General features: G+C 35.6%; 3 protein-coding genes and 1 non-coding gene across 7 annotated transcripts; 1 reads left to right on the top strand and 3 right to left on the bottom strand.

Annotated features, from left to right (window-relative positions):
- Positions 1–21,342: 21,342 nt before the first annotated feature.
- LOC148253045 (small nucleolar RNA snoR77) lies at positions 21,343–21,465 on the bottom strand. Its single transcript, XR_015813765.1, has one exon. It is a non-coding gene; the product is annotated as a small nucleolar RNA snoR77 (small nucleolar RNA).
- Positions 21,466–23,769: 2,304 nt separating this feature from the next.
- Positions 23,770–36,563, top strand: LOC110808245 (L-arabinokinase). 3 transcript variants are annotated; one of them, XM_022033669.2, is made up of 29 exons: positions 23,770–24,312; positions 24,625–24,732; positions 24,967–25,035; positions 25,260–25,343; positions 25,541–25,617; positions 25,913–25,979; positions 26,238–26,295; positions 26,411–26,478; positions 26,572–26,634; positions 27,352–27,405; positions 27,497–27,599; positions 27,678–27,787; positions 27,879–27,998; positions 28,725–28,781; positions 30,097–30,269; positions 30,360–30,528; positions 30,624–30,707; positions 31,595–31,720; positions 32,024–32,154; positions 32,226–32,307; positions 32,787–32,874; positions 33,245–33,288; positions 33,383–33,478; positions 33,580–33,656; positions 34,040–34,240; positions 34,525–34,690; positions 35,122–35,193; positions 35,569–35,772; positions 36,123–36,563. In XM_022033669.2, exons 1-29 carry the CDS (start codon positions 24,208–24,210, stop codon positions 36,246–36,248), a joined length of 2,982 nt encoding a protein of 993 aa, XP_021889361.1. In that variant the 5' UTR covers positions 23,770–24,207; the 3' UTR covers positions 36,249–36,563. The 3 variants fall into 3 exon arrangements, with proteins under 3 accessions (XP_021889361.1, XP_088064479.1, XP_021889362.1); XM_022033670.2 differs by lacking the exons at positions 23,770–24,312; positions 24,625–24,732; positions 24,967–25,035; positions 25,260–25,343 and having other exon boundaries at positions 25,872–25,979; XM_088208353.1 differs by lacking the exons at positions 23,770–24,312; positions 24,625–24,732; positions 24,967–25,035; positions 25,260–25,343; positions 25,913–25,979 and having other exon boundaries at positions 25,539–25,617.
- Positions 36,564–37,039: 476 nt separating this feature from the next.
- Positions 37,040–39,398, bottom strand: LOC110808256 (AIG2-like protein D). Of its 2 annotated transcripts, XM_088208354.1 has the most exons (6): positions 39,184–39,398; positions 38,762–38,834; positions 38,317–38,409; positions 38,086–38,169; positions 37,520–37,580; positions 37,189–37,327 (listed from the first exon to the last, which is right to left on the bottom strand). In XM_088208354.1, the coding sequence occupies exons 1-5, from the start codon at positions 39,297–39,299 to the stop codon at positions 37,554–37,556; spliced, it is 393 nt and encodes a 130-aa protein (XP_088064480.1). In that variant the 5' UTR covers positions 39,300–39,398; the 3' UTR covers positions 37,189–37,327; positions 37,520–37,553. The 2 variants fall into 2 exon arrangements, with proteins under 2 accessions (XP_021889383.1, XP_088064480.1); XM_022033691.2 differs by lacking the exon at positions 37,520–37,580 and having other exon boundaries at positions 37,040–37,327; positions 39,184–39,396.
- A 753-nt stretch (positions 39,399–40,151) lies between these two features.
- Positions 40,152–46,358, bottom strand: PBA1 (N-terminal nucleophile aminohydrolases (Ntn hydrolases) superfamily protein). The gene is made up of 8 exons (XM_022033693.2): positions 46,028–46,358; positions 45,704–45,780; positions 45,385–45,440; positions 44,187–44,259; positions 43,506–43,617; positions 40,900–40,973; positions 40,565–40,639; positions 40,152–40,447 (listed from the first exon to the last, which is right to left on the bottom strand). Exons 1-8 carry the CDS (start codon positions 46,134–46,136, stop codon positions 40,316–40,318), a joined length of 708 nt encoding a protein of 235 aa, XP_021889385.1. The 5' UTR covers positions 46,137–46,358; the 3' UTR covers positions 40,152–40,315.
- Positions 46,359–60,948: the final 14,590 nt, after the last annotated feature.

The following is a 60,948-nucleotide window of genomic DNA, read 5'->3' as shown; positions in this document are numbered from 1 at the left end:
AAGAAGGAGAAGAAGAGAGAGAAGAAGAAGAAGAAAAAGAAAGAAAAAAAAAGAGAAGAAGAAAAAGAAATGGAAAAATAAGAAGAGGAGAGAGAAAGGGCATGGGGAAGAGGAAAGAAGAAGAAAAGAAAAAAAAAAGAGAAAGAAAAGAAAAAGAAAGAAAAGAAGAGAAAAATCAATAAGAAATAAAAAAATGAAAGAAAAGAAAAAAAAGGAGAAAAAAAATTGAAGGAAGTAAAATTGGAAGTGTGGCGACCCATATGATGTTGATGCGTCGCATGCGACACCGCGCACTGATTCGATCATCAGTCCATGACAAATAAGAAAAGAAAAGAAAAATAAAGAAAAATAAATAAGAAATAAAAAAAATGAAAGAAAAGAAAAAAAGGAGAAAAAAATTGAAGGAAGCAAAAATGGAAGTGTGGCGACCCATATGATGTTGGTGCACCGCATGCGACACGCGCACTGATCCAATCATCAGTCCATGACATTTCGGTGACACGCATGTGATGATGCGTGGTGACGCTGGCGACTGGGACTACGTATCCAAAGGTAAAATCTGCTCTTCATTTCGTGTAACATAATTTCTAAAATTATTAATAATTTAATAAATGTGTTTTCTATTATAAATTAGAAAAATTATCTAAACGGTATTCGAATTTCTGAGAGGATCGTAGATCGAGATAGAAAGAATTTTTAAAGCTTTTCTGATCTCACTATAGGTAAAAATTATGTGAATTCCGTACAGAGATATAATATTATTCTTATAAATTATAAATGATGTGTGTAAATATAGATATGTATAAATTATGTATGTGTATGTTTTGTGTAGATATTAATTGATGAGAACAGAATTGATAAGAACAAATATGTGAATAGTTCTGTATGGTGTTATGTGATTGTGTACACATATTTACGTATGAATGTGTCTATGTATTGATAAAGATCGTGCGTGTGTGAATATAAATATATATTCTGTGTGAGACATAGTGAGGGTATATGTCTGTATTATAATATATGTGTGTGTATTAATATGTGTGTACATATGTTATGTATGTGAAATATATAACTAGTGTATGTATGTGTGGAATTTAGGTAAACTGCACTTGTTGTGTGATCTGGTACAGCTGTACAGCGCACTGTACTTATTGTGTGATCTAGTATAGTTGCACGAGAAATTTGAATATCATATGCTTACTGTATGATCTGGTACAGAATGATTCAAAAAATGGTTTGAAATATAGGTCTCTGATATGCGTGATGATATATTGTATTTTGTGTGTGTTTGTATTTTATTATGCATAAAAATTAAGATCTTAGATATAAAATGAGTGAATTTAAAATAAGAGAGATTTAGAAAGAGTATAGAGTGTAATGACCTAGATATCTACTCATTTAGTCTGAATCGATGAGGGGAGTGTGTGTGTATGGCTAAAGTTCAGCAGGTATGGTGAACCTACACATGGATAGAGTTTGAAACCTAGTTCAGACGTGGATAAGTGCTTGTGAGTGGGTCATCTAGCAAATGTAACTGTTGTGACCAATATGAGATTTTGTGTGTGTGCTATCCTTTTGATTGGGGAATCCATTTCGCCTCTCCTCGATACCGATATAAACGGCATTGCACGATGAAATTTTAGATGTGATATCGAGTGTAAATATGATTTGAAATAAGAATAAGAACTAGGTTATAAGAGTGAGGATTAGAATATGTTTCGTGTATTTTAGTTGGGATGTTTTGTTTTGATATTTTCTTGATTATAAATTATTATTATATTTTATATATTACGTGAATGTATGTACGTAACTCTCCGTTATAGAATCATTTTTCTTACTAAACTCGTGAAACTCACCCCAATTTACCGCCATTCAGGTCAAAGGAGATGATGAATAAATTCAAGATCAATAGAAGATGGTGAAGAAAAATTTTATTTGCTTTTATTTTAATATTATAAATTAATCTATATATCTCAATTATTTGTAAATAAATAATTATTCTGTTATAAGGGATGTATATTAAAGTATAATTCCGCTGCATATTTAATATTTATTTATTCCATTAGTTGAAAATGTTGTGATAACGTCTGTACCCACCGACATTGGAGTTCGAGATGTTATATGAAATGACCGTGATCATAGATCGTGTCATGTTTGACAAGTCGTAAATGTGTTGTTGGTCTGTTAAGCTGCAAATTATTGTTATATATAAAATGAATTGGTCATTCTATATAGGTAGTCAAAAATTCATATTGCCCTCAATAGATGCGAAGAATAAAACGAAAGAAAGTGCATATCATGATTTTGTTGATTTTATTTATTTTCAGCATGATTAATTTGATTGGCATGATGAATTTGATATCTTTATTAATAAAATAAATTATTTTCATAATTAATAAAGAACCCTGACATGACTCTTGATGATAAGTAATGATGGTACTTTTAATTACTTTTTAAATATTATGATGTTATTTAAATATTATTTTCCTTAATGAGTATATAGAACTCACCATTTTCCATGTCTCCCTTCAAATGAGAAAGATAGTGAGAAACCAATCACTGACCTACCCCTCGAAGTCTTTGAGGATCCTATGGATCCATAAAATTTTATGAGTGCATGACTTATCCCACACTCTGATGAGTCAATTTGCATAATGATAGAAGTGACTCTCTATTATATTTTGTTATTTTGTATTTTGTCACCACTAGCCTCAATTATTTATGTAATTGGGAACTCATATATTTTGTAAGGGATTTATAATTATTTTCTCCGCTGCATACATTTATTTATTATGCACTCGTACTCTTTTTTGTATCTGCCACCCTTATGCCTTAATTTGCATTTGGGATATCACACACACCACAACAAAATGGTGTGGTTGAAAGAAAACATCAACATATTTTAAACGTGGCAAGATCTTTGATGTTTTATGCTTATCTACCCAAATAATTCTGGGTTAATTGTGTGCTACATACAACTTATTTGATCAACCTGTTACCCTCTCCAATCATTAAAAATTAAGTTTTCTTTTGCACTTTTATTTTACTCTATCCCCAAATATCAACACTTGAAAGTGTTTGGATGTTTATATTACGCATTCAACCTTAGGCCTGACAAGTCTAAGTTTGATAATAGATCCTTTAAATGTATTTTAACTTAGTTTTCTTTCACACATAAACGGGTATAGAGTATATAATCTTTAATCTCAAAATATCTTTGTTTCTCGATATGTCTATTTTGTTGAGCATATTTTTTCTTTTCTCCTTTCTGTCAATAACAATTCAAATAATTTTTTGTTTCCTTGTATTGATGATTTGATTGCAGAAAACAGTAACTTAATTCAGACTGTGTAAGATCAAGGTAATGCAGTCTCAAGCCACTCCAACGAGCCAACTTTTTCTAGTAACGTTTCTTTACATTCCTTAACTAATACTTTTATTCCTTATGCATCTTTACCATTAGATATTCTTGAAATAGAACCTATTTGTTCACAAAATTCTAGCTCCACAGAACCCATATATGATAAACCTATTCATTTACAAACCAGGTAGTCTATGAGACACATAAAACAACCATTTCATTTGCATGATTACTGTCTATATGGTTTTAAATCTTGCATCAATCCCATTTCTACCCCACATTGTATTTCTCATGTACTTTCTTACAACTACTTGGACCTGGTACACAAGCCCTTTGTATTTGCTATATCCCATGATGTAGAACCTAACTCCTACAACCAAGCAGTTCAATTTACATGCTGGAAAGATGCTATGCTAGCAGAAATTAAGGCCCAATAAGAGAATAAGACTTGGGAATTAGTTACAAGTAGGTAAGAAACCCATTAGTTGCAAGTAGGTATATAAGATAAAAAAAAAGGCTGATGGCTCAATTGATAGATACAAGGCTAGGTTGGTTGCTAAAGGCTATACTCAGCAATCTGGTAGTGGTTTTTTTAGATACTTTTTCTCCAGTTGCAAAATTAACCGCCATTTTTACTATGTAGGCTATGGTTGTGGTTAAAGGATGACATTTACGTCAACTTGATATTAATAATGTTTTTCTTCTTAGTGATTTACATGAAGAAGTGTACATGACTCTCCTTATTGTCTTTTATGGTTCGAGCAATCAGGTCTGTAGACCTACCAAAAGTCTCTATGGTCTTAAACAAGCAAATAGGTAATGACATTTCAAGTTAACTAAAGCTTTGAGAAAATTTGGTTTTATGCAATCCAATTCAGATTCTTCATTATTCTTTGATGTTCAAAATCTTCTTTTATTGCTCTTCTCGTATATATTGATGATGTGATATTAACAAGTAATTGCCTGGTTCAAATTCAGATGGTAAGGATTTTCTTCATAATAAGTTCAAGATTAAAGATATTGGTGAACTCAAATAGTTCTTAAGACTTGAGATCATTCGTTCTTCCGAAGCTATTAATGTGAATCAAAGAAAATATACTTTGGATTTACTTTGAGATACTAACTTCTTAGGTTATAAACTGGCCTTAATACCCATAGCCTCATCAACAAAATTAATTCAACATGATGGTTCCTCGGTTGTTGATGTTACTTCATACAAGAAGCTTGTTGGTAAACTTTTGTATCTCACTAACACTCGACCTAATATTAGCTATTCGATTCAACAGCTCTCATAATTTCTTGATGCTCCTACTAAGATCTATTTGCAAATTCCACATCGGGTCTTGAGGTATTTAAAGGGGACACCAGGACAGAGAATCTTTTATTCAGCTCATACTTCATTGCATCTTAAGGTCTTCAGCGATTTTGATTGAGCCTCCTGTGCAGATTCTCGCAAATCTCTTACGAATTTTTGTGTGTTTCTTGGTTATTCTCTTATTTTTTGAAAAACTAAAAAGCAATCCACTATTTCTCAGTCTTTTTTTTAGGCTAAATATTAAGCTTTAGCCATTTTACTTATGAGTTATAATGGTTATCTTTTCTATTTTCTAACCTGCATATCACTTCTCTAACTACTACTTTGTATTGTGACAACTTGTCAGATATTAAGATTGCAGAAAATCATGTATTTCATGAGCACACCGAGCATATTGAAATCAATTGTCATGTTGTTCGATAAAAAATTTTAGAAGATCTCATCTACTTGTTATATATTTCTTCTTCATACCAACTTGCAGATTGTTTTACGAAGGTGTTTCCCTCTTCTCAGTTTCAGAACTTCATTGTCAAGCTTGAAGACGTTTCCCTCTTCTCAATTTTAGAACCTCATTGTCAAGTTTGGTATACAAAATCTGTATACTCTAGCTTGAGGGGTGCTATTAGAATATATAGTTAGAGATATAATTGTAATTATGTACAAATTTATGGTTAAATTTGTAATTTATCTTTCTTGTATAAATACTCAATTGTTGTTCATCAATAAAAATCATCTTATCATTTTCCAAACACAGTGTCAAGCTCTCCTCTTCTCTCAATTCTACATTTTTTTTCTCTTCAAATCCATTAATTTTTCAGCTTAAACTCAAATTTGAATTGTGATTATTCATAAAATCAACAATTTTTAGGAACGCTCAATTGGTCACTAACCAAGTTACACCTTTTAAACATGGTACAACAAGGCTGGACTGGTTATGAGAGATTAGAATCATATATGCAATAGATTCTATCCCCTAAAAGTGTTGAAATGACCAAATTAGTAGTATTACGGTTAGAATTGGAATACATACAAACACAATAGAGTTGTAACTAGAAAGAGATGCATCAAGGCTACAAAGCTATTTGGACAAATTAGGTATTGTCACCATGAATATTAAACAAAGTGGCGGTAAAGTGGTGTTAGAAAAGGATCAATGTTATCCAATGACTATGTGTTTGGCTCAGAGCCTCGTAATTTTGTAAATCCTCTACTTCAGCAGGATGGTTGTAATCCTTGGACCCATATTAGGGGAGTGCAATTTTATTTGCCCAAAAAAGGATATGCAACATGATAAGTGTAATATCTGAGCCCGAAAATCGGCCTAGGATAATCATTTTTATTTATAAAAATTATAAAAATTATTTATTTTATTTAAATTATTGAAAAAAAATTGACAAAATTAAAAATAATTTTGTAGAAAAAAGGTAAAATTTTGAATAAATTAGGTGTTTTTGAAAGAAAACTTAAAAACAAATTGGTAAAATCGCAAAAAAAAAAAAATCGACCACGTGGGACAGCCAAGTCAGCAGTCATGGCAAACCAGAGCACGCCTCTTTATGTAAAACGATTTTAAGATATATAATATAATGATGGGAAACTAACATCTTGCCATCGTCAACTTAATAAGCAATGTCACTATTCCCTTAGCCTAGTTTATATCTACAGCTGACGCAACTCCATTCCAACACCTCGCTACTACTTAATTAATTAACAGCTAAGTGATTTTGTCTTGAGTAATTAAAAACAAAGCTGTTAAGAGTCATATATTCATGGCATAGCCGCTCTCTCACTGGTCCTATATCATGCGGACAGTTACGCATTAGGAGAGGCAAAATCTTCGCTTCCCCCCTCCTCCCCCGACTGGGGTTGCACCACGTGAGAGGCCACAGGGCGATCCACATGCTTGGCAATCTGACAGTCCTGATCATGTTCGGCACGCACGAACGGCTCAAATGCATTCCATCTTTAGGCACGATCGGACAGATAAGATCAATCGCGATGAACAGCCTAGATTCGCCCACACAATCGGCCTAAACAGGCAACAATTGAACGACCTCCTTGCTCCACGTCGACATGGATAGATGACCCAGATCGACACGGAATGAGTATTTAAATATCGTGTCTCAAAGAACCCTAACACTAGCCGCACCTACCCTCGCCGAAGAAAAAGAACCAGATGTTGGAGAAGGAGACCGCTCCCTGGCCGTCGCTGCACCGAAACCATCATCAATTGCCAAAAAAGGTAAAATTTTCTCCTTCCCGCTCGAAATTCAATTTTGAGTCTCTCTGTAGCCATATTGGAGTAAAAGGAACAGCAGGTGAGCCAAAAATAGCAGGCAAAGTCCAACGGAGCTGCCGTAACCAAAACCCTAAAACCCCTCCGATGAGCCCCTTGTGTTTTCTATTTTGCACGATTCTTTGACCATTGTGTTTAGCGTCCCTTTCTATGCAAATTAACCGAAGGAAAAAACCCAGTCGCGAAAGAAAACTGGCAGAGCTGTTGTACCCGGAAACCCTTCCCGCCGGTGGATTTGGATTTTTGGTTTTTTTTGTCAATTGAGGCTTCCTAACATGTTTCTTTGTAGGGGTACATGTAAAACTGACAAAAACCGACCAGGCAAAGGCGAACTGCCACCCTGGGCGGCAGAGCCAGTGCCGGAGCACGGCAACGCCACTGTGCCAAAATCTTAAAATTGGCCGAAAAGGGGTTTTAACATCGATTTTAATCTTTTTGGGGTATTTTTGGGTATGTGATGGGTATTTTAATTTTTATAAAAAAAATTCAGGAAACCGAGAGACCGTCAGGAGGCGCAATAGGTAGCATGACATTACGAATACCGATCCGAGTAAGGATCCCTCATCCAATTCTCTGTTACGATAAATTAAGACTTAATAATTAATAATCCTGTGTTTTGTCAAAATTAGAAAAACTCTAACAATAATTACAAGTCACTAATGGAGTCAGAACTAGTCAGTTTACGATTGCCCTATTTTACTATTCATTTTCTCCTATTTTGCTTAAAATGTTTACTATTGCATTATGTATTAAATTACTAGTTTAAATTGTGTTCTCGGTTATTTGGTTTACTTAGGTTCTCCTGTACTCTTATTTGGTTATCTGATTATTTGGTTATTCGGTTATGTAAATTGTATCGTTTGCTTATATATCATTTAAATTGATATGTGAATGTGTAATATGTGTTTGGTGGTTGTTTAGACGATGAGAATCTATGTATATGAAAGCTTACTAGGTGCCCTAAGAAAGGGTGGACGGACCTGGTACATAGGGAATCCTACTGTGGACATTATCTCAGTCGGACGGGGCTGAGAAGTTTTTTAATGGAAAGGTTTGGGAAAGATGGTTCACTTCATACCTAACGGGGTATCGAGGGGATGACATGTTGGCTTCCATTACTAGACGGAGTATGGGAACGGTCGAGTTAATTGCCAAATCAAGATATTCGGTTCACGAGTAGAGGGATATCCTCATGGACCCCTAAGGGTCCTAGTAAGTGGGTTAAAAAGGAAGAATTATTGATCTTATATATGAAATTAAAATATCATTTGGTTACTTGTCTTCATAGGTTGATTTTAAAAAAATCTGTAACTGTAACGGCCCCGAAAATTTAAAATGAAATATGTGTATTAAAAATGTCAAATGCGGAAGCGTAATAAAAATTTTGATTAACATCCCTTACACAAAAATCAAAAACGTGCTCAAAATATAAAAGAACAAACTAACTAAAAGAGATACTCGAAAATAAGAACTATAAATATAACTACGGAGTCTTTAGGCGTCCCCTTCGCCGTCTTCCTGCGGAACGGGCTCGGGAACAATGTCTTCCTGATCTGAAATGGTTAAATAAGGAATGAGCTACACCAGCCTAGTAAAGACATCACATTATCTCACCGCCACGGAGGTAAAGGTGGGTAGAAAACACAAAAAAGACCAATAGAGCATAATTTATAATAAACTCGTTTATTAACATAAAAACCTTTACTGTCCACTTACCTCGGTGAGATCCATAAAACAACATATGAAAGCAATAACATTATCATCATCATGAAATCATATGAACTGTATAACATAATACTTACCACGCCTTTGCATTTCAATCATTAAACAACACATTTTCCTCATTTACCAGCCTACTAGTATCCATGGGGATCCATAGGGGTCCCGCTACCCGTGAACCCTTAACATTTATAACCTGATTCCAGAGCCGTCCTCATACCCCGTCCGGTATCGGCACCAAAACTATGAACCTCAATACCCCGTCCGATATGAGGGTGAAACGGGCTGTACCCATACCCCGTCCGGTATGGGCGCCAAAACACAGAAGGTCTCCATACCCCGTCCGGTATGAGATACCACGTTCCCGGTAGAGTTCTCTACGGACCCGGTCCGTCCACCATCTCCCAGGATATCTAGTTAGACTGTCCACATTATCCATTTATCAATTCACGTAACCTTTTTGCCCTTTTTCTTGGTTTCAATCATCCAAACACACACAACATGTAAACTAGTAATGGACACCAAACAAGACAACACAGTATCGTGTTCATCATAATACAAACTATAATAAAAAAAACCATGATTCATACATACGAGACCATAACGTAATTACATCAGACATCATGCTGCACTTAATACTGAAAATTAAATCAAACAATAATAGACCAACACTGTATCAGACTCGGACTCGATTGGCAAGCTTAATCAATTATACATCTATAAAGTCACAAAGTACAATTTAATTATTTATTTAGCTTTAATACCGTGATAGGAAACAGTGTGAGGGGTCCTTACTTGTTTCGGGGTCTGAATACGGCTCTACAGTGCGCCTACAGGCTGTCCCTAATTTTTTCTGAATTTTTTCCGGGAAACTGAAATGCACTACTGGTACCTACACGTGTCCCAAAAAATTCCAAATTAGACCTAGGGCCCCTTTCGACCAATATTGCAATTCCGGCACGGCGGCTCCGCTGTGCTCCGACGACGGCGCCACCGCTTACAACGACGATTCGCCTCGGGTTGGCCGAATTCGGCCGAATTCGGCCACACTTGTATCGGTCCATGCGATAGAACAACCCTATGGCCCTCGGTGGGCCGAAAAATTATGAAAAATCAAAACTTACCGGCGGCGGTGCTCTCGGATGCGGCGGCTCCTCCGGCGTGAGTCACGTTTTGATGTTTGGCTCCGATCAACCTGTAGAGAAAAGAACGGACCACAGTGGTATAAAATTTGCATCAAACGGAGGCCGGGAAGGGCCTCATCGGAGGCAAAAATTGAGGAGGGGTGCAGCGGCGCCGCTTGGTTTCGGCTGGATTTTCCGGTCGTTTGGCCGATGGTTTAGCTCCAGTTTGGCCATAAGCGGACTTAGCGTCGAAAAACGAGCAAGGGGGAGAGAATTTACCTCAATCGGCAGTCGAAAACTTCCCCCGTGTGGCGGCGGGTGGCGGCGGCCGGCGCCTCCTATGTCTAGTTCTTCTTCTCCGGCGAGCACTGGCGGCTAGGGTTTCTTTAGTTAGGTGTGGGTGGGGGTATTTATACCCTTTGCCTTTTAATCTCAACCGTCCATCAAGATTAAATATGGACCGTTCGATCGCGATTTAATTGGGATTAAATCTGGGTCGTCTATCGTGATGCAATCTGGGCCGTCAGTGCCTGATTGAATCTGGGTCGTCCGTGCGCGTGAATCTGGGTCGTCCGTGCGCACGTTTGATCTGGGCCGTCCGATCGAGGTAAATTTTCTCTTCCTTGCTCGTTTTTCGATGTTGAGTCCGCCTATGGCCAAACCGGAGCCAAACCATTGGCCAAACGGTCGGAAAACCCAGCCGAAACCTAGCAGCACCGTCGCACCCCTCCTCGATTTTTGCCTCCGATGAGGCCCTTCCCGGCCTCCGTTTGATGCAAATTTTATACCACTGTGATCATCGTTCTTTTCTCTACAGGTTGATGGGAGCCAAACATCAAAACGTGACTCACACCGGAGGAGCCGCCGCACCCGAGAGCACCGCCACCTGTAAGTTTTAGTTTTTCATGATTTTTTGGACTACCGAGGGCCCTAGGGTTGTTCTATCGCAGGGACCAATGCAAGCGTGGTTGAATTCAGCCGAAAACGGCCAACCCGAAGCGAATCACTGCCGCAAGCGGCGGCGCCGTTGCCGGAGCATGGCGGAGCCGCTGTGTCAGAATTGCGATATTGGCCGAAAGGGGCCCTCTAATTTGGAATTTTTTGGGACATGTGCAGGTACCAGTAGTGCGTTTCAGTTTCCCAAAAAAAATTCAGGAAAAATTAGGGACAGCCTGTAGGCGCACTGTAGAGCCGTATTCAGACCCCGAAACAAGTAAGGACCCCTCACCCTGTTTCCTATCACGGTATTAAAGCTAAATAAATAATTAAATTGTACTTTGTGACTTTATAGATGTATAATTGATTAAGCTTGCCAATAGAGCCCGAGTCTGATACAGTGTTGGTCTGTTATTGTTTGATTTAATTTTCAGTATTAAGTTCAGCATGATGTTTGATGTAATTACGTTATGGTCTCGTATGTATGAATCATGATTTTTTTTATTATAGTTTGTATTATGATGAACCCGATACTTTGTTGTCTTGTTTGGTGTCCATTACTGGTTTATATGTTGTGTGTGTTTGGATGATTGAAACCAAGAAAAAGGGCAAAAAGGTTATGTGAATTGATAAATGGATAATGTGGACAGCCTGACTAGATATCTTGGGAGATGGTGGACGGACCGGATCCGTAGGGAACTCTACCGGGAACGTGGTCTCTCATACCGGATGGGGTATGGAGACCTTCTGTGTTTTGGCGCCCATACCGGATGGGGTATGGGGACGGCCCGTTTCACCCTCATATCGGACGGGGTATTGAGGTTCATAGTTTTGGTGCCGATACCGGACGGGGTATGGGGATGGCTCTGGAATCAGGTTATAAATGTTAAGGGTTCACGGGTAGCGGGACCCCTATGGATCCCTATGGATACTAGTAGGCTGGTAAATGAGGAAAATGTGTTGTTTAATGATTGAAATGCAAAGGCGTGGTAAGTATTATGTTATACAGTTCATATGATTTCATGATGATGATAATGTTATTGCTTTCATATGTTGTTTTATGGATCTCACCGAGGTAAGTAGACAGTAAAGGTTTTTATGTTAATAAACGAGTTTATTATAAATTATGCTCCATTGGTCTTTTTTGTGTTTTCTACCCACCTTTACCTCCGTGGCAGTGAGATAGTGTGATGTCTTTACTAGGCTGGTGTAGCTCATTCCTTATTTAACAATTTCATATCAGGAAGACATTGTTCCTGAGCCCGTTCCGCAGGAAGACGGCGAAGGGGACGCCTAAAGACTCCGTAGTTATATTTATAGTTCTTATTTTCGAGTATCTCTTTTAGTTAGTTTTTTTTTTATATTTTGAGCACGTTTTTTATTTTTGTGTAAGGGATGTTAATCAAAATTTTTATTACGCTTCCGCATTTAACATTTTTAATACACATATTTTATTTTAAATTTTCCGAGCCGTTACAGTCCTCAATACCCCGTCCGATATGAGGGTGAAACGGGCCGTCCCCATACCCTATCCGGTATGGGCGCCAAAACACAGAAGGTCTCCATACTCCGTCCGGTATGAGAGACCACATTCCCAGTAGGGTTCCCTACGGACCCGGTCCGTCCACCATCACCTAGGATATCTAGTCAGGTTGTCCACATTATCCATTTATCAATTCACGTAACCTTTTATTCCTTTTTTCCTCAGTCACCATCATCAAATCACACACAAACATGCAAACCAGTAGTTTATGCCAAACAAGACAACACACAACATCGAGTTCTCAGTCATTCAACCCATAATCAATAAAACAGTGATATATGCACACGAAACTATGAAATGAAAACATCAGACATCATACTGCATTTAAAACTGTAAAATAGAACAAACAACAACTGGCCGACAAATACACCAGACTCGAGCTCAATTAGTGACCTTAAACAATTTCGCACATCTATTGATTCATGAAATACCGTTTTATCATTTATTGAACTTTAATACCATGATAGGAAATAGGGTGAGGGGTCCTTACTTGTTTCGGGGTCTGAATTCGACTCTACAGCGCGCACGCGGATCGCCCACGTGGCCCATTCCCTGGTCAGCGTTTCCTTGCCACGCGACGCATCCTGGTTGGCCGGGGCTGCTGACCGGGCCGCTGACGTGGCTGCTGACGTGGTGCTGACGTGGCACAACTTTTCTAAATTGTGCTTTGACCTCCGATTTCCGATTTTCTTTTCAAAAACACCCCCAGAATTCAAATTTTCACCCCTTTTTCCCAAAATCAATTTCAATTAAATCCAAATAATATTTTTATCCAATTTTATCATTATTATTGTTTTTATTTTCATTAAATTAAATTAAATAAAAAATTAAATAAAACTCCAATAATTACAAAATAAAATAAATTAAAAATAATAATAATATACTTGGGATGTTACAGTAACAGTAAGTACGGAATAAAATGTTTTAAAGTTAAATATATTTACTTAAATCAAGGGTTTCATTAGTTGTTTTGTGATTTTTACAAACATTCGATTTTCTGTATCAGTTATTAGTGTGATATTCTTACTGGGCTAGTGTAACTCACCCTTTTATTAACTATTTCAGATCAAGAAAACCAAGATCCAGATCTCAATCAGTAAGAGGGCTGTGAGTATATCACCTCCCGGACTTTCATTCAATTGCTAGTGGAGGTTAACCCTTTGGGATATCTATTTATTTGTTTTGATTATAGTTTGTCTTTCTTTATGAACCAACATAGAAGGGATATTCCCGTAACCATATTGGGCATTCTAATTTACCGTATAAAGAATGTAAACTCTAACTTTATTATTTGCTTATGCATTTAGATAATAAACCCTTTATTTTTTTAGTTTCGGACTTTTACAGTTGGTATTAGAGTCGCGTTCCTCAGAACCATTCCTTACACGAAGATTTAAATCATTCAAATATAACCCGACTCTCAACCATTCATTGTGAAAAATGGGTACAATGACATGAGGAGGGGAGGGCCCCCACTGAACAAGGCAGCCCGAGATAGGTCGCTTCTAGTGGATATTGATCGGCGATGATATAGAGACTCATCTCTACCCAGCATGCTAGGGAATAGAGGAAGGAGCTATCTGAACCCTCCACCACTACCACAGTATGAGCCACCCTTACAACGAGAGGATCCAATGCTAGCTTGATACAACCATGCTCCTCCACTGTATCATCCGGTACCGTTATAGTACAATCTGGTGCCCTACCATACAACCAGGTGCCATCATAAGGTCACCTAGTCCCTCCCCAACATAATCTGGTTCCTTTTCAATAGGACACAATAAGACTTACCAGCACTGCGACAAGAACAATGGGGATCGACCCTGCTATCGCCTCAACAACACCTGCTGTATCTACAGAAGTGCCCAGCACTACTCGAGAGAGTCTACGAAATCAAAAATTAGGCCAGACCTCCAGTCTAGGGTATAGTCTATACTCTTACCTAGGAGGATGTTGAAGCCAATCCGGATGTGATACAAGGCAAACCTAAGAAAATATTTGCATTTAAGACATCACCGTGGTCTAAGAATTCTCGAATATGTCCCCTGATGAACCACCTGAACTGCTAGTGGACAAGAAAGTTGAGTTCATCATCGACCTTCAGCTTGGTACCTAGCCTATCTCAGTTGTCCATGACCACATAGTCGTGTAGAGATGGAAGAGCTGATGAAACAAATCAAAGAATAGCAAGATAGTGGGTTCGCCTGACATAGTGAATCTCCCAGAAGGGCTGGAGTCACATTTGCAAAGAAATGGGATGGGATCATGAGACTATGCATCGCTTAAAGGAGACTGAATAGAGTCATGATTAAGAACAAGTACCCCATCCCCAGGATTGATGACTTTTTTGACTGGTTGCAGGATGCTCAGATTTTCTCCAAAAAAGACTTGCGTTCGGGTTACCATCAGGTAAAGATCAGAGTAGAGGACATTTCTAAGATAGCCTTCAGAACTATGTACAGACACTATGAGTTCCTGGTCATGCCATTTGGGCTAACCAATATGTTAGCCATTTTTTTAGACTTGATGAACAGGATTTTCGGACAATTCCTAAATCAGTTCCTCATTATGTTTATCGATAATATCCTATATTATTCAAAGAGCAGAGAGGAACATGCTCATCACTTGACTTAGGTTTTATAAGTTCTCAAGAAAAAGAAATTGTATGTAAAATTGAGCAAGTGTGGGTTTTGCCTCGAGCAAACTTCCTTCGTAGGGCACATCATATCAAGAGATGGAGTATCAGTGAACCCCAAAAAAGTTGAGGCAGTACTTGGTTTGGAAAAATTAATCTCCGTTAAGGAGATTTGTAACTTTCTGGGGACGACAAGTTATTACCGCAGGTTTGTGAAAAGATTTTCTAACATAGACGCTCCTTTGACCCGGTTCACAAAGAAGAACGTTAAATTTAGATGGAACGAGGATTGTGAAATGAGCTTTACAGAACTTAAGAAGCAGTTGACTACTGTACATGTGTTGGCTCTACCGAGTGAAGTAGGTGGATACATAGTGTGTAATGCCCAAACAATTTGGGCATTTTTGTTATTATTTTATTAATTTTATATATTAAGTTTAATTTAAAAAAAAAAAAGAGCGCCACGTCAGCAGCCACGTCAGCGGCCCAGTCAGCAGCCCTGGCCAACCAGGATCTGCCGCGTGGCAAGACCACGTCGACCAGGGAACGGACCACGTGGGCGATCCGTGTGCGCGCGATCGGACGGCCCAGATGCGTCCCCGCACGCACGGACGGCCCAGATCAAGCATGCTCACGGACGGCCCAGATGCAATCGCACGGACGACCCAGATTCAATCAAAAACGGACGGCCCATATTTAATCAAAATGGACGGCTGAGATCAAAAGGCAAAAGGGTATAAATAGAACCCCCACACCTGACCACAAAAACTCTAGCCGCCTGCCCTCGTCGAAGAAGACGAACCAGACGCCGGAGGAGCCGGCCGCCGCCACCCGCCGCCGCACCGGGGAGTTTTTCGACTGCCGATCGAGGTAAATATCATACCCCCGACTCGTTTTTCCACGCTGAGTTCCCCTGTGGCCAAATCGGAGCCAAAATTCCGGCCAAACAGCCGGAAAACACGGCCGAAACCCAGCGGCGCCGACGCATCCCTCCTCGGTTTTTGCCTCCGATGAGGTCCTTCCCGGCCTCCGTTTGATGCAATTTTTATATCACCGTGATCACCATTCTTTTCTCTACAGGTTGATCGGAGCCGAATCACCAAAACACGAGCCTCGCCGGAGAGCCGCCGCACCTGAGAGCACCGCCGCCGGTAAGCTTCGGTTTTTCGTATTTTTTTGGCCCCCCGAGGGCCCTAGGGTTGTTTTATCACAGGGACCGATGTAAGTGTGGCCGAATTCGGCCAGAAACAGCCGAAAACGGTCAACCCGAGGCAAATTGCCGCCACTTGCGGCGGCGCTGTCACCGGAGCACGGCGGAGCCGCCGTGTCGGAATTGCGATATTGGCCGAAAGGGGCCCTGGGTCTAATTTGGGATTTTTTGGAACACGTGCAGGTATCAGTAGTGCGTTTTAGTTCCCCGGGAAAAATTCAGGGAAAATTAGGGACAGCCTGTAGGCGCAGAGTCGTGTTCGGACCCCGAAACGAGTAAGGACCCCTCACCCTATTTCCTATCACGGTATTAAAGTTCAAAAATGATAAAACGGTATTTCTTGAATTAACGAATGTGTGAAATTGCTTAAGGTCGCTAATAGAGCCCGAGTCTAGTGTGTTTGTCGGTTAACTGTTATTTGGCCTATTTTACAGTTTTAAATGCAGTATGAGGTCTGATGTTTTCATTTCATAGTTTCGTGTGCATATTTTACTGTTTTATTGATTATGGGTTGAATGACTGAGAAACCGATGCTGTATATTGTCTTGTTTGGCATAAATTACTGTTTTGCTTGTTTGTGTGTGAATTAATGATGCTGACTGAGGAAAAGGGGAATGAAAGGTTATGTAAATTAATAATTGTATAATGTGATCAGCCTGACTAGATATCCTAGGAGATGGTAGACGGACCGGGTCCGTAGGGAACCCTACCGGGATTGTGGTATCTCATACCGGACGGGGTATGGAGACCCTATGTGTTTTGGCGCCCATACCGGACGGGGTATGGGGACGACCCGTTTCACCCTCATACCGGACGGGGTATTGAGGTTTATAGTTTTGGCGCCCATACCGGACAGGGTATGGGGACGGCCCTGGAATCTGATTACAAGTGTTAAGGGTTCACAGGTAGCGGGACCCCTATGGATCCTCATGGATACTAGTAGGCTGGTAAAAGAGGAAAAATATGTTGTGTAATGATTGAATTACAAAAGGCGTGATAAGTATTATGTCATACAGTTTATATGATTTCATGATGATGATAATGTTATTGCTTTCGTATATTGTTTTTATGAATTTCACCGAGATAAGCTTATTTAAAGGTTTTATTATTGATAAAAGGATTTGTTGTAAATTATGCTCCATTGGTCTTTTTGTGTTTTCTACCCACCTTTACCTCCGTGACGGTGAGATATTGTGATGTCTTTACTGGGCTAGTGTAGCTCATTCCTTATTTAATCATTTCAGATCAGGAAGACATTGTTTCCGAGCCCGTTCCGCAGGAAGACGACGAAGGGGACGCCTAAAGACTCTATAGTCATATTCATAGCTTTTACTTTCGAGTTTTTCTTTTAGTTAGTTTGATCTTTTATATTTTGATCACGTTTTTTGTTTTAGTGTAAGGGATGTTAATCGAAATTTTGACTTCGCTTCCGCATTTAATATTTTTCAATACACATATTTCATTTTAAATTTCCGGGGCCGTTACATAGTGTATAGTGATGCCTCCTACCTGTGGTTGGGTTGTGTTATAATGCAGCATGGGAATGTTATAACCTATGGGTCAAAGCACTTGAAGAGCCATGAGAAGAATTATCCTACCCACGACTTAGAATTTGCTGTCATTATCCACACCTTGAAGACCTGGTGTCATTATTTATATGGGGAGACTTTTGGGATTTATACAAACCATAAGAGCTTGAAGCATATATTTATACAGAAAGATCTCAACATGCATAAGAGGCATTGAATAGAGCTTCTCAAGGACTACGATTGCAAGATTTTTTATCACCCAGGTAAGGGCAATGTGGTAGTCGACGTGCTTAGTAGAAAAAATGCAAGTATGTTGGCTCACTTAATGGTTTCTGAATGTAGGGTAATAAGGATTGCATAACTTATACAACTTCATGACTTAAGAGAGTTATATGTTTGGTCTACCTAACTATTCGACCCCAATTGATTCAGAGAATAAAGGAAGCTCAATTTACCGATTTCACCCTAACAGCTCTCAAGAAGAATGCAGAACATAGAATAAATCCAGAATTCCGAGTATCTGCAGATGGGTTGCTCAGATGTCAGGATATGGTGTGTATTTTAAATGACAGTAAACTAAAAAGGGACATCATGATAGAGACTCATAGTTCAAAGTTCACCATACATCCTAGAAGTACTAAGATATATTAGAGTATACGACATCAGTTTTGGTGGAGCAGGATAAAAAGAGAGATAGCCGATTTTGTCTCTAAATCTCTGGTATGTCAACAGGTTAAGGCAGAGTATCAACACCTAAGCGGTCTACTTTAGTTATTACCGATCCTAGAGTAAAATATGAACATATTATAATGGATTTTGTGACAAAGTTACCTAAGGCACACTCAGGAAATGATGTTATTTGGTAATTGTCAATTGGCTCACCAAGTCCTCTCACTTCTTAGCTATCAAGATGACTGATCCCTTAGACAAGCTAGCAAGAATCTATATCCAGGAGATAGTCAGGTTACATGGAGTTTCGATGACAGTGGTATCCAACAGGGACTCGAAGTTCACTTTTCGATTTTGGTCTAGTCTTTAGCAAGCCATGGGAACGAAATTGTCCTTTGGCACTGCATTCTACCTTCAAACCGACGAACAATCAGATGAGACAATTCACACACTAGAGGATATGCTCCGAGCTTATGTTCTAGATTTCGGGGGCCATTGGGATGATCACCTACTTTGATAAAGTTTACCTACAATAACAGCTATCAAGCAAGCATCGGCATGGCCCCGAATGAGGTATTATATGCCCAACTATGTAGATCATCGATCTATTGGAAAGAAGTGGATGGTAGGAAATTATTTGGCCAGAATATTGTAGAGGATACTACAACCAAGGTAGTTAAAATCATAAAGAACATCCAGACAGCTCAGAGGGGGCAGGAGAGTTATACGGACACTGGATGAGGGATTTAGAATTTGAGAAAGGCAATCGAGTGTTTCTTAAGGTCACCTCTTTCAAGAGAATCAGTAGGTTTTGCAAGAGGAAAAAATTAAATCTCTGGTTCATTAGGTCATTTGAAATCTTAGACAAGATTGGTAGGTCTGCCTATAGACTAGCACTACCTCTAAAGCTATCTAGGGTCCGTAATATGTTTCATGTGTCCATACTACGCAGGTACAATCTGGACCCCTCACACATCCTATCGAACGAGCCATTTTCACTTCAGGAAGATCTATCTTATGAGGAGGTACCAGTAGGCATTGTAAAGCGAATGAGCAGAATACTTTGCAACAGATAAATTTTCTTCGTCAAAGTTCTATGACAGAATCATACTCAGGAAGAGGCCACTTGGGAACTAGAATCGGACTTTAAAGTCTAGTACCCCCACTTGTTTGACTGAGTGAGAATGTGACAAATTTGAGAGACCAAATTTTTCTTAAATGATGGAGAGTTGTAATACCTAGGTCCGAAAATAGGCCTGGGATAATCTTTTTTTATTTATAAAAATTATATAAATAATTTAATTTAATTTTTAATTTTATTCAAATTATTGAGAAAAAATAAAATGGAGACAAAATTGAAAATAATTTTGGAAAAAATGGGTGAAACTTTGAATAAATGGGGTGTTTTTGAAAAAAAACTTGAAAACTAGAGTAAAATCGTAAAAAAAGAAAATTTGGCCAAGTGAGACGGCCAGTCAGCAACCACAGCGAATAAGAGCATATTGCGTGGCAAAACACACTGACATCGGTGCCACGCGGGAGGCCATACGTGCAATCCGCGTGTTTGGCGATCCGTCAGTCCTGATCACATCCCCCGCGCACAGACGACTAAGATGCATTCTCTCTTTATATGCGATTGAACAACCGAGATCAATTACGATGAACGGTCTAGATTCACCCACGCAATTGGCCTAAACAAGCAACGATCAGACAACTCTCCTCGCTCTATGTTGACGTAGACGAACGGCGTAAACAGGCAACAATCGATGTTTACTATTACATTGTGTGTATTAAATTATTAGTTTAAATTGTGTTCTTGATTATCTGGTTTACTTAGGTTCTCTTGTACAAATTATTTGGTTATATGGTTACTTGGTTATTCAATTATATAAATTATATTTTTTGCTTAGATATCGTTTAAATTAATCTGTGAATGTGTAATATACGTTTGGTGGTTGTTTGGACGATGAGAATCTATGTATATGAAAACTTACTAAGTGCCCTAGAAAATAATGGACGAACCTGATACATAAAGAACCCTACTGTGGACATTATCTCAGTGAAACGAAGTTAAGAAGTTTTTTACTAGAAATGTTTGGGAAAGATGGTTCACCTCATATGGAGTATCAAGGGTATAACATATTGGTGCCAATTACTGAACGGAGTATGAGAACGACCTAGTTAATTGTCAAATCGAGATATTGGATTCATGAGGAGAAGAATATCCGTATGGACCCTACGAGTCCCAGTAAGTAAATTAAAAATGACGAATTACTAATCTTATACATAAAATTAAAATATCTTTTGATTACTTATCTTCATAAGTTAACTTCGAAAAAACTCGTAATGATAAATATAGATTAATACATTTTAAAATTAAATGTATTTATTTAAATCAAAAATTTCATTAGTTATTTTGTAATTTTTACCAATCTTTAATTTTATGTATCAGTAATCAATATGATATTCTTACTAAACTATTATATCTCACTTTTTTATTAACCATTTCAGATCAAAAAAATTAAAATTAAAATCCAAAATTATGAGTAGATCACTTAACAAACTCCTACTCTAAGTATTAGTAGAAATTAACTCCTATAATATTTATTTATTTATTTTAATTATTATTTATTTTTTTTATAAATAGATGTAAAAATAATATTCTTATAATACTGTTGACATTCTAATTTGCCCAATAAAAAATATAAACTCAAACTTTTTTTCTTTTACGATTTAGATAATAAATCATTTTTTTTTTTAATTTACAACGTTTACAGTTAAGTACCGTCTCTTTTAAAAAGAATCATAACCCATGCACCTATATTTTTCTTTCCATTTCAGAATGACTTTATTCAATAAGAAACCCGTTTTATTGCACGCATTCCATATTTAAGATCAATTGCTGAGCAATCTGATTGATTTCTCCAGCCCCACCAACTACCAGAGGGATCCCCCATTACATTTCTTTATCAAGAATTTAAAAATGAATGATATTAGATGTAGAAGAAAATGTGCTTAGGCTTACTAGACCGGCCTCAAGCAAATGTCAGCAAGTCTGAAGAGCAAAAGCATTATCTAATGTACGAGCAGTTAAACACCTCTATTGCCATGTAGTAGCAATAAGGCTGCCTGAATTACTACTCGATTTATCAAATCCATTTCAGCAACTCGAAGCTTGAGGAAATTATAAACCAAAAATAAATGAAAATCATATTGAAATGGCCGCCGACGACAAATCAAGAGAGTTTTTACCAGAAATATGTATCAATCTCACCAGAGAAATTCGCTAGATACGTATGAAAGTTCTAGGGAATACTGGTGGCAAGACTGAGAGATTTGGTGTCGGGAGCTGCATTCATCTCTACGGCACCGTGTTTTATCAGCCGAAGAGCCAAACTCCAGCCCCTTCTTCGTTTTAATTATCATCATCAAATCATATGACAATCAATCAAATCAGATGGATGCAGATACTACCCGTTTACAACAATGAAAAAATCTCGAGAGCGGCGCATTCCAAAACCCTAATTCATGCCAGGAAGAATCGCTCCGGCGCCATATATATAGAGACTTGAGAGGGGAGATCCAGTAAGAGAAACTCTTTCTCGACGACTAAATTCACGAATTTGCCCTCTTCCAGTTTCTTAATTTACCTTTCTATCTTATAAATACCTAATAGTTAAAGAAGAAAAAAATATGGATAGATTACACGTCCTTGTGCTTGAAAACCCTAAATGTTAATAATACGTATCAGAATTTTAGCTTTATGTAATGACTAAAAAGAGTATTATTTTTTAACTAAAAATATTTTTTTAAAAAAACTATATGATCTTAATGGAAAAAAAAAAATCTATCATTCTAAAAAATATGTTACAATAATTAAAAAATTAGTTAATAATATAATTCATATAGAAAAATTTATTTTTATTACTATCTAAAATTAAAACTATAAGTTTTTTTAATATTAAATTATTTTATAAAGCTATAATAATGAATTTTGAGATCATCTCTGTGATATTTATCTTTAATATACTTACTATTTTTTAACAAAAAAAATTTAAATTTTTACTCTGATATATATGTACTATTTAAATTATACATTAAAAAAATTTAAAGTTAATTCTCAATATGATAAAAATTTACTGAGAAATATGTACTGAACGAAAAAATAATTATTCTTATAAAATAATGTAATAAGATTATTAAGAAGGATAATGACACGATGAAAGGAAGGAAATGATGGAATGCTCACTCTCTCACTTTTGACCTAAAGAATGAGACTTGCCAAAGGAAATGGAAGAATGGGAAGAATTACCTCCATTCCATTTAAAACATTAAATTTTTCTTACCTACTATTATATTTTTTTAAAAAAGAAATATATAAAAATCATTATATAAAATTATGAGAATGATTTTCTTTTTTGTATTTATTTTATTAAATTTTACCAATCATACGGTTTGTTTGAATAAAATAGTGTTAACTATTATATAAAATAGGAATATAAAAAAGTATTTGTATTATTTATAATAATAAAATAGTTCATCCGTTTCATCTTGTTTTAAATAAAAATAAAATTGAGAAAACATAATCTTAATAATTTAGTAGTATAAAGATTTACAGTAAACAAAATTTATTTGTTTGCATTTGCTTCATTTTAATAAATTTATGAAAATCTTTCAATAAAATTAAAATATGAAAAAATAAAACTTTAATTTAATTTGATTTGATTATATTATATCGTAGTTAGTAACAAAAACAGCTACCCTTTCTTTTATTTTCGAACTTAAAGAAAATTTTTATTTTTATATTTAATCAATTTTTAAGTTGAAATTATATCCATATACATATATATATTACTGAGTTTAAAAACTAGTAATATATATTTTTATAACATCAGTTAAAAAAACCTCTAATGATGTTAATAGGACAAAAATTTAACTTATTTATTTTTTATAAAAAAAAACTATTATTTTTAATAATATTATTATTTAAAATATTAAAATGATCAAACAAAAATAACTTAAAACATTATTAAAACAGACTCCATAAAATAAATAAATCCCAATTTGATCAATTGGGATATGAATAAAGTTTGCGTGACAATAATATCTTATACATTTTATTATATTAAATATAAGTTTGAATTTAATTTATAAATTAAAATTCTAACAGTGATATAATAAATAATATCTATGTATTTTATTGGTTTAAAATGAAATTTCATAGATTAAAATAAAATATAAAAATAAAAAGAAATTCATCCTCTGATTTTTCTCATTTTCTTAATTGAAATAAATTCTTTTTGTCAAATTTTGAATCTTATTTTTTATATAAAATTCAAAAAGAAAAAAGGTAATTAAAAATGAAAAATTGACAAGTTTTCTTTTCTTCTCTTGATAATAAATTACCTATTTCTGTTAATAATTGATTTCTTTTTAAGTAAATCACCACAATTCTCTCTGCTCCCCTTCCAAATCATTCAAACACTGCAGTGATAACGCCTGATTCATAGACGGGCATTTTTCCCACAAAAACTTCATTAACTGGATTTGAATTACGTAAAGCGGGAGGCAATTTGCAACAAACTCGGAGCAGAAGACGTCAGATCTTCCCCGCTAGGGACGACTTGAAAAAGACTGCCAGAGAAAAGAAAGAAATAAAAACTTCCGTCATCATCTTTCTATCTTCCACCTCCCTCAAGAGTTTTCTCTCTCTACATGAATGTATTTACAGTGATACGGATTAGACAGCGAAATCATAGATAGCCTTGGGGTTTTCACTAGTCTTTTCAATCTAAGTATTTCCTCTCCCTCATCAGTATCGATATACGTATAACAGCCTTTGTGACGTTCAGAGTATTGAAACAAGTAAGAAAATGAGGATACAGGAGAGTGACGGAGTATCAGCGTCAAGGAAGCACCTGGTCTTTGCTTACTATGTTACTGGCCATGGTTTTGGCCACGCTACTCGTGTCGTTGAGGTTTTCTTCTTTCCACTTCTTTCTCACTTTCTTTTTTTTGGTTTCTTCTTTTTTCTTCTTGCTAGGAATTACGTTTCGAGATTTGTAAGGTCATTACTATTATGTTTGATTTGTTTTATGATGATTATATTCGTCTCCTGGTGAATATGCTTTTTTTTTTCTCTTCTTTTTCTCGTTTCCCGTTGATTCTAAATGCGGTTAGTTTCAATTATTCGTTTGATTTTAGCCTGGTTTGGTCATGATGATGATGATGATTTGATGGGAATTTATATGATTGATTAATTCATGTTCATGATTTAATTGGGTAATTAGGTCGTTCGGCACCTGATTGCGGCGGGGCATGACGTTCATGTGGTCACGGGTGCACCTGACTTTGTCTTCACTTCCGAAATCGATTCTCCTCGACTTTTCATTCGCAAAGTAACTTCGGAATACAATCTTGATCGCCCCTTGTTTGTTCTCTGTTATTAGTAGTAGTAACGATACTGTAATACGATGAAGTACCATTTATAAATAGTAGCCATTAACTACATTTCTATTTTTAGTCTTGGACCAAGTGAAACAGTAGTATACGAACTACAATATGATTATGCCCAAGAAACAATCAAGATGAAAGGTTCTGTGTAATAAAATTATCCTCTCCCGGATTATCAGGTTCTTCTAGACTGCGGAGCTGTTCAGGCAGATGCATTGACTGTTGATCGCCTTGCTTCTCTGGAGAAGGTACGTCTAATGCGATCATCTTCACTTGATATTTCTTATGACTGTTAACAAGCAAGTGCCTCCATTACCATCATTTGTTACGGTTTATTCTTGTTGGGAAAATCATTGTCTGTTCTTTTTTGTTCAATGTAAGTGCTCTTCTGAGTCGTTGGCTTTTCCCGTTCTTGTTAGTTGTTTATTTATTGCACCTCTCATATTTTTCCTTTCTATGTTGGACATGTTAGTATGTAGAGACAGCTGTGGTGCCTCGAACTTCTATTTTGGAAGCAGAAATAAACTGGCTGAACTCCATCAAAGCTGACTTAGTGGTAGTTATATGCTTCTTGCTTCCTTAATCCTCAGTTGAAACCTATTTGGCAGTATTTTGGGGTTTGTCTAGGAATGGATTTTCAAGTTTCTCATTTTTAGCACAAAATCTCAGTGGAATAGAGATTCTTAAATTAGAAGTGGATTTATGTTTAAGTTTTCTACCATTAAAGGAAGTCTTTTTTGTGAATAAAAATAGGTTTCTGATGTCGTCTCAGTGGCTTGCCGTGCAGCAGCTGATGCTGGCATTCGCTCAGTTTGTGTCACCAATTTCAGGTACTGTGTTCTTACTTGCCCTCCATCCACTTGATCTTCTTGCAAGTCCTGCTGTTTGCTTTAGACTGTTTCTCTGTTTTTTGTTGGGTTAAGTTTGAAAGTACCTGATACCGACTTCCATGATTACTAGTTGTTTCTTATTTAAACTTATGATTCACATGTTAATCTGTCTCATTATCACTTGACAATGGTTATAGCAACTGGATAGCTAAGCTTGCTAATCAAAGTCTTGATATTCTTCTCACCTTCACAAGAAAAATTGGACCATTTTTCTTGTATGTACATATAATTGTAGTTGGGACTTCATCTATGCTGAATACGTAATGGCTGCTGGGAATCATCATCGGTCCATAGTTTGGCAGGTGAACTAAAGTTTCCCCTGAAATTGTTTTTTTATAGTTTCAAGGGGTTATTAATGGTTTTACATCTCAGCAAGGACACTTTGCAATTTACACATTAATTTTATTTCTAATTACGAAGTCCTTATTGCATAGTTTCTTTTCGTCCTTGCACCTTCGTTTCTATCTGGTTCAAGGTTTTACTTTGTGTTTGTTAATGGCCTCATGGCAAGCAGTCTAAAGTTAACGCTTTTTTTTGTTATTTTTAAAATTTTGAGACAGATAGCAGAAGATTATTCTCATTGTGAGTTCCTCATCCGTCTCCCAGGTTATTGCCCAAGTATGTTCTTTATTGCACAACCCCTTGACTCCATTATAGCTTCCCACTTTGTTTTCATTCTCTTTTCACTGAGGAATCTTTACCATGAAGCATGAAATTTTCTTTATTTTTGTAGTGCCTGCTTTCCGTGATGTTATTGATATACCACTTGTTGTGAGGAGGTTACACAAGTCCCGCAATGAGGTTTTTCTACAGTGCTTTATTGATGCCCTCGTATGATTCAACTCATTGTCTAGATATCAAATGAAATTGTTCAATTTCCTTTTTTGGCTTTAGGTTAGGAAGGAGCTTTCAATTGGGGATGATGTGAAGCTGGTTATTCTTAACTTTGGTGGACAGGTTTAAGTCCTAATTAAATAATTTTCTTTAATTGTTGTTTACTTAGAGGAAAGATTGGTTTTGTTTCTATGTACCATTTCAGATCCAAAATCAAGATTTTGACTTGGAATGCAACTAACAAACTAGACTCTGAACTAAAAACTTATTTATATAAATATAAATAAGCAGTGTAGACAAAGTGTTTGCAAACTAGGTCACAAAATACAATAGTGTACATACATCCATTCCATAACAAAAGCGGTATACATATGGACAAAGTTTATGATACAATGGTCATCCAGAACAAGAACTAGGATACTTAACATCTTAAACTCTTCTTAACAAGGCAACCCAGTCAACACCACAAGTTCTGCCTCCAAAACTTTCCCTTGAATTGTAACATTTACTGGAGGAATATAAACCAGTGAATTAATTTCTCTCTCTCTCTCTCTCTCTCATTCTCTTTTCTCCCTCCTTGCTTTTACGATAAATAAGTTGTCTTGATGCTGTATGTTTAACAACTTCTGATGGTTCTGGTATTTCATGAAAAGCCCATTGAATAATCTAATATTCTTTATAATGGACCTGATTTTCTGGTACATACACGATATTTCTTCCTTTTATAATTATTTACTTATTTTCAAAAAAGAAATGCATTAATGACTTTGTTACATAAACTTTAGCTAACTTTGTTTTCTGATTCTCATTTTACCTCTGTACTCTTTTTTTTGTAATTAGCCTTCGGGCTGGAAGCTGAAGGAAGAGTGCTTACCACTTGGTTGGCTGTGCCTGGTACCTTTTCCAGCATGTTCTTTTTATGTTTATTCTGTACTGTTAATGTTGTGAATAGTGTGCCTATATTGCATTTTATTCAATGATTCAGGTTTGTGGGGCTTCTGATACTCAGGAGCTGCCACCTAATTTCATTAAGCTTGCAAAGGATGCTTACACACCTGATCTTATAGCTGCATCTGACTGTATGCTGGGTCAGTGAAAATCTTGTTGGTGGCTGAATAAAATTATATATATTGGAATAACATTAAATAGAATCTTCATGATTTCAGGAAAAATTGGTTACGGCACTGTCAGTGAAGCCCTGGCTTATAAGACGCCGTTTGTCTTTGTCCGCAGAGACTATTTCAATGAAGAACCATTCCTTAGAAATATGCTTGAGGTACAACTAGTTTAATGTTTCCTGTCTAACCTTGTTCTATGTGCCTATATCACATGATTATCAAGCACTGGGACTTTAATTTCTTTTGTAGTATTATCAATGTGGTGTTGAGATGATCAGGAGAGACTTGTTAATGGGTCACTGGAAACCTTACCTTGAACGTGCAGTTAGTTTGAGACCGTGCTATGAAGGTGGCATCAATGGTGGTGAGGTAGGCTTTCCTTTCCTGCAGTTTTATGCTTTTCAAATTGTATTCTCATGATTCTATTGCACTTTTATGTACCACAGGGTCGTGTTGCATGTAACATCAGTTCTCTTTTAGAAATTTGTAAATTATCATAGGCAGCAATGGAATCACATTGACTATTTGAGTTCTCACATATAAACGATTATTGGAGTAAATTATTTTACGGTTTTGATACTGAACTTCGCTGATTCTCTGCAAAACATGTTAATTATTGCTTCACAGAAGCTTTTTAGAAAAAATAAAAAAAAATTCCTAGAAAAAAAGTGAAGTCAAGTCTGAAAGCTCCTGGATATAAAGGAAGAAATTATTGTTGAATTTGCATCCACTTTAAAGCTGTTCTCATGTTTACATCCACTTTCAAGCTGTTCTCATGATTAGAAGCCTTGATGAGTGTATATTTAAGAACAAATTACATCTCTGTAACATTGACAGTACACATTTTACGACCAAGCATTATGGCAATATTGTTCTAATCTTATGTTTCGTTTCTTCACTATTGTATTTCTTTTCTTTTTGTTTTTGGTTGGGGGAGTGGAGGATTTAGTAAGTAAAGTTTTAGTCTTTTATTGATGCATGTTATTTGTTTTTAATGTATTACTTAGTTTTTTGTATTTGAAGTGTGTCAAACACTAGCAATTGTATTGTTTTGACATGAATTTACTTGTTCCTGATATGATGGTATGATTATAGGTGGCAGGTCACATCTTGCAGGAGACCGCTATTGGAAGGAATTGTGCATCAGATAAGGTACATGACCCTATCGTCTAGTACCCATTATATCATCTAGATTTGGTGGCCATAAAAAAATGCTTGGCGCAGATCAAAACATAACAGACAGCAAAGATTTTTCTTTCGTTTTGATGAGACTAATCTGTTCCAAAGAATCACAAAGTCAAACTTTTAATATATCAGAATTTATATATTTCTCATAATTCCTAAATTATCTTCTTGCCTTTGTATAAAAGATATAACTCCATATTATTATCTAACCACAAGTTTCAACATATTTGATAACTTAACATGTTCCTTTGAGTTAAAATTCTGTTGTTTAAATAACTCTGTTATGTACTAGTTAGATTTGTTATTATTTTGAGTAATTAATTGATATGCATAGTTCAGTATTCTGTCAAAAATTGATTATAATCCAATTGAAAAGATGAGGGAGGACTGGAAGAAGAAGACCGATGATGAAGCAGCTATGCTCTGAATACTAGAATGATGACGGAAAATTGCCTGAAACAACACTGTCAATAGAGATGAGGAAGAAAATGTTTGATGGACAAGGAGGCTTCAACAGAGATGGGAGAGGGGGAGAGATTCGGGATTTAGGGATTTAGTTTTTATGACTGGTTCAGTTTTTTTATTTTTGAACCATGCAGGCCAGTCTAGATTTAAAAAATTTTCCTAGTCAAATGCGCGTTATATGCTGCGTGGTATGTGACATAGAAAAGTAACTAACCAAATGATACCACTAACGTGACATCTAATGTAGAAAAGTAATCCACCAAATGATGTCATGTGTCAAGTTCGTTGATACATGGTGTAGGTGTTAATGGAGTTTAACAGAAACTGATAGAAATGGATTAATTTGAACATTTTTTTGAAAATATAAGGTATTATTTAATATAAAATTAGGACAAGAACTAACTCAAACAAAAGAAAAAATATAGGGGCCAAAAATGTATTTAAGCATTTTAATAAGTATACACTATGTTTTCTATTGTTCTTTGGGTAGCAGAAACACATTTTTTAAAATCAGTCCAATGTTTACCGATTGCATCACTTTATCTGTTTTTTTCTATATTATTCACTACCAATCTACAGATGCCGATGAAAAACAATTTAAAAACTTATTGCTAGAAAAAATTTATTGTTCACCACCAATATGTAGATGCCCATTGCAAATCAATTTCAAAAGTTGTTGCCAGAAAAATATATTTTTCACTACCAATATGTAGATGCCTATGAAAAACAATTTCAAAACTTATTGCTAGAGAAAACATAGAACAAGTATATATTGGCTACTAAATTTTGTGACTGACTTCAATCTTATGTATTGCAGTTTAGTGGAGCAAGAAGATTACGGGATGCCATAGTTCTTGGATATCAACTACAAAGGGCTCCTGGAAGAGATCTTAGCATTCCTGAATGGTATGCAAATGCTGAAAATGAGCTTGGTCTATGTACCGGATCACCAACTGATCAAACAAGTGAAAGCAACTCATTGATGAGTTCGTACGTTCTATTTTCTTATGTATTCATAACTATGATGATAAAATATTTATCTTTTCCTTTTTATAACATCATTTTGTTTCTTTTTTGTAGATGCACTGAGGACTTTGAGATTCTTCATGGAGATCTTCAAGGTCTTTCTGACACAATGAGTTTTCTAAAGAGCTTGGCAGAATTGGATAGTATATATGATTCTGGAAAGAATACCGAGAAGCGTCACATGCGTGAGCGCAAGGCTGCTGCCGGCCTCTTTAATTGGGAGGTAATTTCATCTACACTGAATTGGTCGATTCTCTTTCCAGCCCTATGACCCATTTTTTGCAAATGTGAATGAAAGGGCTTTTACACTTTCTGCAGGAAGAAATTTTTGTGGCTAGAGCGCCTGGAAGATTGGATGTAATGGGAGGCATTGCTGATTATTCAGGAAGCCTTGTTTTGCAGGTTTGAATTAACTTTTGCTTGTTCTGACAATTTGTCTTCATAGGCTTCTAGTGTCTTAATTGCTAATCATTATTCTTTTTCCTCCTAAACAAAGTAAAATTGTGTGGTGTCCAAAGTTAACAGGAATATGCAGTATCCTAACATCTATTGGTGCAGTGATCCCTTTCAAATGTTGTAGGAAGAAAGAGTCGTAGCCACTGATTTTTAAGTGGTTTTAAGCTTCTCCTTTCCCATGCTCTAACAACCCCTATCTCTCTCTCTCTCTTTATATATATATATATAGGGAGAGCATGGTATTTCTAGTTATGGTGATACTATATCTCCTTTCTCTCCTATATTTTTTTTTGTTTGGACACACAGATGAAATTCTTGCAATTCTATTAGTTGTCGAGCTTTTTTAATTCTCTTTTCAAGTTACTTTCCATTTTGTCAAAACAGTCAGCCAATATTTTTTCAATTTTAAATCCCAAAATTGTTGCCGTTGTACTTCTGCCATGATAAACTTATTGATTTGAAATACATAAGTGGTCAGTTCAAGTCTAGGAATCCTTGCTAACTTATAAGATTCACGATTTGTTTGTTTCAATGCAGTACCATAAGAGGTCGAACTTCACTTGCTAGTATTTTAATTTAGAATCTAAATCTTTCCTTCATGAGAGTCAGTTGTTAGGCTTTAATACCATTAGGACAAAAAGCTTGAGCTGTCTTTTCAAGGTCCAGGAGTCCTTTTCAATTTATCGTAGATTTTGATCATCTCATTTACGTTCTCTTTATTAACTGATTGTCTCAAAATTATCTTGTTTTATTAGTTTATCATTTTTTTATATAATCTATTTAAGTTTCATCTATTTATTTTCTTTTTATAGACTTTTCTCCTCTTCCTGCAGATGCCTATAAGAGAAGCCTGCCATGTAGCTGTACAAAGGAATCATCCAAGTAAGCATAGGCTTTGGAAACATGCCCAAGCTCGGCAACAGACAAAGGGACAGGGATCAACACCTGTTCTACAAATTGTATGTATCTAACTTGCAAAATGTTCTGAACACTATGGAAAAGATTTTGATTCAGAAAGAAGATGATGTTTCTAGTTTGCATCCAGAGGATTCAAGCAGGGATGTTCAGTTAAATGCAAAATAGACCTGCTTTGTTCATGGCACCGTCCCTTTGTAAAAGTTTTGGTTGAAGTATGGGATGATAAGCATCATGGGACTACCGCATATATCAGAGAGTAGCAGAAAAAGAATCCTGTTGATGCATTTAGTTATTATTTGTCCTCTTGTCAGCATCTTCTGTTATTTATATTCTGGTTGCTTCAGGTATCATATGGGTCAGAATTGAGCAATCGTGGTCCTACGTTCGACATGGATTTATCTGATTTTATGGATGGGGACAAGCCAATATCATATGAGAAGGCGAAGAAATACTTTGCACAGGATCCGTCTCAAAAGTGAGCATCTCTTTCTTGTCTGATTTATTTTTATATACTTTCTGTTGCTAATTTTATGATTTTTCTTTCAGGTGGGCGGCATATGTTGCAGGCACAATTCTAGTTTTGATGACAGAGCTAGGTGTACGCTTTAATGATAGTATTAGCATGTTGGTATGGGTCCTCTTATATTGAGAAAAATGAATATATACATCACTTTCTCTTATTCATCTAACCATCCTATTGTTTTTAAGTTATAAATATGTTGTCTGTGAGCTCACAACAGCAAGTTGACCTGGAATGTGCATGAAATGTTGTATATGTAGAAAATTTGTATTGCAATGATAGAAGAGAAAATGAATATACTAATTGTAGGGCATAGTTGTGGTATAGTGAGAAGGAATAGGACCTCAAATTCATTCAGCTCCATGCTGTACTTTGTTTGTAAAAAAATTTTTACTCCTTTCAATCTTCATCAGTTTTTGTATTTTCTTGTATTGGTTACTCTACCTCTTTGTGAAATTCATATTTGTGTCACAATGTGACAAGGTTATCTAAAACCCGACAGTTCTTGATTGATACCTCTCCATTTAATTGGAATCAGGTGACTGCTAGTGTTAAAGGTATTAAGTGTTTATGTTGTGGATCTTCAGGTTTCTTCTGCCGTCCCAGAAGGCAAAGGTGTATCTTCTTCTGCATCTGTGGAGGTTGCAAGCATGTTTGCTGCAGTTGCTGCTCATGGTAAGTCATCCCTCTGACTGTTAAAAATCAACCGGGAACTGATGCATTGAGGTAGAACTCAATTTTATCATCAGTTTGGTATGTATATAATAACCAAGTGATTATCACATGGAATGGTTAGAATTTCTGGAGTCTTTGTGGGTTGAAAGCAAAAAACTTCATGAATGGATGTGAGCACCTAATATCTTTATCAATGTGGAAAATTTACAGTGTGAATGGGGCAACAAAGACATACGATGAACTTATTGTTTGTCATTAAGGGCTACTATGAACTTTATTTTACCATGGAGGTTATTTAATTCTTCTGTGAAGTAATGACTATTCTATTCCAGATAACTAGTTGATTCCTTTCTTCATCTATCTTATGCAGGTTTAAGTATTGATCCAAGAGAGATTGCTTTGCTGTGCCAAAAGGTTGCATATAATCTCAGCCTTCTGATCACCATCAGTTTCCTAGATCCTACTAGACAAACAAGCGGCATAACTGATTTTTCTAGTTGTTTACTAGGTGGAGAATCACATTGTTGGAGCTCCATGTGGTGTGATGGACCAGATGACTTCAGCTTGTGGAGAAGCAAACAAACTTCTTGCAATGATTTGCCAGGCAAGTATTACATCAGGATTTCTAATAGCATCTACATCTGATTTAGAATGTAACTTTTCTTCATAAGAAATAATGGTAACTTTTGCCTTTTGTTTATGTAGCCGGCTGAGGTTGTTGGGCTTGTAGAAATTCCTAACCATATCCGCTTTTGGGGAATTGATTCTGGAATAAGGCACAGGTATCAGGTCTATTCATGCACATTTCCTGCTTTCATTCTGATATCTCTTAGCCTGTTGCAAATATGTTAATGCTGTAGTATTATCATTTTTTATGGATGACTATAGTATGCTTAAACATGTGCAGATCAATGAGAGAACAGTATGCAAAATTTGATTATGATCTGTCTTTTTCTTTCACTTAATTTGTATCTGTATTTTGTCTTCTGAGTTCGCCTTTAAAGATTTCTTCTTGTATCATCTCACTCTTTGTTTGTAACTTATAAGAGGTTGTAACATCCTTTATAAGAGTATCCTACTTTTGTTTTATGACAGACCCTTTTGTTGTTTTCCTAAAGCAAAGATTATTTATCTTCTGTTCTTTTTATGGCACTTTTTCGGGTAGTGTTGGAGGTGCAGACTATGGATCTGTCAGAATAGGAGCCTTCATGGGCCGAAAGATGATAAAGTCTACAGCATCTCTGATTTTGTCTTCATCATTATCTAGTGCTAATGGAATAATTCCTGATGAATTGGAGGATAATAGTGTTGAACTCCTCGAAGCTGAAGCTTCCTTAGATTGCTTGTGCAACTTGTCACCTCACAGGTAGATGCCTTATCTAGGTCTTGGATATTTTTTCTTCTTGGGAAGTGGCAATGAAGGAGGGAATGTGTAGATTTTTTAAATTAAAACTCTGATGTTCTGGTTATTTGTCTCTTGTCTTATTTTGTTAACCTCGTGACATGCACATTCTTGAAACCAATTGAATTTGTTTTCATGTTTTGAAATTATGGAAATTCTTGTGAGGTTGAACCATAGCAATTAATTAGTGCTTTCGTGCATTGAATATTCATATTCATATTCTTTTTCTTCCATTTGTTACAAAACAGGTATGAAGCTGTTTATGCCAAGATGCTTCCTGACTCCATGCTTGGAGAGGCATTTTTGGAGAAATATGTTGATCATAATGATCCAGTCACAGTTATTGATAGCAAGCGTTCATATGGAGTGAGAGCATCTGCTAGACATCCTATATATGAAAATTTCCGGGTCAAGGTCTGTAATTAATTTAATTTTGACGGCTTATCTGATAGTCAGGAAAAAGATATGCATTTTTCACATATAAGAGATTGTTGCCAGATCTTGAAGGAAAAAAAATAAAGCACAGAAGACTCAAGATCCTTGCCCTCCATGCTGTTCAACCTTTTCACCTCTTTTATGGTAGTCATGCATTTTTTTCTTTATTGCCTGTGCATTACACTTGTGTACTTGGGTTGCATGCCGGCATTAATTGTCCAAGTAGAAAAGAGTGGTTTTCTTCTGGTTGGTTGTGCCTGATAAATGCCCTATGAGGTTGCTTATTATACCTGAACTCTTTAAATGATGTCTTTGCTGTACCTTTTCCAGGCATTCCTTTCACTCGGATGTACTTTAATCTTTTCTTTTTCCTTTTTAATCAGCTAACTAAGGTTATTACTTATTTATAGGCCTTTAAAGCACTGCTAACATCTGCTAGTTCAGAAGAGCAGCTTACAGCCCTTGGAGAGCTACTTTATCAGGTAGGCTTACAGATTTCTTTTCTTCTTTTTCCTGAGGACCGGTTTTTTTTATCATTGAATCAGTCTCTAATTGTTTATTGTTCCTTTGTTTCTTATCATGCATATTATGCACATATCTTACTGATACTTTGCAAAATGGTGTTTCACAGTAGAACACGTATAAAATAGATTTATCAAGATCTAGGTAACAGGATACATATCCCACGGTAGATACATTGATGGTTGTAATGTGCTACAAATGGAAGACTTGTTACCCACTAATAATTTTTCAAGATAATTTATTCATAAATCGTACTAAAAGAGGGTATCATTTTGTGAGCACATGAATGAAATTTAAGGTAAGATATTGCTCTTGACCGAGATCATGGTTTGCAGTGTCATTACAGCTATAGCGCTTGTGGGCTTGGCTCAGACGGGACGGATCGGCTTGTACGGTTGGTACAGGAAATGCAGCACACCAGATCATCTAGATCTGAGGATGGGACATTTTATGGAGCTAAAATAACAGGTGGTGGGTCTGGTGGAACAGTCTGTGTGATTGGCAGAAACTGTCTAAGGAGCAGCCAACAAATTCTTGAGGTAATGTTTAACCTTTATCTGCCAAAACAATTATGTCATCGGAGCATTTATAACTTCTTGGCTAAAATGTCTAAAAGAATAATACGAATTTTAGAACCTCTATAGTAGGCTGCCTTGAGAAATAAAATCTGCCCTTCGGATATTAATGCATATAATAACAGGCCTTACTGACTGGGTAACACTTTCTCCCCATATGGTTATTAGCCAAAGAATGGCTTCATCATCTTCTCTTCATGGTTATTTGGAGCTGATAACTTGAATACCTTATTTGACATTGCATAAATGGAAGAATCTTAATACTTCAAGTTTTCAACACCTTTTCTTAACTATTTGCCAAAATGAATATCCAGATTCAGCAGAGATACAAAGGTGCAACGGGCTATTTGCCACTTATTTTTGAGGGTTCATCACCGGGTGCTGGAAAATTTGGGCATTTGAGAATTTGCCGTCGGATGTCTCTTAACCAAGTTAAGTAATGTGTTCTCATATTTGAAGCTTCCACAGACTCACGTCTGCTGGAGAATGTTAGGGATAAAAATTTGAGTGCTAAATTATGTACGGACAATTCAAGTTCAATAAAACGTTTTGAAAGAATAGAATTATGCATTTGCTTATTTCAATGACAAAACAGACCTGTAAACCACTAAAAATTGATGATGGCACCCAATTTCAACATCCTCAGGAGCGAGCTGTTCCTTAAAAAAAAGATAGTTTAGGCTGTTTGGTTTTAGTAATTCTAAGTTGTTATGTAATCTGATTTGCTAGAAATATAAAAGTTGCATTTGTGTTTATTTTGGTAGGTGTTTTGGTACTGCTGTAACTTGTAGAGGAGTTTTAAAAGTGCGGTTAGACATAATTGTTCAATTAAAGTGATTTTAGTCAAAATTTGATTAGTGTTTTGTATAAATAATTTTATAAAGTACTATCACCTTAAAATAGTAAAAATTTTGTGTTTGATGAGAATGAAATTTGACATTTGAAGTGTAAATTTAATAAAAACTTAACTTATCTTTTTAAAAGTAGATTTTGATTCTGTTTTTGCCAAAAATACTTTGAATTTTTTGTTTTAAAAATTCTTCTAAAAAATGATTATTTCATCAAAACATTTAACAACGAATTTGAGAACAAAACATATTCGTTTCATATAAATTAAAATTTTATATTATTTGAAACATCCATTTAATCAGTTTATTAATTTTTTAACTTACACGTATTATTTTTTCCAAAAATTCAGCTATTTACTTCAAGATTATTGACTACAAATACATTTAAGATAAACACATTTTCACTTATTTTAAAGAGCTTATAAGTCTTACATGCGCTTACAAATATATAAAGGTAGAAAACAACCAAATGGCACTGATGTGCGCAAGCTAATTTCCGTATTTCAGAAATAAAATGGAAGAAAGCATCAAGACTTTTGATGATCTCCAGCATCTTGCTGATAAAAGATTTCATATGTGGACACTCTCGGCTTTGCTTCAGGCAGCTCCAGTTCTTCCATAAAACCGCTTGTCATCTTCACAAAATCTTCCATGTGAGCTCCTCTCCATTCCTTCAAAGTAGGAAAACAACGAGGAGTGTCAAATAAGGGTGATGGGTTATTTATTCAATGTCTGGAATGGAATGGAACAATCATGTTGCTAAAATTTTCCATGGGTATTATTCTCCATTCCTTCAAAATCCATCACCCCCCCCCCCCATAAGGAGTGCTAGATAAGCAAAGATCAGCAACCCAAATGCCTACCATTGAAAGGTTATCGGGTAGAAAAGATCAAGTATCACTCAATTTTTTGGCTGCTCACGGCCTGCTGATGCAATGGTTCCAGATGAAAGAATAGTTCAGTAATTGAAATGAAAAGAATACTAATGAAGAGGCTTTAAAGCTTCAAGATAGCATTATGAAAAGTCCTCCAAAAAGAGATTTTGCAGAGAAAGATTTAAAGACATACTATACTAGTGTCTGAAATGAAAGAAAAAAAAAAAAAAAGAAGGCAAGCCACTACCTAGAAATTGGAATTAGGAGAAAAGAAATTAATCTCTATCTCTCTTCCTTCTCCCATTCAGTGCAAAGTGCAAACAGAACAAAATTTTAGTTTCACGGACGCGCACTCTACCTGGTAGAGCTCATAAGGCAGGATAAGCCCTTCTGAAGCCACAACAGAACAACTTATTGTTTACTAACAAGAAACAACCCCCTCCCACACCCCCAAAATCCCGTCCCTTCCTCCTATTGACTTCCAACGAAGCTGTTAAAGTTTGTTCTATGTTATGAACTTCAAGCTGCTCATTACAGGGAAATGATAAATTTACCTCAAAATCCCACTCTCCATATAATTTTGGATCATTCGTGTTACTCCATACATAGGTGTGAGCTAGTAATTTCTCAGAAGTATCCTGCAGACACAATGACAAATTCTTTTGTTTTGTCAAAAAACATTATATGGACCAAAAACCCTCATATGTTTCAGTACAAATTGCTAAACCATCCCCATGAAATTGAAGCCTACACCCAATTCACAAAGTGATGTTAAATTAACTCACTGTTAAAGAAACTTCAATTGTTTTTCTTTCATATTCTACATCTTCAAATGTATCCAAAATATATAACTCAGGATCTGTAATTCCCAACAGGACCTGCGAGAAAAGAAAACTAGCACAATTATATGATCATGGTCTCTAATTTCGCTGTATAAAGGGAATGCAGCATATGCCAGCATAGGCATGATCAATGACTCTCTCTAGGAAATCATTCAAAGAACAAATTTGTGCATTTCCAGATGTAGGGACGCACATGCTTTCCAATGGCAGAACTCCATATGGATTAATACATAATCTCATCTTTATATCAATGCCAATTTATGGTCTAAATTATCGGTACTTAAGGTTGGCACCATGGTTTTCTTGATATGCTCCACTTTGCTGCTACAAATAGTTGGTGAATTACAACATCAGTAGGGAAAATAAATGAGAATAACAGGATAGAGACCTTGCCAGTAACTTTCTTGCTTTCGACGGGAAGAATAGCGGGATAAACACGTCCTTTGATGCTAAACCTGTGACTGCAACTCCGCTCTCAATTAGCAAGCGCGATCAATCGAATTATTATTTTTTTTTACAAAAAAACAATTAACCAACTGAGAAACGAACACAACAAGCAGAAGCTTGGATAAATTTCAGTTGAAAGACAAGGCAAAATAAAATTCCATAGAATTTGGAAAATGGAGAAAGAAATGAAGAACCACGATGGATTCCCGAGAGTGATAACGGGTATTAAGAAATCTCATACAAAAAAAAATAAAAGAAATCGGATTTAGAGAGTTTACAATAACTGGCGATCAAGACTAAATTGATAAACGAATGAAAATTGAATACTAGAAATTACAGAGAGAGAGAGAGAGAGAGACGAACTAGCCGTTAAGGATGGCGGAGGAAGATTGAGGGACTCGCTTCAAGAGAACTCGTACGACGTCGTCAGCTAAGAGGCTGCCATAGACGAATACATTGTGTAATGCACTTGTCCCCATCGTCGTCGATGGGAGTTGGAGTTTCAGATTGCCGAACGCGAAAACTATAAGTAGAGCGTGTTGCCTGCCCCTTTCAAACCCAATTGTACCTCCTGAAATTTTTAAATCAAAATTTTATTTTATTTACTGGGTTTAATTTTTCTTACACAGACTAATTATTATTTTAAATAGTTTGACATTTAATTAGAAAGCTCGTTTATGTATGTTTGGCCATAACAATTTTGTTGCTCAAGCTATCTTATTTTATATATATATATATATATATGTATGTATAGCTGTAACTTGTTTTCTGCTCAAGTTTATCATGTTTATTACTTGTAAAAGAAATTAATGACTTGGTCATAACAATGACTTTTCGTTTTTTATTCATCGATTAAAAATAAAGGGTTGACTGACTCGCAGATATAAATTTTACTAAACAATACCTTAAAGGAAAAATTAAGCAAGAACATGTACATTTGAAAGACTGTTGGAATCCATCTTCAAGGAAAATACATTAGAGATAAAGAACATAATTTTATTGGGTTAATATGATAAATTCATCTATTTTGTATATTCAATTATATAGTTACTTAATTATAAATATATATACCTGATTTTTAAATTATAAAACTAACTCTAATTAATAGTCTAATTTAAAGAAATATATAATTAATTAATCAAACACATCCCATATATATATATATATTTTAATTATGTCAACTGAAAATTGCAAATTTGGAGCAAAAAAATGCCTAATTTGATGAATGCTCAATAAATTTAATATCAACTGCCAAAGCAATCAATTTAAGTTAATTTAAACCAAGTTTTAAAATACTTGAGCTACTTAAATATATAAATAAGGCCAGTAGAAAAAGCTAAGGCTCAAATTTAATTGAATCCCCTGCGGAGAGAATCAACACATACTTCCCAAACATATCATAAACAAACATGAGATTTGGAGGAGCATGCACAAAAGATTAATCATGATTTACTAAGTGCAGCTCGATACTATTCAAGGGGTGCAGCCCTCCTGATCATATGTTCATTGGTTCTGGACTGGATGCGTTCAGTATATCCAATAATGAGTTTTGAGGTTCCAACTCCTCGTGCCAAAGTGGTAGTGTGTCACCAGGGTAGAAGTTTCTTGTCACCCCCTCTGAGTTAATCTGCAAAAAAAGCATATCAAACATAAATCCTGGCCTTTTTACCTGCTGCAATTTCACCTTAATAAAATATTCACACATGGAAGTCTATATGGGATACAGATCTTTAAGAAATCTTACAATGACAGTGCGAACAACACCCCCACTAGCACCATCCCGTGCAATGGCAAGAGAAACTGCTTTAACCACTAGTTGCTGCAACATATAATTAAAACAAATGCTATTAGAAATCAATACGACATCCAAGATAGTCTTGCTAGTTGTTTGGCTGATGCCTTGGCTATCAAAACCCAACAGCAAGCAATAATATTTCACTCTCATGTTCCTTGTAAATTACCAGAAGAGAACTTTCACACATCACCATGATCAAGTCCCAACTCATACTTACAAGCAAACATCTAACATTTTGTACTTCGGCACTTAAGTGAATATTTATAACAAGGTAACCAACATACCTCAGCTTCCTCCTTGGTCATTCCTTCTTTCCAAGCTTGATCAAAGAAACCATACAGATAACTAGACCCAGAGCCTGTGAAACAGACAATTCAGTGAGTTGGGCCAAGATAATGCAGACAACTGGTTATAATAGCAATTGATTAATCAGTATATGACAGATGATTTTCTCAAGGAAAACCTCCAGTTATCTGAGTCAAAATTTTCTGCCTATTGAATCATTGATAACTAGAATCTAAAACAGGCAAGATATTATTATCAAATGTTGATTTACTCTTGTGCTTGTTTTAAACACATTCAATCCCCAAGTGTTAGTTATGTCTACAAAGAAATTAATCATAATTTACATATTTGATGTATAACTAAATTAACTTTCCTTATATCCTACTTCTACAATCATAAATTTGTATTTTCACATGTTAAAGGAACTACAAAACCTTATGCAAGTGACTCAGAAATAGCATGCTATACTCATTCAAATTTTCCATCCTATTTATATTGCATTCCCATTCCAATTCATGAAATTGAAATTTAAACAAAATTTAATATTATGGTATTTAATTTGTTTTTTCCCGGAAAATGGTGCATCATAGCTGATCTGGGCTCTGTAGATTAGAAAAGAACTAGCAATTCTCATAGTTCTATGATCAGTTTATTTTTGGCAAAGGCACACAAGTCTCTAAATTTTGGGCATACTGACAACTGGTTTCATTAACTAAAAAAATTACAATTCAGTTCCAGTATTTGATCAAATATTAAATCTCATTCCAATAGACTAACAAATGCCCACATATCCATCGAACACAAATTAGCTCTTTTAACTTTGGAAGGACACAATGACAAGGTTCCTCTAAAAAACACATGAAAATTGCAGTTGGAGAAGGTTGATCAGAGTCTGGAGAAGCTTGATCAAAATATGCAATATACAATATTGAATTCAGAAATTTGGAGAAAAAATTTGATGTGGATTTCCAAAGTTTTAATTATTTGGATCAAAGTTTGGATGTGAGCTAGTTAAGTAAGAACCATGTCTTGCCATCACTTTATTTTCTTTGCAAACCACAAACAATCAGAAACCAGCAACTCAATTAAGATTTTTCCAAAATTTTCAAATCAAATTTGTATTTACCAGATTCTAATCAAGTTTCTCCAAAGTTCAATCAAGCTTGCTCCAGTTGCAGTTCTCCAAATCCTCTTCCAATTTGGCAACTTTTCTTTCTTTTTTAAAATTATATCTGGTTTCTTTCTTAGAGAAGTTGGTCGTGTATCCTTTTGAGAAAACAAAAATTATAAATAGGTACTTTAACGTTGATTTTAACATTGTTTAGTTCATCAAATTGAGTTGTATTGTTAATTCAAAAATACCTGAATTAAATTCTAATTTTTCTTCAAACTAATGAACCCAATTGTACTTAGAACCAAAATCTAAGAACTCCCTTCTTGTAATTCACCTCCTTAAAAAAAGGTACTCCCTGCAATCAAATAGGCATATCAAAGGATGAACTACAAACTGGCTGTGCTAACCATAAACTGGCTGACAACATATACCTCAAAAGTGATTTAATAAAAGACGGCAGCCATAAGCCCCAGTCATAAGCACCAAGAGGATGGAAGACAATAAAGAAAGTGATGCCTATTTGTGATCTATAACCAAACCAGCACTTAAATGTTATCAAGTAGCAGATATAGAACGTTAAATGATCATTAAATCACAACTTCTGGTTATATCTCCCCAGAGCCTATCATGATTGATTGTCATTCTCCACATTGATAAGCAACAAGTAGAGTAGAAACTCAAGGATAGTTTGCTTAAGTTAAGTTATAATTTTTGCAAATACTAAAGGGCATGGAAGGGTATCAGTGGGTCTCATTCCTCTTGCTATGTTTTAGGTTGTGTGGAAAGAAAGAAATAGGAGAACTTTTGAGGGAACGGGAGCGGGTTTAAATAGAATTAAAGATAAATGGTTCCAAACCTTGTGTTTATTGATAATGGGTAATTCTTTGCAAGTTATGGAGGATTTTGGAAACCTACTAGACATCCTAGCTTGAATTGTAAATAATTTTTGTACATGGGTTGGCACCCCTTTAGTGCTAGTATCCCCTTTCTCAGTTCAAGAAGTCTCTCCCTTAGTAAGTGGTTCTGATTCAAAAGATAACAAGATGTATTCATGGCCTCAAACCATAAGTATTTAGGTAGGTCATCTTTGAACAATGATGTAGTTGCAAATATAGTCTAATTAATGTAGGCCTTTTCTTGTCTTCTTTCTTTTATTACTCAATCTTCTTCTTTTTTTCCTTTTTCTCCTTCTTCTTCTTCTTCTTCTTTCAAATAAGAAGAAGAGAAAGAAAAAGCAGAATAAGAAGAAGAAGAAGAAGAAGAAGAAGAAGAAGAAGAAATAATGGAATAAGAAGATGAAATAATGATACACAACACACTTTTACTTTTTAAAAAAAATAACAAGATACTAAGAAAGATTCAAATAAACTTCAGCTAGAAGACATAATTAAAAATGCAAATTAACAGGCAACTGTAGAAAAAAGGGCCCTATGTGCAATTCTTTAGACGAGGAATTCAGTTGACAAGTTTCAAAAGGTAAAGGAAATATACCTCCAATAGCAAAAGGCTGCTCAATTAGTGTTCCACCAAGAGGAACTCCATAAATTTTGCCACCTTCATATTTGTCCCACCCACCAACAATAAGGCCAGTTTGTAGCATATTCTGCCAAGTATAGATGATTATATTCAACCAAGCATAAAGGCATAAGCTACAAAATACAATTAATAAATCATATAGAAAGTTAAGAAACAAAAAGTAAGATCTTAAACAGAATCACTTAAACATAGCATTCCATCAAAAACTGATGGGGGCAACACAACCCATGGTTAGATCTGTGAGGTTCCTACATGAATTCTATTCTGACATAGAGAGTGTTGAACTAGAATGCAGATAAAAAGGTGAGAGGAAATCAGCCGACAAATTTCTTAAAAGATACAGAAAAATAAGATTACCTCTAAAACATTCAACAATAACCAAAAAAAAAAAAGGTAGCAAGACAAATTATTGTTCCACAGAATTCATGAAGATCTGAAACCGAACATTCAACATCAACCAAAAAAAGGTAGCCTGCGTATATCAGTAGTCTTTCTTTTTCAACTTTTTTTTTTTCAGAGAAATCTTTCTTTTTCAAATAAAATCAAAATAAATGTACCGATAATTTTTTCCTCTTTATGTTTTTTCCCATTTTAAAGCAACAAAGCAGACAATACATCAAGATAGGAAACACAAACCTTGTTACCATATGACAGAAGCCGAACAAGGTTTGCAGCAACTTTGACAGTTGCAGGCTGCCCAAGCTGTATGCTGTCCACAAGAATATTTGGTATTAGGAGGATACAAGAACTTGAAAACTAAAAAGGAAGGGGTATGTTTTGCAAAACAATGCAAACAATGAGTTTGCTTTAAATTTCAATTCAATAAAATAAGAATAAGAATATAATACAAATAACTAAAAGTTTGACTAAGAAAAGCATTTAATTCCTTTTTAATTCAATGTCTAATATCAATTCAACAGTAACAATCAGTTGGTTTAAATTTCAATTATATAGTATAGGAATAAGAATATAGTACAGATAATATAAAGTTTGAATAAATATAATATTCCGATTCCAAGTTAATTCCATGTGTAATTAAATTTTTTCTTTAACAAGTGAATACAAAACCATAATTATGGAATTGAAGATATGACTGGAGTTGATTTAGTTATATATTAAATATTTAAATAATGACTAATGTCTATGTGTCAAATATTAACATCTACAAATTTAGTGGGAATAATCTGACCCATACACAATGTAGAAGTACAACCATTCGAGAAAAAGAGTAGATAATGATAGTAAATCCATGTTTTCATTGAGTAACCAATAATGCGCAACATTCACTCTATATATGCAGCCAATGCAACAACCTAATGTCAAAACTAAGTCTACATTGAGTAACCAATAATGCGCAACATTCTAAGTATACACGCCGCCCAAACCCCCAAAAAAAGAAAACCACAGACACATGGTAAAGAAGAAAAAGAACCATTTCTTATACAAAGTGTTATTCTGTTTGCTTCAGGTATCCTTAGATTAGAACCACCAGTCAACCAACTCTTCACCATGCCTGCCAAAGTCATTCTTCTCTACCAATCATACTGACAGATTGAATAACTACTCCCAACTGCTATTTCAAAAAGAAAAAGTATCCTAGTTGTATTGAAGAAATCAAGAAAAATCACCCAACCGCAATGCAGGATCTCTCAAAGTCAGCACACTATCCCAGAGACAAAAAATTCAGGACTTTCCTTTGAAAATTTAAGCTTCAATGATAACCAGCATCGCAATGAAGCATCACAAGAGAGTTAGACCACTACATTGTTATCAAACAATAACAAATTGCGAAAGTTAATAGAGCAGCATCACGAGGAATGGAAGAAGCACTCACGTGTGCTGATGAAGGAAGTAGCGCACATAATCAGAGACAACCTGAGAATCTGCAGCCTGCATAGTGCAGACAAGTATATCTGAGAATTTGACAATATTAGCATTCATCTCTTAAGTTGAAGTATACACTCCGGAACAGGATAAAGCAAAGCATCTTCGTCCCATGTATTACCGTTCCCTCTTCTATTTTTTGTAAAACAAAAGGCACTACTAAGCCAAAACTAAAAGTAAAATAGGAATAATCAAAACGTTAGAGATGGGGAAGAAACGAATAAGCATAGAACCGAAAATCGAAGAAGAAATATGAGAACGAAGAATACCGATCCAGAGCGACAGACGTAGACATTATCAGCAAGCTTTGTGATCTTGTCGGATGCTCGATTAGCAACGTACATCCCTACCAAAACACCCATGAAATTACATTTCCCCATTATCAGATTCACATAAATGAAAACACCTTGCCATCAAACCACTTTACAAACAACATGAATGCCGTTCTCTTCTTCAAATTCAACCACAAAATATACAACCGAATGTTTTTCTTTTGAAAAAAGATATTATTAGGGATTAACCAACGAAGGGTGAAAACAAACAGAAATAAGGCAAAAAAACACGAAAAGAAAGAAAAGAAGAAGAGATACTACCGGTGCTTGTACGAGAATCGGCTCCAAGGACAACGCCACCGCTGTAAGTAACTCCGATGATAGTGGTGCCCATGGAGTGCGGTGCGTTCAAATCCATATTCAGATCCATTTTGTGTAATCAGAAATCAAGCGAAGAAGAAACCCTAATTAGCTCAAGCTCAGTTATTGCTTGTTTCTTTCTCTTCTTTCTCTTCTGAGATGCGGCTAAAGCTGAAGCTTTGATCGCCAAGAGTAAATAAAGAGGAGGAAGGGCGTATTTTGCAGTTGCTCCCGACGACACTGACTTATTGCTCAAGTCTGCTCTCTCAACTTTTGTTTTTTAAGAGTCCCTACTTTTTCTTTTTTTTTTTTTTTCATCTTCTCACCCAAAAAAGATATATAGTTTTCATTTTTTTAAATAACTATTTTCCATTTTTAGCAAAAAAAAAAATATTTTTCATTTTTTTTTTCTTCACAAATAATAATAAGATCAATAATCAAAATATAGCCATATATTATGTTTAAATTGGATAATTAAATATTACTAAATATTTTAATTTAATAAATAATAAAATCTAAATTTTTATTAATTTCTGAAATATAAAAATAATTTTAGAATAATACAAATGTAATAACAAAAATAATAATAATCTTAAAAATTATTCTAATTATATTAACATTTATGATTTGGCAACTTCAAACTAAATAAGTCTTACTGACTTATTTTATTAAAAAATATTTTTCTGAGTTAGTGAAAAATTTTGTGCATGTCAATTTTGCACTTTAAAAAAGAATTATACCATGTTTGAAATCAACCAATTGTTTTATTCAATATATGAAATGAAAAAATTATAAGAGTATTTTTAAATAAATTTAAATATTTTAACTAAAAATAATGAAAAAATAATAATTAATAATCTTGTTAATAAGAATATTTTTAACATTATAAATAATATTGTTGATGAGTCATAAATATTCTATTTTTCTTTTTAAAAATATCTATTAAATAATCAAAATATTTGAGAATTCTTATAGTTATAATATCAAGTTTTTTTAATTAAAAAAGTCATCCCTTAAAGAAAAGAATTGACCTTCAAAATGCAACATATCAAGTCCTTTGAATACTTAAAAAAAAAAAAAATTGTAGCATCGTATGATCTCACAAGTTTTATCCCTATAATATTTTTCATATTAAGTCACACAATTCAAAAGGATTAGTGTCTTCCAAAAAAAATAAAACTTGTTAGAAGCGACTTTCATTCTCTATTTAGAGATAAAATAAATTTATAAGACTTCAACGTCTATCATTGAGCTTTCAAGCCGAAAATGTTAGGAAAATATGTTGTAATGCCTAGTCCAAAAATAATTATTATTTAATTATGGATCTAGAAGAAATTATATTAATAGTTCATAAAATTTATAGAGTTATTTTATAATTTAGTATAGTTATTAGATTCTTTCATAATTATAGAAAGAGTAACCTATATATAAATTCATTATCAATACTTCAAAGATTTTGAAACCTTAATAATAAAAGAAAAGAAAAAGAAGAGGGGGAGACAATAAAAGATGTATGCAATAAGAAAGTAAATCACCAAAATCCTAAATTACAGTCTTATTTCATGATATTTAGACCGACAAGCTAAAAGAATGATATTTAGATATGCAAATGAGAAAATAATTATTGTGGTTGTAGCATTTTGGCCAAATTTTTTTATTTTTGTCAATGTTTCGTTACAAATTAATTTTATTTATAATTTACACAAACTTTTTACAAACATTAAGATTTAAATTAAAATTGAAGAATGTATGAATTTGTGAAGATTTTGTATTATAACAAAATATGAATCACATGTAATAATTTTTTAATGACATTATATTCTCTCTTTTCTCTAAGTCGAAAGTGAGTTCTGTTCTCTCATTTATTACTTTTCAAGAAAAATATGTCCTAATATTTTTAATTATATCAAAAACTTTTTATCCTCTAAACTATTTTTATTTATAAAGATACTTCATAAAGTTTCATAAACACTAAATGTAATACCTGAGCCCGAAATTTGGCCCGGGATTAATTTCAACATCAAAAAATGTATAAAAACCTATTTTTTGAAATTAATAAATTTTAATTTAATGTGAAATTATAGGAAAAAAATAGGTTGAGAATGAAATTGAAAATAATTTTGGAAAAAAAAGGTGAAATTTTGGCTACGGATAGTGTTTTTGAAAGAAAAATCAGAAACTGGAGGTCAAAATGCAATTAAAGAAAATTTTACCACGTAGGACAATCCAATCAGCAGTCCCGACGAACCAGAGCGTGCCACGTGGCAAGGTTCACTGACTCGGTGTCACGTGGGAAGCCACGCTAGCGATCCGCGTACCTTGTGATCGGACAGCCCAGAAGCGTTCCTGCGCGTGTGGACGGTCCGGATCTGTTCCCTCCTCAGATGCGATCGAACGGTTGCAATAAAACACAATGAACGATCCAGATTCGTTCTTTCTTTAAACACGATCAGACAGTCGCGATTAAATGCAATGAACAGTCCAAATTTATTCCTTCTTTAAACGTGATCAGACGGTCGAGATCAAATGTGATGAACGATTTAGATTAACGCGAGATTGGTATAAATATCTCGCATCACACCGAACTCAAACCCTAACCGCCAGCCTCTCGCTGGAGAAGAAGAACCAGTTATTAGAGAAAGGAGTCGATTGCCGACCGTCGACTGTTGCCACGTTGGATCCACCTTCGACCGCCAAAAAAGGTAAAAATTCTCATATTCGCTCAGAATTTAATTCCGAGCATCCCTATAGCCAAATTGGAGTAAAAGGAATGGTGGGTGAGCCAAAAATCTCGGGTAAAGTCCGGCGGCATTGCTGCAGACAAAACCCGCAACTGCCTCTGATGAGCCCCTTCCTGTTTCCCATCTCGTGCAATTTTTTCACCATTGTATTCATCGTTCTATTTTCTATAGGTTGAACGAAGAAAAACACTCAGTTGCAAAAGTGAGTCGGCGGAGCTGCCGTACTAAAAAATCCCACCACAGGTTGGTTTCTGTTTTTTGACTTTTTTTTTGCCAACCGAGGCCCCCTAACGTGTTTTCTCGCAGGAATGGGTATAAAACCGACTGAAACAGGCCAAAACTGGCCGAAAACGGCTAGGCCGAGACAAATCACTACCGTCGACGACGGTGCCGCCGTGGCAGAATCCCAAAATTTGTCGAAAAATAATTTTTAATACCGATTTTGAGTTTTTGGGATATTTTTAGTTACGTGAAACGTGTTTTAGTCTCCGCAGAAAAATTCAAGAAACCTTGGGATCGCTAATAGGCATAGTATAAAGTTCGGTGTTTTGAACATCGATTCGAATAAGAATCTTTCACTTAGTTCTTTGTTATGGAATTGAAACTTAATAATCGATAATATGGTATTTTGTGTAATTTAGAAAACTTTGAGAATAATTACAAGTTATTAATAGAGTCAAAATTGGTTAGTTATTTATTTGTCATGTTTAACTGATTGTTGAATTTACAGCTTTAAATACATGATGATATACTGAAATTGTTAAATGATTCAATTATGCTTTCTTGATATATATATTGCTTGTTTTACGTGATTTACGGTTGATTTGTTAAATTAGAAATTAATATACAAACAAAAAATTGTGTGGTCATGTGAATTAATGAATGGTAACCTTACTGGATATCTTGGGAGATGGTGGATGGATCGGATACATAGGGAACCTTATAGTGAATGTTGCCTCATACCAGATAGAGTATCGAAAAATGGTATGTTTAGCGCTCATACCGGACGAACAACCCAATTCATCCTCATACCGGATGAACGACTCAATTCATCCTCATACCGGATGGGGTATTGCAGGATGGTATTTTTGACGCTCATACTAGACGGGGTTTGGGGACGGTTGGTTAGTTGACAATGTTGGATATTGGTTCACGCGTAGTGGGACATCCCTATGGGCCCCCAGAGATATCAGTAGGCAAATAAAAAGGAAAAGTTGTTCTTACTCACTGAATATGAGATTAGAATGTTATTTGAGTTATTGTCTCTATAGGTCAATTTTGGAAATCTCACAATGGTAACTATATGTAATAAATGGTTTTTCTTTATAGTAAATGAATTTACTTAAATCAATAGCTTCATTGGTTGTTTTTATGATTTTTTTTACCAACATTCAACTTCTATATCGGTGAGTAGTGTGATATTCTTACTAGGTTAATGTAGCTCACCATTTCATTAACTATTTCATATCAAGAGGACCAAGATCCATATCCTGATCAATAAAGTGTTGTGAATAGTTCATTACTCATACTCCCTTCAAAAGGTAGTGAAGGTCGTCCTAGAATGCTTAGTTATTTGCCTTTTGTTTATTTGTTTGACTTTCGTTTGTTCTTTTAGAAGGGACATTTCCATAACCCTATTAGACATTCTAAATTATTATATAAGGAATGAAAACCCTAAAACTCTATTATTTCGCTTCTACATTTAATTTATGACTTTTTTTTCTTTTAAGTCCCAGACCTCTACAGTTGGTATCAGAGCCGCGTTCCTCGGAACCATTCCTTACATAAAGACTTAAGACAACACTAAAAATGAACTACCACTCAACCATTCCTTGTGAAATGCAGGTACAAATAGATGAGGAGAGGAAGACCCACACTAAACCGAGCAGTCTGGGAGGGTTTGTTTCGAGAGAATGTTGACTGACTATTTGAAATGCTGGAGAGACTCATCACTGCTCAACAGGCCCGGGAGGAAAGGAAGGAGCTACTTGACCCTCCCCTACTGCCATAGTTTGAGCCACCCCTGCAATGGGACGATACTAAGCCACTCTGGTACAATCTTGTTCCTCCATAGTACCATCTGGCACCACCACAGTATAGTTTGGTCCTCCAACTGCATCACCCAGCACTATCACAGTATAATCTGGTGCCTTCATAGTACTATCCGCCACCACTACAATATAGTCTGGTGCCCTAACTGTGTCACCCGACACCACCACCACAGTATAATCCGGTGCCTCCACTATATCATCCAATACCACCATAGGGCAATCTGATCCTCCCCAGCACAATCTAGTCCCTCTTCCACGGGACCTAGTTCCACCCATGATGGACCCATACTATATTAAAAGGTACAAAAGACTAAACCCATCTATTTTTATAAGGGTATCCTTATTTGAAGAGGTCGAGTACTGGTTAGTTGAGACAGAGAAGACTTTCACGACTTTTGGGGTGGTTCTCAAATAGAGAGCCATACTTGCCACCTACATGCTGGTGGGAGAGGTTGGTCACTGGTGGCAACTCAAGCAGGCCACCCTACCCATTCTAGTCACTTGGGAACAGTTTCTTATGGCCTTCAACGTAGAGTATCTCCTAGAGTATCTCCAACATTTGAAGGAAATGGAGTTTACGCACCTGGTCCAATGTGATATGACTGTGTCAGAATATACCTGAAAGTTCCTAGAGTTAGGCCGCTATTCCCCTGAGAGTATGATGGATAAAGGCAGAAAGGTAAGAAAGTTCGAGTGGGGTCTCTATATTGAGATTAGACAGCAGTTGTATGTGTTCGAGCTCAGTACTTTCTCCATATTGAGATTAGACAGCAGTTGTATGTGTTCAAGCTCAGTACGTACTCAGTCATTCTGGCAAAAGTATAACTAGTGGAGAGGAACCTTCACATTTTTCTTCCAGCAGTAGGGAACCTCAGGCCCCCGGTTTCACACTGCAGACCAGCACCCACTGTACATGTTCAACAGAACAAGAGATTTAGACCAGTGACTCAAGCTCCTTAGATTCCAGTAACAGGACACAATAGGACTTGCTAGCACTGTGGCAAGGATCATGGGGACTGACCTTGCTATTGCCTCAACAATACTTGTTGTATATGTGGGAGTGCCCAACATTACGCAAGAGAGTACCCGAGGAATCATAACTAGGCCAGACCCCCTATCTAGGACAGAGCTTATAACCTCACTCAGCAAAATGCAGAAGCTAACCCAAACGTGATACAAGGTACGTACACTATATGTAATCATTTTGCACATGTTTTGATTGATACTGGTGCCTCACATTCATTTGTCTCACATGCTTTTACACCAAACTTGAATGTATTATATAAAAGACTTGATTTTGTATTGTTTGTGTCTACTTCTAGGAGTATGACACTACTAGGGGAGATTATATACAGAGTCTGTATCATAAATATAGTAGATAGAAAATTGAGTGTGGATTTAGTAAAGATTAACATGGGTGACTTTGATGTAATCCTAGAAATGAATTGGCTAGCGACATATCACGCCACCATATATTATTTTCACAAGAAACTTGTATTCAACCCTCCTAATGAAGAGTCATTATAAATTAATAAAATTCTTTAAACGTTATTCCCTCATGGCAATTTTTCTATTACCAAGTGCTTTAACTTGACTGTTTTCTCTAACTAGGCAAACCTAAGAAAGAAATTTGTATTTGAGAGATTCCGATAGTTCGAGACTTTTTGGATGTGTTTCTGAATGAACTACTTGGACTTCCAGTGGACAAAGAAGTTGAATTCACCATAGATTTTCAGCCAAACACCCAACTTATCTCAGTTGCCCCATACTGCATGAGTCGTGTTGAGATAGAAGAGATAAGAAAACAGATCAATGAATTGTAGGATAGTGGATTCATCCGACATAGTGTGTTCCCTTGGGGTGTTGGAGTCATATTTGTAAGGAATGAGGATGAGACGTTAAGGTTATGTATTGACTATAGTGGACTGAACAGGGTCACGATCAAGAATAAGTACCGCCTCCCCAGGATCGATGACCTTTTTGATTAGTTGCAGGGTGCTCAGGTCTTCTCTAAAATAGACTTGCATTCAGGTTACCATCAGGTAAAGATCAAGGCATAAGACATTCCCAAAACAGCTTTCCGAACCAGGTATAGACATTATGAGTTCCTAGTCATACCATTTGGACTAACCAACACACCGGCCATCTTTATGGATTTGATGAATAAGATTTTCAGATAATTCCTGGATTAGTTCTTCATTGTATTTATCGATGATATCCTAGTCTATTCAAAAAGTAGAGAGGAACACGCTCACCATCTGACTCAGGTTTTGCAGGTTCTTAGAGAAAAGAAATTGTATGTAAAGTTGAGTAAGTGTGGGTTCTAACTCAAGCAGACTACTTTACTAAGGCACATCATATCAAGGGAATGTCAATGAACTCTAAAAAAGTTGATTCAGTGCTCGATTGGGAGAAATTGACCTCGATAAAAGAGATTCGTAGCTTTCTAGGGATGACAGGTTATTACCGCAAGTTTGTGAAACGATTTTCTAGCCTACCTGCTCCTTTGACTCAGCTCACAAAGAAGAACGTCAAGTTTGAGTGGAACGAGAACTGTGAAATGAGCTTCTCAGAACTAAAGAAGCGGTTGACTACTGCACCTGTGTTGGCCCTGCCGAGTAGAATAGGTAGATATACAGTTTATAGTGATACCTCCTACCTGAGGTTGAGTTGTGAAGCATGAAAAGGTCATGGCCTATGGGTCTAGACAGTTGAAGAGTCATGAAAAAACTACCCTACCCACAATTTAGAACTTGTTGCGATTATCCACGCCTTGAAGACTTGGTGTCATTACTTGTATGGAAAGATTTTTCAGATCTATACCGATCATAAGAGCTTGAAACACATATTTACTCAAAAGGATCTCAACATGCATCAGAGACGATGGATAGAACTCTTCAAGGACTATGATTGTAATATTTTGTATCATCTGGCCAAGGACAATGTGGTAGCCGACGCACTCAGTAGAAAGAGTGCAGGTATGTTATGTCACATAATGGTTTCAAAATGCAGGGTAATTGGAGTCGCACAACAGGTACGACTTCAGGATCTGAAGAGAGTTATATGTTTGGCCCACTTAACTGTTCAACCTGAGTTGATCCAGAGAATAAATGAAGCCCAATCCACCAATCCCACCTTAGCAGCTCTCAGGAAAGATGCAGAACAAAGAGTAAATTCAGAATTTTGAGTCTCTGCCAATGGGTTGCTTAGATTTCAAGACAGAGTGTGTGTTCCGTGTGACAATGAGCTGAAAATGGACATCATGACAGAGGCTCATAGCTCAAAGTTTATCATGCATTCCAGAAGCACTAAAATGTATCAAAGTATGCAACTTTGGTTTTAGTGGAATGGGATGAAAAGAGAGGTAGTCAACTTTGTTTCTAAGTGTCTAGTGTGTTAGCAGATCAAGACAGATCATCAGCGCTTAGGCGGTCTACCTTAGCCATTACCGATTTCAAAGTTGAAGTGGGAACACATCACAATGAATTTCGTGACATGATTGCCTAGGGAACGCTTGGGGCATGATACCATTTGGATAATTATTGACCGGCTCATCAAGTCTTCTCACTTCTTGGCCATCAAGATGATCGACCCATTGGACAAGCTAACAAGAATGTATATTCAGGAGATAGTCAGGTTACATAGAGTGCTAGTGAACCAAGTTCACTTCTCGGTTCTGGTCTAGTTTTCAACAAGCCATGGGAACAAAATTATCTTTTCGGACCACATTCCACCCTCAGACCGATGGACAATCAGAAAGGACAATCCACACACTGGAGGATATGCTCTGAGCTTGTGTTCTTGACTTCGGGGGCCATTGGGATGATCATTTACCCTTAATAGAGTTCATTTACAATAACAACTACCAAACAAGTATCGACATGGCTCCATACGTGACGTTATATGGCCGTCCATGCAGATTGTCCATCTGTTGGGAAGAGGTGGGTAATAAAAAAATATTCGTCCCAGATCTTGTGGAAGAGACTACAACCAAAATAGTTAAGATCAAGAAGAACATCCAGATGGCTTAGAGCAGACAGAAAAGCTATGCAGATACCCAGAGGAGAGATTTAGAATTTGAGAAAGGTGATCGAGTGTTTCTTAAGGTCACCCATTTTAAGGGAATCAGTAGGTTTGACAAGAGAGGAAAACTAAATCCCCAATTTATTGGGCTATTTGAGATCTTATACAGAATTGGTACCACCGCCTACAGACTGACACTACCTTCAGAACTATTCACAGTCCATAATATATTTCATGTGTCCATGTTATGCAAGTACAACTCAAACCTCTCTCACATCTTGGCCCACGAGCCACTTTCCTCTAGGAGAATCTGTCCTTTGAGGAGGTACCGGTGGGCATTGTAAATTGAAAGAGCAGAGTACTCTGCAACTAGAAAATTCTCTTCGTTAAGGTTCTATGGTAGAATCACACACACAGAGAGGCCACATAGGAGCTAGAATCAGACTTTAGAGCCCAGTATCCTCAACTGTTTGATTGAGTGAGAGAGAGAAAAATTTGAGGGACCAAATTTCTTTTAAAGGGGGAGAGTTATAATATATGGGTATAGAATTTGGCTTAGTATTAATTTCGACATCAAAAAATATATAAAAACTTATTTTTAAAATTAATAAATTTTAATTTAATGTGGAATTATGGAAAAAAATTTATTGAGGATGAAATTAAAAATAATTTTGGGAAAAATGGGTGAAAATTTGGATTCGGATGGTGTTTTTGAAAGAAAAATCAGAAACTAGAGGTCAAAATGCAATTAAAAAAATTTTACAGCGTAGGACTGCCTAGTCAGCAGCTCCGATAAATCAGAGCACATCGCGTGGCAAGGTTCGCTGACTCGGTGCCACGCGAGAGGCCACGCTGGCGATTCGCGTGCCCAACGATCAGACGACCCCGAAGCGTTCTTGTGCGTGTGGACATTTTGGAGCCATTCCCTCCTTAGGCGCGATCAGACGGTCGCGATCAAATGCAATGAATGGTTCAAATTCGTTCTCTTTTTAAACGCGATCGGACCGTCGTGATTAAACGCGATGAACCGCCCAGATTCATTCTCTCTTTAACGCTATCAGACAATCGAGATCAAACGTGATGAACAATCTAGATTAATGCGAGACAAGTATAAATATCTCGCATCGCAACGAACCCAAACCCTATCTGTCAGCCTTCCGCTGGAGAAGACGAACCAGTCATCGGAGAAAGGAGTCGATCGTCGACCGCCACAGTGCCGGAGCCACTTCCGACCGCCAAAAAAAGTAAAAATTCTCCTATATGCTCGGAATTTGATTCTGAGCACCCTCATGGCTAAATCAGAGCAAAAAGAATGGTGGGTGAGCTGGAAACTGCGAGTAAAGTCGGCCAGCACCACCACGGGCAAAACCTACAACTGCCTCTGATGAACCCCTTCCCGATTTCCGTTTCGTGCAATTTTTCTATCATTATGTTCACCGTTCTATTTTCTACAAGTTGACCGAAGAAAAATACTCAATTGCGAAGGTGACCTGGCGGAGTCATCGTACTGGAAAATCCCACCACATGTTGGTTTCTATTTTTTGACTTTTTGGCCAACCGATGCCCTTTAACGTGTTTTCATGCAGGAATGGGTATAAAATCGGTCGAAACAGGCTAAAATTGACCGAAAAGGGCCAGGTTGAGGTAAATCACTACCGTAGGCGACGGCACTACCATGCCAGAATCCCAAAATTTGTCGAAAAATGATTTTTAATACCGATTTTCAGTTTTTGAGGTATTTTTAGATACGTGAAATGTGTTTTAGTCTCCACAGAAAAATTCAGAAAACCTTGGGATCGCCAGTAGGTACAATTTTAAGTTTGGTGTTTTGAATACCGATTTAGGTAAGAATCCTTTACCTAATTCTCTGTTATGGAATTGAAGCTTAATAATCGATAATATGGTATTTTATATGATTTAAAAAACTTTGAGAATAATTACAGGTTACTAATGGAGCTGGAACCGATATTTATTTGTCTTATTTAACTGATTGTTAAATTTACAGGTTTAAATACATTATGATATACTAAAATGGTTAAATGATTCAATTGTGCTTCCTTTATATATATTGCTTGTCCTGCGTGATTTATGGTTGATTTGTAAAATTAAAAATTTATATGCAAACTAAAAATTATTTGGTCATGTGAATTAATGAATGGTAGCCTTATTAGATATCCTGAGAGATGGTGTATGAACTAGGTACATAGAGAATCCTACCGTGAATGTTGCCTCTTACCGGATGGGGTATCGAGAAATGGTATTTCTAGCGTTGATACCGGACGGGGTATTGATGGATGGTATTTTTGGCGCTCATACTGAATGGGGTATGGGGAGGGCCAGTTAGTTGACAATGTTTGATATTAGTTCACGCGTAGTGAGACATCCCTAGGGCCCATAGGGGTACCAGTAGACAAATAAAAATGAAAAGTTATTGTTCTTACTCACTTGAATATGGGATTATAATGTTATTTGAGTTATTGTCTCTATAGGTCGATTTTAGAAATCTCACAATGATAAATATATGTAATAAATGGTTTTTCTTTATAGTAAATGAATTGACTTAAATCAAGAGCTCCATTGGTTGTTTTTATGATTTTTTACTAACCTTCAGTTTTTGTATCGGTGAGTAGTGTGATATTTTTATTAGGTTAGTGTAGCTCATCTTTTCATTAATTATTTTAGATTAAGAGGACCAAGATCCAGATCTCGATCAACAAGAGGGTGTGAATAGTTCACCACTCTGACTCTCTTTAAAAGCTAGTGAAGGTCGTTTTAGAATGCTCAGTTATTTGTATTTTCTTTATTTTTTTGATTTTTATTTGTTCTTTTATAAGGGACATTTCCGTACCTCTATTGGGTATTCTAAATTATTATATAAGAAATGAAAATTCTAAAACTCTATTATTTCACTTCTGTATTTAATTTATGACTTTAGTTCCTTTTAAGTCCCAGGCCTCTACACTAAAATTGCATGATTTAGATGATAACTGAAAAATTATGAATCTTTGAAAATTCATGGTTACAAAAAATTGTAAATTACACAACTGTAAGCTTCCTAGCTGTTTTGTGGTTCTTCTTCTTTCTTTTTTTTTACAAACTCTCAACTAATAAACTAATGCATCCATAATCTATACATTATAAGTTTTTCATAAATACTAAAATTATAAAATTTGAATGAGAACCGAGAGAGTTTTGAATTTTTAAACATTTAGAACTGTTGGAAAAAACCAAATTGTGAAACCATATTTTGGAATTCTGAATTTCCATCTTTTATTAGCCTTTTTCATCGATTCATTTTTTTAAGTTTGTAAATATGTAAGAACCATTGTCTAATATTATAACAATCCAAAAGAATCGAACGGTTAGGATTTCATATTGAGATCCAACGGTCCAACATCACCAAAAAAGCCTTATATATAAGCTCTCTTTTCAACCCACCTAAAAAAATAACCTAGCTTCCACTGAAAAAAAAGAGAAGATAGAGAAATAAAGAGAGGAAGTAGTAGAGAGAGAAAGCCACGTGAAAGAAGGGAAAAAGAAGGAGGTTAATGGTGAGACGAAAGAAAAGAGTGGGTGACAGCGACTCGAGCATATGCTACCTCATGCGGGCAATAAAATGCAACAATGAAGGAGTCATCGGAGGGAGGAAATAAAATCGTGTTTCTTTGGTTCAAGAGTTAAAATCCAATGTAAGTTTTGGTAAATCTTTTTCATTTTATATTTGGTAATTCCTTTTTTAAATTAAACCATTAGTCGTATGTATACATATATATTCAAAAATAGAGAGTAAAAAACTTGAAGGGAAACTAACCATGGTGAGAATCGAATATGTTCAGACTTTCTGATCCCTTTTTTTGTTTGAGATTCAAATAAGAATACCTAAATCTTTCATCTGTGATAGTTTAATCAAAGTCTTAACCCAATAAAATCAATCTAACTATAACAACCTGAAAAAAAAAAGGAAATAAAAAAAGAAGGAAATAAAATAAAAAAATAAAAAATAAAGAAAACCCTAAGGGGCATAAGAAAGAGGCAGAGAATAAAAGAAGAAGAAGAAGAAGAGGAGGAGGAGAGCAGCATTGGCGTGCAAAAAGGAGCGCCATAAACATTGTCATTCGCTGGACGTTTGGAGGTAAGATTGGCATAGTGTCGATCACCGATCCCCCTTTTTGTGTTCGTTTATGTATATTTGTATATGTATATATATATAATTGTATGTGCAATTATAGATATGCATATATATAGTATATATAAATATATATACAAGCGTTAGTGCATAAACATATGTATACGCATTTTATATAGATATGCAGTGTTTATTTTTGCATGTCCATATATATATGTGTGTGTGTATTTGCAGGTAAGTACATATATGTATATATATGTATGTTAGTGTAGTTAGAAAACTTTACAATAAATGAATTTTTAAGATGAGTATGGAGCAAAAAAACTTATTGTTTAGAATTCCAAGCCATTGGAATAATATGTATGTTATTTTGGGGATAATTAAAGAGTATATCAATTAGAAGTTATGGAGAATATTTTTATAATATCCTCATATCAATTTCCAAAAGTCAGAAAACAAATGGTTATTATTTAAGCATATAAACATTGGAAATGATGTGAACATAACACAACATTGAGATTATCTAGGTAATTAAGAGTTTAATCTTATGGATAATTGAGAATGAGGTGTATATTGCTTAAAGACTCTTCATGATGATAATAAAACAAAGATATAGTGCTCTAGACATGGTTGGATAGTGATAATAATAGTATAAGTTATTGCTTAGGGATATTCGACTCTAATGAGTTTTGAGATTCAACATAATATAAAATAGTAGTCTCTCTTTCAAATATAATAAATTTTAAGAGGTCTATGGTAAAGTACTGTCAAACCCCCTTAAGTTTTAAAATCTCTGATATTGGAAGACAAGTTCTTAGTAAAAATACATTTACTTTTGGGATGAAGTTGGAGAAAGGAATGTAACTGGCCTAGATTTAGTAGAAATAATTACCATAATATATATATATATATACACAAATATACGCAGATGGCCGTGTGTTTCTAAACGTACTATGAATAGAAGCCTCTCGAGATTTGTAAAGGAAGAGAAACTAAGTCATCGATTCATTGGGCCTTTCAAAGTACTAAAGCGAATTGATACAATTGCCTACAATATAACATTATCATTGGAGTTGTCAGGAGTTCACAATGTCTTTCATTTATTAATACCACATAAGTGCCATCACGACTCATCCATATGCTACAACATGACCCACTAGAAAAAGATCTAACATATGAAGAAGTACCCATGCACATATTGGACCGAAAGGAGAAAACATTGAGAAACAAATAATACCATTGGTTAAAATCCTATTGCAACATCAACTTCAAGAGGAGACAACATGGGAGCTTGAGGAGACAAGGAGGGTGAAGTATCCTAAATTATTTGAGAAGGTCTAGCAAATTTGGGGGCCAAATTTATTTTAAAGGAAAAATATTGAAACAACCATAAAAAAAAATAAAAAAAAGAAGGAAACAAAATAAAAAAAATAAAAAAAAGAAAACCCTAAGGGGCAGAGAATAAAAGAAGAAGAAAAAGAAGAAGAAGAAGGGGAGGAGGAGAGTAGCGTTAGTGCGTAGAAAGGAGCGCCACAAATGTCGTCACTCATCGGACATTCAGAGGTAAGATTGGTGTAGTGTCGACCACCAATCCCCCGTTTTATGTTCATGTATGTATATTTGTATATGTGTATATATATATATATATATATATAAATGTATGTGCAGTTATAGATATGTATATATGCAGTATATATAAATATGTATAGGTGTTAGCGCATAAACATATATATATGGCAGATGTGTACGAATTTTATATATATGTGCAGTGTTTATTTTTGCATGTCCATATATATATATATGTGTATTTGTAGATAAGTACATATGCTATATATATATATATATATGCGTGTTAGTGTAGTTATATATATGTATACATTAAGTCTGTGTGTGCATCTTATATATATAAAATATATATGTATGCAGTGTTTATGTATTTGT

The sequence above is a fragment of the Carica papaya genome, chromosome 7 (genome assembly GCF_054855325.1).
Source record: "Carica papaya isolate Zhongbai chromosome 7, ASM5485532v1, whole genome shotgun sequence".
In the NCBI taxonomy this organism is placed as follows: Eukaryota; Viridiplantae; Streptophyta; class Magnoliopsida; order Brassicales; family Caricaceae; genus Carica; species Carica papaya.
This window is presented reverse-complemented; position numbering and strand designations above follow the sequence as displayed.

Excerpts from the sequence above, each read along its gene's own strand:
- LOC110808245 (XM_022033669.2), top strand. The coding sequence starts at position 24,208 with ATGAGGATACAGGAGAGTGACGGAGTATCAGCGTCAAGGAAGCACCTG. Across the intron at positions 30,708-31,594 it reads CAGGAAGCCTTGTTTTGCAG|ATGCCTATAAGAGAAGCCTG; the intron begins GTTTGAATTAAC and ends CTCTTCCTGCAG. Across the intron at positions 32,155-32,225 it reads GCACAGGATCCGTCTCAAAA|GTGGGCGGCATATGTTGCAG; the intron begins GTGAGCATCTCT and ends TTTTTCTTTCAG.
- LOC110808256 (XM_022033691.2), bottom strand. The coding sequence starts at position 39,299 with ATGGGGACAAGTGCATTACACAATGTATTCGTCTATGGCAGCCTCTTA. Across the intron at positions 38,410-38,761 it reads GCAAGAAAGTTACTGGCAAG|GTCCTGTTGGGAATTACAGA; the intron begins GTCTCTATCCTG and ends CTTTTCTCGCAG. Across the intron at positions 38,170-38,316 it reads CAATTGAAGTTTCTTTAACA|GATACTTCTGAGAAATTACT; the intron begins GTGAGTTAATTT and ends TTGTGTCTGCAG.
- PBA1 (XM_022033693.2), bottom strand. The coding sequence starts at position 46,136 with ATGGATCTGAATATGGATTTGAACGCACCGCACTCCATGGGCACCACT. Across the intron at positions 43,618-44,186 it reads TTCTGTCATATGGTAACAAG|AATATGCTACAAACTGGCCT; the intron begins GTTTGTGTTTCC and ends TATACTTGGCAG. Across the intron at positions 40,640-40,899 it reads TGACCAAGGAGGAAGCTGAG|CAACTAGTGGTTAAAGCAGT; the intron begins GTATGTTGGTTA and ends TATATGTTGCAG.